General features: G+C 42.0%; 2 protein-coding genes across 3 annotated transcripts in view; both read left to right on the top strand.

The window, feature by feature from the left end:
• The first annotated feature begins 16,468 nt into the window (after positions 1-16,468).
• Positions 16,469-41,802, top strand: prkx (protein kinase X-linked). Its single transcript, XM_023427067.2, has 8 exons — positions 16,469-17,110; positions 23,176-23,344; positions 26,328-26,591; positions 29,964-30,083; positions 35,215-35,310; positions 38,285-38,342; positions 39,571-39,648; positions 40,771-41,802. Exons 1-8 carry the CDS (start codon positions 16,963-16,965, stop codon positions 40,894-40,896), a joined length of 1,059 nt encoding a protein of 352 aa, XP_023282835.1. The 5' UTR covers positions 16,469-16,962; the 3' UTR covers positions 40,897-41,802.
• Positions 41,803-60,511: 18,709 nt separating this feature from the next.
• The window catches only part of mxra5a (matrix-remodelling associated 5a), a 15,002-nt gene continuing 3,424 nt past the window's right edge, over positions 60,512-72,089 (top strand). The window contains exons 1-8 of one of the 2 annotated variants that reach the window (XM_087179506.1): positions 60,512-60,755; positions 60,989-61,203; positions 61,298-61,427; positions 62,452-62,842; positions 62,923-66,819; positions 67,604-68,522; positions 68,620-68,946; positions 70,843-70,951. In XM_087179506.1, the coding sequence (XP_087035632.1) occupies positions 61,013-61,203; positions 61,298-61,427; positions 62,452-62,842; positions 62,923-66,819; positions 67,604-68,522; positions 68,620-68,946; positions 70,843-70,951 (5,964 nt within the window). In that variant the 5' untranslated portion in view covers positions 60,512-60,755; positions 60,989-61,012. Of the gene's footprint in view, positions 60,756-60,988; positions 61,204-61,297; positions 61,428-62,451; positions 62,843-62,922; positions 66,820-67,603; positions 68,523-68,619; positions 68,947-70,842 lie in introns of both variants that reach the window. The other variant, XM_023427008.2, reaches the window with a different exon arrangement.

Here is a 72,089-nt window from a genome sequence, read left to right as displayed (position 1 = left end):
TTCTCATGTGTGATAGACAGCTGGCATGAATATGTGTAAAGGGGAGAGGGGAGGGGGGAGAGGTATGATTATAGACATCCCTACTGGGCAGACAGATACTGAGGCCTGTGTAGGCTGAGGCTGACAGGGACCCCACACCACCCACTGCAGCCGAGTCATGTTGGATATGAAGCTGCTTTCACCCTCTCCTCCTGACAACATCATTATTAGTGTTGTGTCAGTCTCTTTGCTGAAACCTTCGCTAATCAATATCTTCGTTTTAACAGTGAATCAAATGTGTATTATTAAAGAGAATTATCTGCAGTTAGTGTTTTTTAGTCTCTTTCAGCTCATATGTCGTATATTACACACAGAAATGTAATATGTCCTTATGTCAAGAGTGATATTGCCATATATGTTACTGTTAAGCGGATATATTATTATCACATACTTACATCTTCTTTATATAAGAAGTTTATAACTTATATGAAATACCCATAGTAAAAATTTGTGTACATACATATATTAAAAATATCTATATGATGAATTTCTACATTTAATAACATGTTGCAACCATATATGTTGTATAAGATATGTATTTCATTTATAGATGCAGGTTTATTTATTATTATAAAACCATTAATTTATTATCAATTTGAATGTGTAAACTTACCTGTCCTGTATAATATCAACACATTAGACAGATTTTGGGATTTATATATGTCTATGCAACATAGGTCTACAATATAAGCATAAATACATATTTGTATGGGCTAGACATACAGTTTATGTTAATACATGTTATTTCAATTTCTAATAGGTTTCATATATATTTCGACATATATGTTTTTAGTTTAGATTTCCATATATTTCATAGGTTGGGAACTGATCTAGTGAAATATTCACATCGAATCATTTCATATCAGTTCCTTATTCCAGTAACTATGATTCAATCACAATAATAATTATTGCATTATTTCATTTCTGTCATTTGTAAGAGATTTGTAAATAAAAGGAAATGTTTGTTTTCAGCATTGACTGCTCAAAGGGGAGAAATGTAATCAACATTTCCTTTTTTTGCTTATGTAGTCTCCATAATCTATGTAATCTTTCAAGACTCTACAACCTGGTATTGTGTTTGATTAGTCATGGACTTTGTCACTGCATGGTTATATGCAGTAAATGTGAAGAAAACACATTTACTTTCTTTTTCTCTTCTCTTTCTGTTCTCTTTCTTCTGTTCTCTTCACTACTTGTGAAACCTTTAATCAATGTTCCAAAGAATGTTCAAAGGCAAGATGAACTCTATTATCCTCTGTAATGTTGTGTACGAAAGACATGACGACGTAGAACTTGCTGTTCTGATAAAGGGACTCACAAACTGGTGTAAAAGATTCACTCGCGCATTTCATATGCTTTGACTGTGCTGTGAGTCCGTCTGCAGATACCGAATTGAACTTACAGAAAGACAAGAGTTAACTTTGCGCACGCCTTTAAATCTGCTGGACTTGATGTTAGACTGGTCATTGTTATCTCTCTACAGTAGTGCTAGCAAATATGTTTTTTAGGAGACATAATGCTTTCTAGAGTTATGTTTTAATCAATACAAAAGATACATTTTAATACTGATGATATCTATTACTGACAGTACAGTGCCAAGTCTTCACATCTGCAAACATCCAGTGTTTCTCAACAACACCCACTGGCGACTGAAGAATGATTCATGTCTTTATAGTTCAGCTTAGACAGCTCTGGGAATCTGGTGAAGGTTTTGCATGTTTTGGATGTACTTTTCCTGCAGTTCCTGGCCTCCATTTGTTTTTCATTTGCTGTGCTAAAAGACTCAAGAATCAAGTCTACATTAGTTTTTGCTGAAGTTGTTGCATTACTGTTATGAGATAATACTGTTCTGACGTTTCAAACCAACCCGAAAAAAAGAAAACTGCAACATGGACCATAATAACCCATGGATTACACATAAGTGACTTTAACCGCCATCTTTCCCTAACTTTAACTAGATTAAACATAAAAAAAAGGCAGCAGGATGTGAACCCATCTGCACAGTACAAACATGACTGATAAGCATGATCCAAGCAACAATTACTAAATTATTAGCTATAAATATGTTTAGTAGGAGATAGGACTAGTTATCCTTTTTTTATGTACCTTTCGTCAGACCTTCACAGGTAAAAGAAATTCTTGTTGTAAGTTGGTAGTAACCCCAAAATTACTCCAGATGTGGACTCAGGCACAATGGTGTGTTTTCGAAAAAGAAGTTTATTTAGTTTTGGTTCTTCAGTGCGTAAGCTGCTGCAAGTTGCCATGTTCATTTCACACCAATACACCATGATTATACTAGTGGGTGCTTCTCTTTTGCTTTATGTTTCAGTAACCTGCAGGTGATCTCCTGAACTCACTCAACTGGCAGGAACATTCAACAAATAGAAGTGAGAATATTGGGTGTTTTTGGCGCCATAAACGACCACAGCCTACAGGTACTTGGAGGCTTCGCTATAAACACATTGATGACCCAGGTCCGAGAATGGTTGTTCAAAACATGTAAGCTAGGTAAATCCAAAGCAACTGATCTAGGAAGTTCAAGGAGTTTCACTTTTAACCACAATGATAAATAAACCATGGGACTTTTGGAATGACAGTCAGTGTTCTTAATTTGAAAAATGCAGCCACTGAGCAAAACGTGCTTCCTAAGCAGCTGTACATTTATCACGTTGTTACTGTGTGGATGCAACAGAAAAGTGGATAAAAACACATCCGCGCAACCAAGCTCCCAGTTTTAATCATCTGCGGTGGACTCTGACAGCTTCCTGTATCGAGCCTCGCTGCAGTGGATTAACTCGTTTTCTCAAAGAACACTCGGATGTCTTTATCTCCCCGCTCTCTCAACGGGGAAGTCCAGGCTCATACTCCTCTAGTGACTCCTTTTCTTCGAGACATTTTGTACCAAATCAGGAAGAAAACAAGCGGGAACAAAATATTTGCATCATCAGCAGGACTTGTCCGCAGGTGGTTGAGATTCTGGGCCATCAAATAGCCTAACAGCCCAAAGCAGAAATCTGCTGGAGGGGGGTTTTCATCTGTGCTATGTTCTTTGAGAGACTGAAATAGATACAGGGCAAGTTGTGGGGGCAGTTTTATTCTGTAATGGCTCTGCTATTAAAGTCAGAGCTCTCACTTCAGTCCTTTTTGACGACAGCAACCCAGGAGCCTTTTGAAGGACTCAGGTACTCTAGCTGCATTTCAATCGCACGAACCTGAGTCCAATTTTAGATCCTGGGCTGTAGCTCCTGCCCTGCAAACATCTTTGCCCTCGAGGTGGTTCCTGTTGGCCAGCACAATCACAATCGAAGTGGTGTTTGCAAAAATGAATATCACACTGACAAGCCAAAGTCAGAACCGCAACAACATTGTGTACAGCATTCATTCAGAAACAAGCAGTAGCTGTCAGTAGAACCAATTTCAGGGGGGAAAGAAAGCACTCAGCAGTGGGAATGATAGTGGCCCCGTGTTTTCAGAAGGACTGTGATCACTATATCCCTGCTGTCGTTCCTGCCAGGCACATCTTTCTCCTGTCATTTCCTGTCACCTCTGCTGTCCACCTTTTGAATAAAGCCACGAATGCCCCAAACCCCAAACACCACACAGCTTCACAGCAATCACTCTCTGTCATTGTGTTATGTAGAATAAATACATCCAAAATCATGCAGTCTTATTCATCTGTTTTAGTATCTAATAGAATGTGAATTATACAATGAAAACTGGGGACAAAGGGAAACCCAATACAGTGCAGGCGTGTGCTTCAGTGAACTGAAGTGTTGCAGTCCTTACAGTATCTTGTATAACTAAAGCAGTCAAATAAATGTAGTGGAGTAGAACGTTCAATATTCCCCTCTGAAATGAAGTGGAAGTATAAAGTAGCATAAAATATAGTACTCAGGTCAAGCAAAAGTATCTCAAAACTGTATTTAGAGTAAATGTACTTAATTACCTTCCACCACAATTACCTCGCCTTCAACACACATGGATTTTAATATTGTTCAATGACCCAACAGGTAAAACCCCTGAATTCCTCAGTGAAAACAAAGGGGGTGTCTATTATAAAAGCTATTATCAAAAAGGTAAAAGACTAACTAAACCACCATAGACACACAAGAGACTATTAACATGAAATGATACACTCTATATTGATGTCAAAATGTATCTCTACAACAACTTATCCTCCATTGTTTCACTGCTCATAACTGAACAACAATGTTTGCTAACATTAGGTCATAGGTCAAGTAAAACAAATTAGCTAACATTGGTTAGCTAAACTGTAACTTAAGGCAAAAGTTTGAAACTAGCTAATATTGGTTAACTAATCTTCTAAACTTAAGGCTAAAGTTAGAAACTAGCTAACATTAGTTAGCTGAAATGTAACTAAAGGCTAAAGTAGTTAACATTAGCATTCATCTGCAGATACTTGAAACAATCCAATTCCCGAAACTCTGAAGGTAAGAAAGCAAAGAGAGATGTTCAGCTTACGTCAAGGTTAAGAAATGGTAAGGGGATTCTGAAATCATGTTACAAGATTTGTCCAGGCATGATTATTGGAAATATATTGTAATAATTACAGTTAAGAAGAATATAGAAATGTTTAAGCATACATTTTTCAAATAACATGCAATCAGTCATGTCCATCACTTCAGGGGTGATGACCCCAAGTGAAGAAGATTGAGTCTGACAGAGTTCTGACCGGAGAACCGGTTCCTCTTTCCCCTTGTCAGACAACAGCAGCAGAGAACTGATTTTAAAACAGCTCTTTAAAGTAAAAACTGAGGAACATTTCTGACATTTTGAGCTTCTCCCCCCACAGTGCAGCTTGGGGCATCACACGGCAAGATCCAGGTCAGGCAGCCAGGCTGCTCTCCTGGGTAGAGACTGGTGTGACCGCTAAACAAGCTTTACTCATTTACAATCACTGTGCTGCTGCTGTGCCTCATGTCAACATCCACATCAGTCAGAGCCTCACACCCTGAAAGCAGCTGATGCTACTGTAGCTACACTGCAATTTTCCAGGTGACTGAACACATATTCACAGTGATCCACTGCTAACTTGGCTTAAAGGTTTACTCAGTTGCTTGCTCTCTGCCTCAAACGCCCAATCCCCTTTCTTGTCGGGAGTTATTACATAGTTGGTGCCCTATGTTGTTTTTCTTTTTCAGGCTGAGTCATGTGATGGCCTAAACAGTAGATCCAGACTAGGCTACCAGATGCTCACCACCATGATGTAGCTAGGGGAAGGACATGTGGGACACCAGTAGTGGACAGCCTGTTGGGAGTAGCGGGACATTTCCCTTTTGCCTGAGGGTCATTTTGGCCTAAACAGTGAACAGTCAACTTAACCAGCAATAATAATGAGTTGACAGATCTCTTCCATCACCTCACCTGTGTATGACTTATTGACATAATATAAAAAATATACTGTATATACTTAAATATTTCTGCTATGACTATATCGCACACATGTAGCCTCCACTTTCTCCTGTAATAATTGCAAAAAAATGAAGAAATAAAAAAATATATAATATAATTTTGAAAAATGAATAATAATTAGAATTTTTTTCACATTTATTGGTTAGCCACAAATTTTTGTATTTCATAATCTGGATAATTTTCCTCCCAGATGAGGCCAAATTTACTAGTCCTGTACCTGTTAGGTCAACAAACAAGGTTAGCAGCCATGCCCACAATTATGCAAAACTTTAGGCTTAATACAACATTGCTGTAATGTGTTATTCAGGACCGTGTTCCCACAGAACGTAGAGTTAAACATTGAGCAGCCCGAACAGAAGCCAGAGTCATTCAGTTTGTTCTCGGATGCCTTTGACCTTTGTGGTTCACTCTCATTTTATCTTGGCAAACTGCAGGCCTGCACAATATGTCTTTCACACCACTCTGGGCTCTCCACACCTTATCAGTTAGAGCACAGAATAATGGTGCAAAAAAAGCTCTCTGTTTGAGATTGATAAAGGAAGGGTGACAGTTTTTCCCATCAAACACTCGGAGCTTATCTGAAACGCTCGTCTCGAGAGGTGGTGGGATAACGGGTACGCTCTGGAGAGCACGCCTCGCCCTGGAGCCATCCTGGCTGTTCAGGAGGGATTGGATGCATTCAGCATGGCTTAGCCCCAGCTAGAGAACCAGTTTATTCATTAAACATCACGGGTGCTACCTTAGATTTCTGGCCCTGTAGTGGCGACAGATGGCCAGACGATCAGTGTGTATCCGAAACAATGGCCACTTTGCGACTCCGCAACCAAGCGGTGCTTGTCAGAAATAGGCCAACTCAAATTGCCCTTAAAATGACATAGACGGCTCTTATTGGGTGAAGCCAGAGTAGTGTGGATGAAATGCAGCAGTGTTCATAGCTTTGAAACAAAAATAGCTGCAATGCTGAACACAGGTAACTGTAGACTGAGTGCAGGTATTAGCTGTGTATTAGAGTTAGAGTGTTTTTTTCTGCCATGTTCCTAATCCAATGCCAAAGTTTTTAAAACATCACATTACCTGGTCAGAGGGTGTGGCTATACACAAATGTAATATATGTATATACATTGAATTTCTATATATGACATATATGTCCATATAAAATAAAAGCACATGTAAAAAATTATATATGGAACCATATAGAATATATATACTGTTGCTCATGAAGTTGGAATACAATATTTTTTACCTCTTTCCATGAAAGGATTGTGACAATGTGATCTATTTCATTTCACCTTGGTACATAATGTAATCATTGCACCTGGTTTAAAGTGATTACTGATGCATTTATGTAGGAATAAACAGAGGATTGTGTCTGAAAAGAAAATTATTCCAACTTTATGGGCAACAGTTTATATATATGTGTGTGTTTGTGTTTAGATCATACAAATATGTATGTTTATACATGAATGCCCATATTGTAGACATGGATTGGAAGAAATTAATAAGTAAAACATGTATAAGCAGATACTATTTTCATATGTATGTTGTTTTAATAAATAAATATATAAATAAAGAATATTAATTTAATATATTGTTGACACATATGGTCGCAGTTAAGGTCACAGTGCTAACCAGTTAGCCCCAGCCCGTCTCATCACTTTCCAATACGGAGTCACTGCAGCCTCTAATCTGCCCTCAAGACGTAGCGCCGCGTTCAGCGACTGAGAGAACTTTACAGCCTGTATTTGGATTTCAGTATTTTACTTTTTACTTTTTGCAATGCAGCTACGTGTCTCATTGTTCAGCACTGCTCTCCTCGGAGACCAATTGTACTCTGGATGAATCAGCTTCACCTGCTTTTCTTTATTTACATCTCCTCCATTTTATGTTTGTATTTGATAAGAGAGTAAGGATTTTTATCTGCGTTCACCTTATCGCTGTTGTTATATTTGTATATTTTGTACATTCAGGCAACTATATGGATAAAAAAGTTCACTACCAGGAACTGGTGCTGCTATTGCTCTTCCAGTTTGTTGTTTGTAACAGCGTTGAAACAGCTTAGTGAAGCAGTTTGGGGCCAAATTGTTTTCTGAGTGCAGAAAACTCTCCCAGTGCCAAATTGCAGGAAAATTGAAAATTTCCAATTGGGTCGCACAAAACGAGCTGGGTAGTCTTTGAAAGCCAAGCCATTTTCATCCAGAATGAGAGCAGGGAGACTTAAAATGACCCAACCATCTAAAATAAGTATGTAAGGATTTGCAATCTGCACTTATAGTTAACATTCACTGTTCAAGATTCAAAGCAAATCTCTTTTTTTTTTTTTACAGATGAATCAAGTATGAACAGTTATTCATACAATGACACATAAGTCCTCCAGTAAAACGTGTGGGAGGAAACATTCCCAATACCACCTGCACAGAGCTACAGTGTATGTTGGTACATACCTTGAATACCATGAATCCTTGACTGTTCACATGACTCAGTAGGTAAATACAGTCACATGGCACCACTGTGCACAGAGGGTTGAATAACTCGGTTACTGTTATGAAAACACTATATGCAGGGAATTATAAGCTAAAATGCTGCTGTTCGTTTGAAATCTGAATCATTTTCATTCCTTTTTCTTCATGATGCAAAGTTATCTTCATGATTATTCTCATTTTATTTAATTCAGTTCGATTTAATTCCATCACATGCTAATCATGGCATAATAGCAAGGCTATACTTATAGGCACAGCGGTGCTTTTCAGCTAAATGCTAACATGTTGATGTTTAGCAGGTATGGTGTTTACCATGTTCACCATCTTAGTTTAGCCTCTTAGCATGCTAGCATTTGCTAATTAGCAGTGCCGGGCAACCTATTTGAAATGTGTAATCAACTACACATTATTCACTGAAAAAGTGTTTACATTACTAATTACTAAGCAACAGAAGTAATGCATTAAACTACTTATAGGCTAACTTTACTTTGGTTACTCAGCTGACAGCTCTGTCACAGGAGCTTTTCAATAACTCCACACCCTCCACACATAAACATCACATCTTTTGTATTTAAAGGAGCCATTTTTAAATTGTGCTATTGCTACATAGCTAACATTAGTATCAACAGCTGTTTACTTAGCCGTCTAGAAGAAAACGTTGTGAGTTCAACATCAAATTTCATTCCTTTACTCGTAAGAGCCGTCTCCAGGTGGAAAGAATCCTTCTTGTTATGCTTCTATTTCAATCACTTATTTTCTTGTATGGTCACTTTCCGATACCGAGTCACTGTATTGTCTTGTCGTACACGAAGCTACTGAAGACATAGCGCTGCTCAGAGGGCGAATTCTAACCTTTAACCCTAAACCTAATGATGATTGAAGCTTTCGGCAAGACTGGTAAGTAAGCTGCTAATGCAAACGCTGGCTACATAGCAACATAGTAAAACACTGAGCTTCTGATTGGCTGACTGTTTTCTGAGTGATCAAAAAAATATAGCAGATTTCAGGTAAACACTGGAGGGTGGTTCCAGGTGGGCCGGGCTTGGGGAATGGCGGAGGGCCATGACTGCTTCGTTGTGACGTCACAAAGTCCTGACAGCTCGTTTAAGGCTCAGTTTCTGAATACAGGCTTTGATACTTTAACATTATTAATATAGACCTTAGACCTGATTTATTATGAAAAAAGACATGGAAATCTAGCTTTATACTATATGGGACCTTTAATATAGGAAGTTTCTGTAATATGGCCTTTGGAGCTGTGACCTTTAGATCATTGCCTGGTACATTAGGAGGCACCGTAACCTTGGTTATATCTCTCCTTTGACTAGTGTTAGATTATAAGAGGTCGTAAACTGGGTTTTACATGAGCATGAAATTTATTTACATGAAAAATCAAAACACTGATTCAAAATAATTGTTGTTGTCTATGTATGTTACTTCCATACATTTATGGGTAGCCAAAACCTGTCCTGTCCGGTCATGTCCATGTCAAATAGGATATAATCACAAATATCCCAGTGCCACAGAAAATGTATTTTGGCATCACCACGCCGTCACAGCCAGACTGACGGAAATGTCATCAAATGTCAAAATGTTGCTTATGATTCTTGAATTCTGAGAGATGGCAAACGTGGCAATTAGCCTCAATTAGATGACATACTCTTATGTCTCCTCTTCTTGTAAAACAGGGTGAAAAGTGTTACAGAAATGTTGTGTTTTTCTCCAAATTGAGGCAGATGGATAATGAGAATGGCTGGCTGGCCGCGGGCTGTGTCAGTCTGGATCCCTCAGTTGTCAGGGCTGCTCTATTTTTCCGCAGCCCTGACAATTCTGTCCTGCTGCGTTCGCCGGTGGAGATGCGAGAGTGGGAAAACATCAAATCAGTTTGTTGCAAGATCAAGAGCAGTCTGTCCAATTCAAGTCAATGTGTGCTTTTGAAAACACTGGAGTCTTGCTCTGTCTCATTTGCAGTAAGAATACTCTTGATGTTAAGTTATTAGCGATGCTGCCCTCACAAATCTACATTTTGTCGATGTAAATGACATTAATTCTGTATCAAAATTGGCACAGAGCAGTTTGATGCCCAGACTAAGGTATTCATCAAAGCATTTTATTTTCTCCTACAGTGGACAAGTGGACGCCAGCCAAAGTTTCACCCTTTAATACTGGAGTGTAACCCAAGGCCTTGTTTCTTGACATTTTATCGGAGGCTATAAAGTCAATATCTGGATCTCATGCAAACATGAAGTCCATCCTGGTTTAATTAACCTCACTCAAAGACTTAATGTGAATATTTGCTTTCCTGCTTTACCTCCATGTTAAGCTATTACCGTGGGTGTTTTCTCAAGCATTGGCAGATGAATGGGAGCTCAAAGGTTTTACAGACGTGTTTTCATTCTGTTTTTGAAGTTAAAGACATTTTCATTTCAACTTTTCAAGCAGACATTGAACCTTTGAAGTTAAATAAGTATTTCAGAGCCCTTTTACCTGCAGGAACGTAAAAGTGCTATTAAGGTTTTGGCGGTGATTGTTGCTTGACAAGTGCTTTGGCCATCGTTTCGATTACAAGAAAAGAGGTTATAATTTGTCCTCCGAGCGGCGATATGTCTTCAGGGGAGATCAGGGGCCATTCGCTATCGGAAAGTGACGAGACGGTTGAGGGTTATCGTGCTAACTTCAATCAAAGGAAAGACATGATAGAGAGAAGAGTTAACATTGGCATGGCCTTCCACCTCTAGAGACTAAGGAAACCAATTTCCACCAGTAAAAGAAAAAGAAAGTGAAGGAAAAACTTCATGTTAAGCCATAATTATAGTTAAAAAGTCATAATTATGACATTTAATATGATAATTATGATTTATCACATAAAATTGACCTTTTAATCTCATCATTTCAACTTTTCATCTCATGATCATTTTCTTTTACTGGTGGGAATGGGCTTCCATAGAAGAAAGATCTTGGTGAGTAAAGGAATGAAGTCTGATGTTGAACTCAAAATGTTTCTTTACACGGGTAAGTAAACAGCTACTAATACTATGCTATAGCAAAACCTACAAATAGCCCCTATAAAGGTAGCCTTTGGAGTGTTCGACCACTACCAGTGCTATGGAGCAATGATTCCCAGCAGTGGCTTATGCAACCGAGCAAATCAAGATGGACAAGCCAACCCTCCGAAACATTTTCTATACAACCTATAGGCAAAAGCTCAGGCCATGTATGTGTGAAATGAATAAGCATATTCTTATTTTTCAATGTATTTTAACAACTTTATCTCTCCAGCAACCCAACTAGTGCTTGAATTGGGGCAGTACTCCAGGGTGCGCAGCATCATTATGTTAGATAACATCACTTTGTAATAAATGTAGTCATTGTGATGGGAACAATAAGCACATTTCCCCAAATAAGCTGAAGAGAGAAAAAGAGAAAAAGGCGAATTTTATCTACTGCTCTGCTGAGGTATAATATGTGTTGTACTTCAGCAATTCTTCGTCCATAAATGTTCTTTACAGAACCCAGCAGAGCCCAGAGGTAAATATTTGTTCTTTTGAATTACCAATTAAAACCTCAATTTAATCATTCTTGTGCATGATGTGTGCCCCCACAGGCTGCATGTGCAAGCTGGTACCAGCAACTTTTTATTCAAGGTCAAAAAAAGCTGCAACCCCCGAAAACTGAACGCTGAAGTAACTGGGAGCTAATCTCCAATGGTTTAACCCCAGAACGCTCCAGTTAATGAAACAGATGGTGTTGAGCAGTGGTTTAGTGTGATTAACTTGATTCAATAAGACTTTATTTTATAGAAATCCATGTTATGAATGGAATTATTGATGATTTAATGGACTATTCTAATGTACAAGTACAAAAAATGAAGGGAACTCATTTATTGCCATGGGTGCTCACAGGTTCATGAAATGCTTTATAACTAAGTACATGGTGACCAGTGCATTCACTTATGTAATTAGTGATAAATCATTTCCACTTTTTTATTTTTGTAATACTTCAGAGAAACATGGAACTGTATGTTTTTTAAAGATGCTATGTGTGCATTTTCTTGCTTTATTGCCAGGAGCAGGTGGTGGTGATTGTCGCTTGACAAGGGCTTCCGCCATCTTTGCGTTTACAAGAAAAGAGGTTATAATACTCCCTCTGAGCAGCTCCATTTCTTCAGGGCAGCCTGGAGGCTACAATGACTCAGTATCGGGAAGTGACGACACTGTCCCGCCGGACTGGGGCTAGCTGGTAAGCATGCCAACTTCCACTGCTGGGCACAACTCTTGGCATGTTTGGAATACAATCTAATGCTGAACTCGCAACATTTCTTGCAGACTGGTAAGTAAGCAACTGTTAATGCTAACTAACCTTTAAAATCTGCTCCCGTTAGCATAGAAAACATTAGCTATGACAGAAGCTAGAGTGGTCAACTGCTGGCCAGACTGCTGTGAAACTTGGTATGATATTCATGGTCACCAGAGGATGATTTATGATGTGATCAAATGACCTTTTCTCCAGAGCTACCATCAGATCCAAATGCCCTCTTGATGAGGTATCTGAAAAAGCAGTAGCTAGTTTCACTGAATATTCATTTAACTAAATGTATCTTCAAAATTCACCACAAATTCATTTCTTTCTTTTGTTTCTGGCAACTAAAACATGATTAATGTTTGTATAGCTCTGTGTCAGCAGTTCTGTGGACTTGGTAAAGCTCAGGGAAAGATTGTGGTCTTGTTTTAAAGAGGCTTTGGCAAAAGTTCAGTAAGGACGATTCTCTTTCTCTCATATTTTGCTTGTACCATGAGTGAATTTATGATTTTTCTCCCATTCCAGCCTTCTCCATCACTTCCATTTTCCAGGAAGCCAGGAAGCCAGGAAGCCAGGACAGCGTGACCCTGAAAGTGAAGCAGCTAAACCATCATTCATTCGATTATTTATACCTTTCGTGCTGTCGCATTCAAAACTGGCTGCTGTAAAGAAAGCCTCTACTCTAACAACATTCCTTGAATCAATTCTGCATTTTATCCCTGTAAATAGTGAGGCTCTAAATTATAATATGACCCGTAGTAGTGCTGCAGTGGCAGACAATATGCCACCGATAAACAGTAAAAAAATATCACTTTTGAAGAAGAAATAACCAACCCTTTTATTATGTGGTGATGCAATGGTAAAGGTTTGGTTAGGACTTGATGACATTCAAGGAAAGAAGTACTTTGTTAAGTTTAGAGGATCGTTGTCACGTTACACTGTTATGATTAGGCTATAGAACAATCATGGAGGTCATTTTGGCACCTTAAATGTCCAATATTTTACACTTTTCCTTTAAAGTTTTGATCCATACGAAGATATTGGTGGTTTTAAGAACCAAAAATCATCTCAGTATAGTTTTACATCTCCTCTCTCAGGCTTCTCCTGGAGCTCTAGTTACAACAGGTCGGTGAGCCAATCAGGAGAGAGGCTCTGAGTCTCCTTTCCGATTGGCTGACTGTTTTTTGAGTAATGTAATTAAAATATAACAGATTTCAGGTAAACAGTCGGAGAAACCAAATCCTGCAAGGTTGGATGTTGGGTCCAGGCGGGCCAGGGCTTGGGGGGTGATTGACCAGATCAGTCAGAAACACTAGGTAAAACAATCTCGACATACCCAGCTTAGGTTCAGTTTCGGCAAATGTGTGCATGTTTTTTGATACTTTTGATGTTTGAAGATAAAGCTACTCATTTGAACATTTATGCTAACTCTGTATCTCATGCTCTTTTTAAAATGTGTAGGCTAATTGTTTTGTGTGTTTAGCCCATATGGGTCAGACTCAGGCTAAGTTGGGCCAGAAGTTTCATTTTGATAGTCAAAATTTTTGTTCAGCCCCAGATGTTTGTGTTCTGTAATTTGGATAACTTTCCTCCCAGAATGTATTGCTAGTCTCGTACCTGTTACATCAACAAATAAGGTTAGCCTAAAAAACTAGCTGGTGGTTTGTATAAACAGGGTGATCTGGGATGTTGTCAAATTCCAGGCCAGAATTATTGTTTCAGTCCACCCCTGGTGTTCTCCTTTTGCCTCGATAACAAAGATAAGAATCAAACAGAAAACACTTTAGTTAAGGGCCGGTCATTTACCCTTTCATTTCTAGTGTATTTAATATTTCAAAAACTTCAAAATGTGAAAAGGCTTTTCTTGTGAATTAAGTATCATATCTGAAATTCCTTCACTTTTCCTGATCGCTGAAGTCATTTTAATGAACTCTATGATAGCAGATCATTAGCTGATATCTCTGAACACAGTCTTTGTTAATATAATTACTTAAAGTCTCATTAAAACAACTCATTCAGTCACATGAGGTGAGGTAGAGGCTCTTATCTTTCAGAGTGAAATCCTCCTTTTCTCTGTTTGACAGGCAGGTTCAGAGGAGCTCCGGCGGTATCATAGTGGAGTTCCAAATAGTTTCACAGCTTGAGGACACAAGTGCAAATGTTAGGCCACCTCTGTCTAAATCAAACGCATCTTTATTCCGTTCACACTGCAGACAGTCTGAAAAAAAAAAAAAAAGAAGAAGAAAGAAACAGGCTGCAGCATGAATACTAACAGCAGCCCATCTGCTTTGCATTGCTAATGTGGTCAAAACTTGTCAGAAAAGCTGTGAAATAACTCAATGTGCAAATCAGGAAATCTGAATTATGATTTATGAAATTAATGTCCTTGTGTTACACATTGTGTACTCTTTAAATAGCTGTGATATGGAGAATTACCCTTATTTATTTAGTCCACAGAAGGCTAATACCACACCGAAGGGGAGTTATGTCAGTGTAAAATACACATTTGTAGTTCATACAGGACTTCAAAGGAAGCAGAGCTGCTGCACCTCAAGCCATATTTAAATTAATAACTCTCAAGTAGTGACAGCATCCAGCCAGGAACTCGGTTCTCTTCTCAGTCTGACTATAGGGAGTGAACCGAGCACTGAGGGTGTCAAGACTGCTCCCATTTTCCCATCAGCCACCACATGTTCCCACTCATCTAACTGCCCTGCCCATCCACACGTCTCCAGTCACCTGAGTTCTCCTAGATATTGAGTTTAAAAATATCATTACATATTTTGAACATTATAAATGTGACATTGAATTCATTGTAAATCTGTTGTTCCTAAATGTTGAATATCACAATTATCCCAAATGCTGATTTTTAGTTGAATTCAGAGAGTAAATTAGAACTCTTGATCTTATGAATACTAAAAAAAAAGTAATAAAACTATCAAAGTGTACGTTGAACTCTTTAAAGAGGAATAATCTAATTTATGATATGGTTTTCTCATAATTTTACTGTACTGTAGTTGATTAGATCAAGACCTTCTTTTCTTCTGAGAGTTCCACAGTCGCTTTATTAAATGGAGCTAAAAGATGGAGGCAACCTTTAATAACTGTGAAAGGAAAACAATTAATTTATCAGCTTTTTCTGCTTTTAAAATATCCCACCAGCTTCCTGACTTTGGCTGGAATATCAGAGAGGACCACTGTCTTGTCTGCTTTCTGCACCTGGGCTTTGGTCTTTTCCGGAGATGTTTTATACCTCATTTCTACCATGGCCTTCACATATTGAGAAATAAACATTGCTTTATTCTAAATTCTTCATTGCTCATGCACACATTGTGTAGGATACACACCTGTCTTGTGGAGCGAATATTAGTGGGATATAATATATGCACAAAATGCTAAATCCCTTATCCTCAACCACAGAGAATGGCTGACTGTCCATCACAATGGGGGAATGAATATTTAAGTTATTTATGATACTAATATCTAACACCATATTTCCCCAAATTAAGCTAATTTTGTCTACATAGGTTTTTTTTTTCATGCCACTTTAAAACTTTTTCTACTCTGAGTACTTTTACTTTCCATAGCTTGAGTCCATTTTTGTGATTATACTTACATACTTTACTTTTACTTTTACTTTTAATAGAGTAGTTTTACACTGTGGTATTAACAAAGATAAGTAACACAGTAAATTACCTGAACAGAAGTTCTTCCACCATTCCCAGTTTACATTTCAGATTTATAAGAAAATGTGTATATCACATTGTTTCACTCATCTTCTCTAACATGTTTTAACTTGTTTTTGTTTATTTATTTATTTATTTTCCAACCCTGGGTGACTGAGTTCATCATACCTGTTTTTCTTACCACGCCCTTCCTCACATATTATTGGTTAATGTCCCAGGACAACACGGCTTTCATTGGCCAGGTTTTGTCAACATACAGCCCATATCTGCCAGATTTGTCAAGGTACCTACAGTCAGGTGGGCAATACAGGAAGTTGATCAGGTTTTCATAAACTGTATTTATATTTTTACTTTAAAGTGTAAGTAAAGTCACTTTTTTATGAAAACAATAATAATTTACTTTCCTGCAGAACACGTTAATCCTGAAAGGAAACAATGATACTCTCTTGGGGACTTAGTTTCTCTCAGTCACGCTGATTTTATTTTGAAATTTTGTCGGACACTGACGCCGTATCGCTTCCTGGTTGATGTGGACAGGAGGAAGAGCCGCTGGGTGAGGTCTGTTGTTGTTACTGAGGAAATAATGGAGAAAGTCTGTAAAGTTGAGAACGTAAAACCGCTGGATTTATGGAGTTATTGAGGTTTTAAAACTCTCATTTATTCTGGACTAACGGAGTTTTATTGTGGAGCTTCCTTACGTACCTCCATGCTCCGGTACTCTCCCCATTGGCTGCCTATGGATTGCTAGCTGCTAACGCTATATGCCAGAGCACCTGTCTCCAGCCTCTTTGTCTCACTCACTCACGTCGGTGGCTTCAGGTCCTTTAGTCTGTCACTCCTCTGAACTTGGTACGGTAATTAGTCTTTCTCCTCACTAGGTTTCTGTCACTGTTAACCAACCCACGCTAACAAGAGCAGGACAAAGAAAGATGGACTGAAACTGTCTCGGGTTAGAAATGTTCGATACGAACAGTGTCTGCGACTCGCTGGATATTTATAAACCCAGATATTCTAGACAGTAAAAAGACATGGCGTCCTCCAAAGCAAAGGTCGGAGTCAACAGTGAGACCAACTCCCTGAAAGAAAGTAAAAGCAGCGGGAGCGGTCCGGCTGGAGAAGCGGCTCCAAACCACCGGATATACTGCCTGGATGACCTGGAGACCGTTGCCACAGTGGGTGAGTTGTCACACATCTGCAAATGAAAGTGTTTACATTCATAAATACAACAGTGCTGGGTACTTTCAGGTCCTGAAAATGCATAAGATGTATTGATTTTTAGTCCTTTAAATCCTTTAAATCTACGTTAATACTGTGAAAGTGTCAAAGTGCTCGGTCAACAGAGAAATGCGAACAGTCCATATTCAGAAACTGAGCCTTAAAACAGGACTTCCTGAACTTTGTGATGTCACAACGAAGCCGTCACAGCTCTCAGCCATGACCAAGACCCCACATGATCAGAGTAAGGCCAACTGCCATAATTTCCGTCAATTAATTATTGCTTGTCGATCAAATATATTTATTTCACAGTAGAACAGAATCATATTGATTAAACATTATCAATTTATTTATTTTAAAGGAATAAAAATGAATTGTGTTGCACATATTAAGTTTATTTTTGACGTGCTACTGCTAATTTTCTCAGTGTATTTTGGCGGGTATTAAATTGCATTTGTCTATATAAAAATGTTTATAGAAGTCTTAAATTGAACTTTGTGAACCTGTAGAAACACAGCTGAAGTAATAAAAAATAATAAACTGAAGCACAGATTCACATAGCCCAAGCTGACAATGTCCTAAAGTCCAAGGTGATATCGCAGTGTTTCCTTTAGGACCCCCACATCCCACAGGCGAAGTCCGCTGACTCCGCAATAGCGAACCACCAGCGGCGCTTGTCATTTTAACAGCTGAAAGTGACACTAAGTAGAGAAGCTGCAGCTGATGTTTTCACGATGCTAATGCTAATTACCATCGGAGCTCAGTGAATCTGTATCTTTCTTAACTGAGTCAGTCACCGCTGCACCCAATGGGTGTTTCACTGTCACCTGCCAATGGGTGCATCCTGTATCCTTAGTTTCAAACTGATAGTACCCTCTGCAAAGTCATGTAATTGTAACTTCATGACATTTCATCAGATTCCGAAGCAGTGGTTGTTTTTGTTCGACTATCAGTCTTAAGCCCAGAGAAACTAAATGTCCATCATGTAAGACAAAGGAAAAATTCCTGAGGAAGTTGGCATTTTTTCATGAGAAATGCCTAACAATAATTTATTAAATTGATTAACTGTTGCAACTCTCTCCCAAGTTTCCGCACAGCCGCTTATTTTGCTCTGAGAACCGAAACACTTCATTACTGCTACTGCTACCGCTGCATTACTACTGAAATTAGCATGCTAACTAGCTAGCCCTGGCCATCCCGTCTGGCAATACTACTGTTCGATATTGAGGCACTGTAGCGTGACCATCCTCTTACATAAACTTACATATAGCACCTTAAAAATGCATCATGCTATAATGAATTCAGACTTATTCAAAATATTTTTACAGTTAGTGTTGTTGATATAAATATGATATGGATTTTACATATCATTTTGCTCCACTGAAATAAAAAAAAGAAACAATTATCTATCAGGATATCAGTGCTTAATCAGTTACACCTGACCTACTTTATCCTTTATCTTTTTTTTTCCCTTTGACTTCACATTGTTTGTTTAAATGTTGCTGCTGGCTGAGGTTGTTCCACAAGAATCTGCACATTTGTTGTTATCTGAAAAACTGCACGTCCTGTGCCATGATCCAAACACTGTCAGGCAAGACGGCAGACGTCCTCAGCTCAAGCATACAAAGTGCCCCAGGGTACTTATTGTCTGTTCCAGGCGGTGATTTTAGATCACATTGTACATATTTCAACTCGACGAGGAAGCATTGTCTCAGAGTCATGATATTGTAGTTATTTTTAGCCATTTAAAATCACTACACATAACATTATGGTGGTGTACTGATCATTTTGATTGTATATGGTGAGGTTGTTTAGCTGAGAGTGAATGAGAAGACATAGTATTTTGTTTTTGAAGGGATTCTTTATGCTGTGACAGCGGCGCACAGAGTTCAAACCTTAAAATGAAACATTTGGCAAATCCAAACCACATAATAACCCATCAAGCACAGTTTGTATACGTACAATTTTTTGCTGTGCTCGTCATAATGAGTGTGCAGTTCTTAAATCAGCAAATCACTGAGATCTGGCTAGAGCCAGCAGCACTGAACCACTTCATATTTTTTGAAACTCAGGGCTTGATGGATCAGTTATTAGCGAGTTTCACTGAAAGACAATGACTCTTCAGAAATAGCCTTAAGTCATGTTCCGTAAATCAGAGGTGTGGAAACCGGCCAGTCAGTGAGGCAGGGTTCAGAGGACTTCACATGCCAAGGTTTGTCCCCGTTCAGGCACCGACCTGCCTTTCAGGGAGAGTTAGTCATCCCTGTTTGACTTGATAAAAGTTTGAGTCACGCCTACATCATGGGATTACACAAGACCTTTCTCAGGAAGCACTTTTTATGACTCCTTTAGACAAATAAGAATCATCTGTCCAAAGGAAAAGCCTCGACTGCAGCTCTTCCTGTGGTAAGGACTAGGCTTGGGCCGATAACGAATATCACAATATGTCCTGCCATATGCGATTTTTCATAATATTGCACATTTTTTTTGCAGTTTTGCACAGGCTGTCCTGCTTCCAAGGAACTTCCAACAAATACAGCTCAATTCATGAAAATCTACCAAAGAGCTACCTAAGGACCGCTCTATCCAGTCTTCAGTCTTGACAGTGCAACAGCGGTGCAGACTAATCAAAAGGCCAGATGGTGATGGGAATGGTAGTAAGCGCCAGAGTGATGACACTGCATCCCTCAAACCTTTTTCATTAATTGTAATAGTTGCATTTAACATGCATTCTGATTTATCATCTCATGCTGCGTACTTTATGGAGGATATCTAGCTCAATAGTGTGCATTAAGCTACATGCAGGCAACAAAAGCTTGAGCTTAATGTCTGTCAGGGAGGTGTGCAGCAGGGAATGGCATTCATCCTGTGCTGCGGAAAGCTCGGAGCTTATGAGCCCCGCATAAAAATCCAATTTGCCAAGCCATTTTGTCTGATGAGAGGGATTTGCTGCCTAAAACAAATCAGCTAAAGCTCTTTATCTGCCCGCTGTTGTTTAATTGTCATTGAAATCATGAGGCAACTCTTTTGCGCCATTAGATTTATTTGCTGCTGTCACCTGCGCTGGTAGCCTATATGACCTGGAGAGTATCACTCGAAGGCAACGCCAACTGCAGTCCTGTCAGAGCAAATGAATTCTGCAGCCACATTACTGTCCCAAACCTGGGATTTAGGGATTTGTTGGTGTGGCTTGTGTGAATCTGTTACTCATAAGTCCTGCCAGTACAGCAAGAATTTAAAGAGTTGCATGCAGTGCGGTTGTTTTTCCTAAAGCCTTTAGAAAGGGGCAGGTGGAAGAGGAGACCGGGATGACCCAGTTTCCAGAGGGGTACATATCAGTTACAATACATTACTCTCTGACGTCAACCCGGCCTTTTCGTGGCTCAGTTTCACTGTCAGTTCCTTCTTGGTTTTTGATAACGACCATAGCTCAGGAAATGGCAAAGGAGCAGCCCTGTGATTTAACACATATAACATGAAGAGAATAGCTTGTTTTTCTCCCCCCCTTCATGTACGTTTCCAAATCAGGATTACGCAATGTCCAAAATTTCATATCTCTATATAATCCAGCCCCAATATTGTGATGTATGATATTAGATTTATTTGTCATATGCCAAGGTATAATATACGGTAAGCAAATCAGTAAAACTATGGTTGGACTCAGCAGCAGGGCAGACGAAATAAGTAAAATTAAATAAAAAATAAATAAATAAAAGAAAATAAGTTGATATTATGAAAAATATCACATTTGGCAGGAAATATCACCATATTATCTGCCCAAGCCTAGCTCAAATAATAATACAATGCAGGTCTGTAGCCCACTTCTCATGTCTGCTCCAGGTTCCATTAGCTGCTACTAGAATAGCGCGTCTCATTGTGACATCACGAAGTTCAGGATGTCCTGACGGCTGACTTTAAGGCTCGGTTTCTGAATACAGGCCGTGCATTTCTTTGTGGACTGAGCGCTTTGATACTTTCACAGTATTAATGTAGAACCTGCTTTATAATCAAACAACACATGGACATCTACCTTTATTCTATATCGGACCTTTAATATCCAGATTTTATTTATATTACAAAACAGTATCAGCTGATATTATTCTCTTTTGGGTTTTTTTGTCATCATCTCTGGACATAATGAAGATTTCAGTTGCTGTACCATTTATTGCTCTTATGAAATGGGCTCACTTAAGTCTATAAGCTGCGAAAATCGCTGAAATATAATAACGAATCAGAATCAGACCCTGGAAACATTTCAAAAGCAATGCGATGATCCCAGAGATGCATTACGCTTAAAAGAGGCTGTCTGTGTGACATTGTGGAGATATGAGGTGTTCATCTGACAGAAACAGTGTACTGCTGTTTCAGCGTTGCCATGGAAACACCCACCGGCCCGAGACAAAGGTTCATTGTAGGTAAAAGCAGAGGAACGAGACAGCCGGCATTTCATTAGGAAGTTGCAGCAGCTTCGGCGTCTGACTCAGAGTGGCTGTTATATCGCACGTTGTCATCAGCCATTTATCGTCTCCCTCACTGCTCATCAGCTTTGCAGGAATGAAATGCCAAACGCTTCTCCTCGTCTTCAGGAAGACAACAACAACATGCAGCTCAGGGGATGTGAGGCCACAGAAAGTGTCCTCAGTCTGGTCCTGCATGATTTCCAACCTTCGTCTTGTCCTCCTATACCACAGGGACATGGAATATTAGTTTTTATTTAAAGAAGTGCCTGCTGTAGTAGTAGTATTTACTTGCAGTAGTACATTTTCTCAACCATTGAACTACTGTATTCATAAGCACAAGCGCTCCGGGTTGTCCTCATTTACCGCCCCCCCCCCCCTAAAGCTTCCACTACCTTCATGTCCGAGCTGTCTGAGCTCCTCACCTCTGTCTGCTCCGTGTCTCCATCTGCATTCCTGCTCGGTGACTTCAACATCCATGTAGACTCTACTGGTTGCTCTATCTGGAGGTGCTGGACCTAGCTGTATCTGACCACCATGCTGTCCTCTTCACCGTTCCTGTCCCCCTGCCCAGGCCTGTTAGCCAATCATTTGGCCTCAGATCCCCCCAACACCTTGGTAGATGGGATAGTTGCCCACTATGACACCGGGACTGTCTCCTATACTCGCCCTGCCCCCTGGTTCACCATAACCTGAAGACCACCGGCCGCCAACTAGAGAGGCTCTATAAGAGAGCTGACCTCACGGTCCGCCTTCAGGCGGATAAAGAACACGTGAGGTCCTATAAAGCAGCTCTCTCCCAGGCCAAAACAGGCTACTAAACCACCCCAGATTGCTGTTCTCCACCATGAACCGACTAGTCCGCCCCCTTGACCAGGTCGCCATGTTGGTATCCAAGGCCAAAACCTCCACATGTTCTCTGGACCCCATGCCCACAGCTATGGTCAAGGCATTTCTACCTGCTCTGTGCCCCCTCATGGACATCATCAACTTACCTTAGGCTGGTAAATTATATTACATAGAAATGGATAGATTTACACCCATCAGCCAGGTAGAAATCCAGGCCTTCACATATGAGCATTTTCTGTTTCTACTGTTGGGTAAAAAAAATTCCTCTGTTCCTCTGCAGATGAAGTATCATCAGGTGTAATCATTGATTCATCAGCTGGCTATTTTTGGATTAATTAATTGTTTGCACAGTGGCAAAATACCAACGAGAGAATATCATCTTAAACTGAATATCTCTGATTTTTTTTTTGACATTTCTAGATAAAATAATCAATAGATGATTGAAAATCTAATCCACAGATAATGAAAGTAATGCATATTTATGTTTTTTTTTATGCATCACTTGTTTTTCTGATGAATGAATTGATGAAGTCATTTGCATTTAATATTGGCCGAGCCTGATAAATCTAAGTATGTTTACTTTCAGCATCAATACAAGCAGAATGTCAGAGAAGCGCTTATTTGTTATGGTCTGGTCACTCCATGTGCTGTGGATTCCTGTCACGGTGGTTAACCCTCCCTCCCGCCCCCCGCCTTCTTCTCCCTCCTCCCCTTCCTCAGGCACGGGGACCTTCGGCCGAGTCTTCCTGGTCAAGGACAAGAAGAGCCGAGCCTTCTACGCCCTGAAGCAGATGAAGATCCCCGACGTGATCCGACTGAAGCAGGAGCAGCACGTCCACAACGAGAAGGAGGTGCTGACAGAGGTCAACCACCCCTTCCTCATCCGCCTGTGAGTCTACTCGCCAGTCTCGCCCTCAATCACACCGGGGGGGGGGGGCACGGTACACCGGGTGAACATTTCTAATGAGGAAGGTCAAAGTTCTGCATCTGCACTGAATTCGGATACATTGATTTAAGTAATAAACATAGATCTATACTAATGAGAAATTCAAATATATGAATCAAATCAGAGTTCAGAATAAATGGTGGCATCACAGTGACTTTATTTTCATCCCATACAAGAAGCTGATTTATTGTTTTTACTATTGAGGGGCAAAAAATATATGCATAAAAAGATACTGTGTGTGTACGCGCGTGTGTGTTGATGCATAAGATGATATTTGTGGTTTTAAGAACCAAAAACCATCTCCATGTAGTTTTATATCTCTTCTCTCAGGCTTGTCTCTGGAGCTCTGGCTCACCATCCTGTATTTACTAATGAGAAGAGAGGAGGCTCTGAGCCTCTCCTCCGATGGGCTGACTCTTTTCTGAGTGATCCGATAAAAATATCAGATTTCAGGATAACACTCAGAGAAACCAAACCGTGCAAGGATGGACTGTGTGTCCAGGTAGGCCGGGCCTGGGGCATAGCTGAGGGCAGTGACTGTACAGTTGTGACATCACAAAGTTCAGGAAGTCCTGACAGTTAGTTTTAAGGCTGATTTTCTGAATACAGGATGTGCGCATTTCTCTGTGGACCGAGCGCTTTTATACTTTCACAGTATTAATGAAGAACCTACACCTGCTATAATCAGACTTTATGTCTATATGTCCGTTGTTTCTACATAATAAAATTAATTCCAGACCTATTCTGATGCCATAATACATTATATTTGCCTGCTGACTCAAGTCTAATATAAAGAAGACTTAAGGAGCAGAATATAAGAGCGAGATCAATGTTTCTCTAACGGCAGGATGAAACAGAAGAGTCTCACTGAGCTTTGTTTTGGTCTAATAAAATACTGCATCTGTGCCTCGAAAGCGTATTTACAAAAGCCCCTCCAGTTTATGCTTTGCTATAAATTCACTGCCCAAATTGATATTTTCAATAAAGCATATGTAAGTGTGAGAATATAGCTCACATTTCGAAACAGTAGTTTTAAAATGAATAGTCTTGTGCAGCCTGACCACATTACAGTGGTTTGGTTTCCAAAAATGAAAAAAACGGAGTGTGTAGCGAGCTGTTCACTTCACCTCAGCCTCGTATTAAACAGAACAGTATAATATGATTGTAGGTTACACACTCAGTCATTAGGTGAGGCCTCCTGCACATGTGAGGCCTCATTGCTGTGAGAAAGTCTCATGGTGTAATGAGAGGCTCCACTGGAGTCAGAGATATTACATCAAATTAAACAATTAGATTAAATATAGCAAAGACAAAGACTGTTGTGTTGCAATTTGGAATTCAGTTTCACTCTTGTTGCTGGTGGCCTAGTCATCTTTTTTTTTCTCTTGCTGAAATTTTATCCGCTTCACATTTTCCCTGCGGACTTCAGCCTCCAAATCTGGAAACCTTCCACACCTGGAGGCGTCGCCGATGATGTGTGATTGATTGATAGCTCATTAATCAGCTCGTTAGAGTCGAGAGAGCGGTGACTTGCAGTTTCTGGCAGTGAAATGACAGTGAGAGCAGAAACATTACAAGAGTCTCACAACAATGTGAAACAAGCTCGTTGGCTTTGTGAAAATAAAACTGAATCTGTGTGTTTTCGAAGCCTGTCGAGATGTATCTCTGAGACCGGTTCCTTAAACCATCTGGAGAAACAGATGGCTATCGCACCAAACAAAGAGTGCTGTTCAGTATGTTTCAGTGCAAGAGAAGCTTTAGAACAACCACTCTTTCACTTTACATTAACAACAGTTAATGATGTGAACATGTTCATGTCCTGAAATGGTTGTTATTGTTTTGGAACTGTGACAGCTCCACACACAACGCTCACAAAGGCTAACGCTAGCTTGTTTAGACTAACGTTGGTTTGTTTAGGTGAACATTGGCTTTTTTAGACTAATGTTAGCTTGTTTAGTCCAATTCTAGCTTGCTTAGGCTAACTTGTCTCGCTTAAACCAATGTTAACTTGTTTTGACTAACACTCGCTTGTTTAGACTAACCCTAGCTTGTGTAGGCTAATATCGGCTTACTTGGTAATTCTTCTTTGCTTAGGCTAACATTAGCTTGTTTAGGCTAACGATAGCTTGTTGTGCTAATGCTACCTTGCTTAGACTAAAGTTAGCTTGTTTAGGCCAACACTAGCTCGTTTAAGCCATTACTAGCTTGTTTAGGCTAACGATAGCATGTTTAGGCTAACATAGCACTGACACATCACAGTTCAGCCTGTCAGAATATAACACTGACTTTTAAATGAATAGTTTTGATTGATTTTTTGATTTTCAGTACATTTGTAAAAAAATTTTAAAACATGTCACTTTGTCATTGTGGATTATTGAATTTAATTAATGGGCAAAAATGGCAATTTTATAATGAAATCTACAACACAAAGGGAAGCTGTCTGAACACTGAAGTCATTGTATTTATCAGTTTGTAATGTGTTTTGAGTTAAAGTGAAACTGGTTTTGAACAGTTATCAGTTCATACTGTTCTGTATATGTATGTGCTGTATATTAGGAAATATAACTGCAGATTGAGGTGACAGTCGCTTAAGAAAAGAGAAAAAACAGGAAGTGTGGAGACAATAGCGGTGTAGGAGAGAGTGGCCAGCAGCCAGGACTCATGGAAAACACTGGTGCCTCCTCCATCTTCATCAGTGACAATGGCCTCTTGTTTTTATTCCTCTGAAGTGCCCCTCCAGCTGAAATAGTAGATACACACTGCTCCAAACCACACTGGGAGATAAAACAGTCTGAGACTGATACAGCATCTCATTTTATCTGATTTCCTCAACTCATCTCACAGTCCTTTTAAAACCTGTACCCTCCAGTGGACATGTAGGACAACTGTTCAACTCCACCTCTGTGTCCTGTGTGTCATCTCTCAGGTTCTGGACTCACCACGACGACCGTTTCCTCTACATGCTGATGGACTACGTGCCAGGTGGCGAGCTGTTCAGCTACCTGCGCAGCCGCGGGCGCTTCAGCAACGCCACGGGCCTCTTCTACACCTCGGAGATCGTGTGCGCCATTGAGTACCTCCACTCCAAAGAGATCGTCTACCGCGACCTGAAGCCTGAGAACATCCTGCTCGACAGTGAAGGACACATCCGCCTGACCGACTTCGGCTTCGCTAAGAAGCTCTCCGACAGGTGATAGAAACAATATCCATGACAACTAGAATTACAACGTAATTCATAAAGATGGTAAAATAACTTAAAACAGATCAAACTGACGGTGAATCGAGCATAAAAAAACATGGAGATATAAAAGTGGTATGGAAATCAGTAAATGGGTCATCTATAAGTGTTGAACTTAAAGGTCCCATAAGTTAAATTTAAAGGTGCCATATTTTGCACTTTTATATAAAACACTATCAATGTAGTTTTATATCTCCTCTCTCAGGCTTCTTTAAAGAAAATGAATTATGTCCACTCCTGCTTGAGCTTCTAACGTTGCTGGACAGTCTGTCTATTAAAGGCTCTTTGTCATTCACACACTCAAACGTGTATATTCTATTTAAACATAACAGGAAGTCAGTCATTAGATAGATTCTTTCTAACTTCTGACAGCGAACAAATGTAAAAAGATATGAAGCTGAGGATCTTTAAGTTGCTTTACATACTTTTTTTTTCTCTTTTACTTCTCATCCTGCACTGAGAGGAAAATCATTTCATGGGCCGAGCAATTCATTGACAGCTCAGTTATTTAATTCTTTCTTTGTGTGTGTAGTATCCTGCTGTACATCCTTCCAGCTGTGTGTGTGTATGTGTGTGCATGCATGCATGCATGTGTTTGAATGCTCTCACCTTGCTGTGTTTGATGTGTGATTGATTGTCAGTAGAAAGTGAATGAGTAAGCACCTGTCACTGCACACTGTACTTCTGATATCCTACTGTACATCCCCTCACAGAGGTGGCTCGGCTTAGCAAGCTTCCATCAGTTAAGAAACACATCTGAGGGGTGGAGGTCATTGTGGCCACGGCTACACTTTGTATTGGTTTGCTGGTGTTAGTTTAACTTTTTTTAGTCCAGTTCACCCTGAAGTTCTTTTCACCTGCAAGAAATGAGTGGTTGAATTTAAAACCATGGAATACACTTCTATTTAACATATGAAGATAGAGGGGGGCACATGAGGCTTAGGTAAGTCGCTTCACACCTGGAGGTCAGGGGGGTCGTGTCATTTGTCTGACTTTTCTCTAATCTCTTAAAGGTCCCATATTTTATTCCTCTCCTGTGTTTTATTTTGAAGTTTTGATCCATAAAAGGATATATTTGTTGTTTAAGAATCAAAAACCATCTCAATGTCCAGGTGGGCGTGGCTGAGGGTGGTGACTGCTTTGTTGTGACATCACAAAGTTCAAGTCCTAACTGCTGGTTTTAAGGCTCAGTTTCTTGAATACAGGCTGTGTGCATTTCTCTGTGGACTGAGCACTTTGATACTTTCACAGTATTAATATAGAAGCTAGACCTGCTTTATAATCAACAACACATGGACATCTACCTTTAGACTATATGGACCTTTAAAGAGTTGTTGGAGGCTGCGACCGCAGGCTTCTCACCCTGTATTTAAGCTTGACTGTTCAGAACAGGTAGAAACCAGACATTTGATTGCTGGATGGTGAAGCCACATTTTATTTCCACATAGTTTTTATTTACTTTGCTGTGTGTGCATGTTAAGTGTCATTGAAAAGCTCATATCATCCTCTGGGGAATTGGAGGGAATCCTTCCAACTCCAGCAGACCCGTGGCAGCGCCACTGAAGGACGAACTTCCCTCGACTGATGTCAGTTAGTATCAGAGATTCAGGCCTGTGGCCGCGGCAGAATTGAAAAGATGTACATTGTAGAGACTGCAGTGTTTCCGCATTGACCCCTGCTGACATGTAAACATAATGGAGTAAGATTACATTTTCCCCCGGACCGGGAGAGCAAAGCAGATGGGGGGTAGATACCTTTCTGATGTGCAAGTGACCCACTTATATAAATGGAGGGCAGCAGAATTGCCTGGTATGGCAAGACAACTGCCTCATCGCCACCAGCTCTCTCGTACTCTCCATGTTCAGGCCGTGATGGAGTGTCATCACAGCCCATGCTGCCACAGTGCCCCCTGCTGGCAGACATAGTTATTAACGCCTGTGAACGTGATGACACATGTGTCTTATTTCCCCTCTGTGGCCACGCCCCCACTTGTCCAGTACCAAGCCTTTATTCCCCTGACATCAGCAGGATCAACATCATTTTCATACAAATTACCATCCCCATGGCAACCAGCCTGAAAAGAGGTCATCACGCAGGTGATATCGGCCTGGCGTCAGGCCAAGTGCTCAGAATCATCAGAATACAAGTGGCTTTTAGAGGGAACGCTGAGTGTCGATCAGCTGCTCTGTTAAATGATCTGCTGCAGGTACTCCTCTCTTAGTATTCGCTCACCAGGCTTCCTTCAGTTATTGTCCAGCACTTCATCGCACTGTAACGCACTGCACAGCCGAGTCAGGTGACACAGGAAGGATCACTTCACCCACGGGTGTCGTCTTCCATTTGTGCAACAACCCATCTCTCTCCTTACACCACTGATCACTTATCACCTGTCGATGTGGAGGATGCTTATATTTTCACATAGGCAGGCGCCGAGATGTAAACATTATATATTAATGTGGACAGCCTACTGTTAACAATGGCGATCTTATGCAGTCATTTGAGACAGTAGCCAATGTTCTTGTGTTTCTCTGTGAAGAGAAGACACAAGCACTAGATTGTACACATTCCTATTTGAGCTGGAATTATTAGATACTTAATTAGCTGATAAGAAATGAATTACCCGCCTTTTGATTTGATCATTTTTCCATTCAGAAAAACCAAACATTTCATGGTTCCAGCTCGAACATCCAAAAGTGTTTTTTTTTGTTTGTTCTTGTTTTATTACTCCAGTTTGACGATTCTAAAGAAGAAGCAACTTCATACACCTGCTGTTTATGCACTGAAATAAGTAAAGTTATGGATATTATTTTTCAGTGCAAACTCGTTTTGTGGCCTGAACAATTACTACTTCGTAGAACTCCACAGCAACTCTCTCAACAAAGTGAAAAATATCTTTTTAGAAAGTGTCACTGTGTTTAAACAGATAATAAAAAATGGCTGAAAGCAGAGGCACCACAATTAAGCAAATGGAAGGACACAATTAATGAAACGTATAAAATGGAGATAATAGATCACAGGATTAAGAATCTAGCAAAACTATAATGAAAAAAAAACAAATAAAGGGAGAAGGAGAGAGCAAAGTGGGAGAAGATGGGAGGAAGAAATTATGATTTGTTATTTCCTTTTGTTTAGTTTTTTTTGAGAAATAGCTACTGTTAGAGAATGCAATTTAACAAATAAAAATTGTAACAAAAAATCAACTCATATCTGAAGCATAACTTTAAACATGTGGCTTCCAAAAGTCAGATGACACCCACTAAATAAATATGAATAATAAAGAAACGTATCTATATTTCAAAACCATGTTTCTGTCTGTCTGGTCAGGACCTGGACTCTGTGTGGCACTCCCGAGTACCTGGCCCCTGAAGTCATCCAAAGCAAAGGTCACGGCCGAGCGGTGGACTGGTGGGCCCTGGGCATCCTCATCTTTGAGATGCTGGCTGGGTAAGTGCTGCAGTGTAACACTGGGGGGCACTCTCCTCCACCGGAGCAGATGAGGTGTTAGTCCTATCTGGGAAATCACAGACATAAAAACACACACACACACACACAGGTGAAAAAACCCTCTTTGAAGCACAGACAATGAAGGCTTTGAGTACACGACTGGAATAAACTTGATAATCTCTCAAAACAATCAGCTACACACACACGCACACAGGGGGGTGGACACAATAACCTGAACATCTGTACTATAGTGATGCAATCCAAGATAACAACCTTGCAAGAGACGGTGTGTGAGAGAGCAAAGCATTAGAGGAGCCTGTGTACATGGAGCAGAGGAATTATTCTATTAATTGTGTTGCTGTTATTGTCTCAGTGTGGTAAATCTATTCATTGTGTGCTTATTGGATACTGCAGAGCTGCGACAAATTAATCTCTGAATAGGAATCATTGTTGCAGATGAAGAACAATGGCATTGATCCCCTTTAGAAAGCACTCGGGTTTATTCTAATGTTCTCCGTAATCCGCAGCGAATAAAATTAATGTCTGGTGTCTCATTGGCTGTTCTATGAGACTGGGTCTGAAGGTTGGGAATGACTTTAAGGTTGATTGAGATTCTATAATTCTGCTGTTAATTGAGCCAGTTCAATTATTCTTAAAGGTCTATATAGTATAAAAGTAGATGTCCATGTGTTGTTTGATTATAAAACAGGTTTAGGTTCTTTATTAATACTGTGGAAGTATCAAAGCGTTCAGTCCACAGAGAAATGCACACAGCCTGTATTATGAAACTGAGCCTTAAAACCAGCCGTCAGGACTTCCTGAACTTTGTGATATCACAACAAAGCCGTCACCGCCCTCAGCCATGCCCCAAGCCCTGGCCACCTGGCCTCACCATCCAACCTTGTAAGATTTGGTTTGTGTTTACCGGGATACTATACTATACTTTTATTGGATCATTCAGAAAACAGTCAGCCAATCAAAAGAGAGACTCAAGTGCCAGTTGCACAAAGACAATGTTATTTGTCATTACACCTGTGTCAGTGAAGTGCGCCCAGTCCTGGATTGCAATGCTGCATGCTCTGATGCACACTCCGACTGACAGGCACACAGAGAGGGGCAGTAAAAACTTTATGGGTGTTTTGACGGCCCACCAGGATTTGTCCCAGTGATCCTGATAGCCGGTCTGAATATGAAGCCTGTATTAAGCCTGTACCTTTCTCTGCTTAATCTGTCTTTTCAAATTAAAAGCCCTCCGCAGAGTCACGTAATTGTGACCTCATGACATTGCAGTGGTTGCAATAACTCTGAATACGGAGCAGTTTCCTTCACTCCCGCTGAAAGGTCACCTGTGTGTGGAGCCCAGTCTACCTTCACCCACACATCCATCTTCTTTATGCCCTGGTAGGAAAGCTATGTGGCTTTGAATTAGTGGCAGGAATGTGACCTTTTCCCAGAATTTTCATTACATCACCAGACGTGTCCAGGGAGGGGCACTACTGTAAGACCCCCGCAGACCAAGACCTTTCTTCCTCGTAATTTACTATTGCATGGCTATTCTTCGGAGGATGAAGCGGCTGCTGCTGAAAAGTTTGCAGTGGTAGATCGTCGCTCTCTGGGGTGAAGCACAAGTTGTGAAAACATTGAGTGAAGGGTCGTGGCCCCGAGGGAGGAAGAGAGAAAGAATGGCTCTTCTCTCTGTTATCCTGCCTCCAGGGCCAGATTTCTGCACTTAATGGAAACCAATCATCCCATGTGCACATGAAGCGTGACATCTCACACTGAAAACCTGCCTCCTGCCCCCCTCCCCCAAGACGAAGACCCGCTTCAGTTTGTAACGGCTCAGTCACTTTCTTGTTAATTGTTGCATCAAAAAGTATTTCAAATGAAAGATGGAACTTTAATCAAAGCATATCTATTCCCGGACTCAGCTTCGACTGACTGCATTAAAACGAAATTGACCCCCTCTCCTGTCTCCACATCTCCCCTGGCCCTCCGGCTGGTCCTCGTCCACCTCCTCAGTTCAGTGGAGCGTCAGGCCGGTGATTAGAGATGGAGATCCTGGAGGAGAAACACTTTGTCCTGTCACAGCAGCCTGTCACCCACAAAGTCAAAATGTCATGGAGCTTGAGTAGTTTTGACGGAGGGACACTGCAGCTCCTTCCCTGAGCATCTGTAGAGCCCTTAAACATAAATCACAGTGAAGTATACACCTTCTAGTGCCTCTTGGATTCTGCAGTGTTCATGATACAGTAGTTTTAATAGGATTAAACAATTCATTCATCATTTGTTATTCTTAGAGTTTCGACATTAAAGGTCTTATAGAGTATAAAGGCAGATGTCCATGTGGTTTGATTATAAAGCAGGTTTAGGTTCTTTATTAATACTGTGAAAGTATCAAAGCGCTCAGTCCACAGAGAAATGCACACAGCCTGTATTATGAAACTGAGCCTTAAAACCAGCCGTCAGGACTTCCTGAACTTTGTGATGTCACAACAAAGCAGACATGCCCTCATCACTGTTTTCAAAAGGAGTGTGCCTTAACATGGGAATTGTTTAAACTCGGATATAGTATTTACTATTACTAATCTAATATCATGCTGCCACTATAATATTATAATATATTCATGTTACACCTCGTATTTAGAAGATATTGATAATAATAATAACATGACATACTGCTGTACGATACTGTTATATGTACTTCCACTACTACTACTACTACTTCCTTGTCACTACTATAAAAATATAGAAAGCCGATTGACTGACATACTGTCTCACTATCTTACTTTATTTATTTTATTTCATTTATTTTACTCACTAGCTTTAACAATTCAGAAAAAATGGAGCTCCTCCATTTATTCCTATTTGTTTAAAGGACAGAATTGGCCGGCCCATGTATCTTCTTATGGATCAACACTTCAGAATACAACGCAGGAAAAGTGTAAAATACGGGACCTTTAAAACACTAACTCCGCTGTTGATCAGTCAGAAACACATGTTGTCTTGTTTTTGTGACATTACTTTATGTAAGTGAAGCACACCGGTGATATTTTTGTCATAAACAGTAAAGTCATTTGCTCTCCAGTGCTCTACACTGTACTGAAAAGAGTTGTTTTAAAACGTTATTCATTATGCTCGACACTTCACTGCCACTATCACCGGATCCACTCCCTACCTTTCACATAACACATCCAAAACCTGTCTCAGTTGATTCATTCAGACTGCGTCAAAGCGGTCAGACATCAACAACTCGTAAATGACGTCTCTGGCAAAAGACCGAACTCTTTATGCGTATGCGCCGGCGACTGTAGTGGCTGGAAGCTTCGAGTTTTTAGGCTCTGTCCATCCATCCCACCCATTCTTGTGAAGGCGATATATCAGTAGGAATTTGATTACATCTGGTCCACTTGGACTCAAGGATGAACTGATTAAATTTGGTGGTCAAAGGGCAATGTCACTGTGACCTCACAAAACACGTTTTTGGCCATAGTTTTGGTTTTCTGAAAAACTTGACGTTCATTTAAACCTTTATTACTCAGCCTGAAGCAGATAGAAACATGAAATTAAAAACCATTCGAGAGATTAAACCTTTTACTTTTATTCTAATTCATTGGGTTTGCCTCTGAAACTGGATATGGCTGGAAAAACAAGCGCATTTGTTTACGTTCTCAGTTCAGTTTTTTTCATGTCATGTCTCTATTTGCTTCAGAGGCTGATAAATAAAGGTTTTAGTGACAGCGTTGCATCAGATGAGTCTTTACCTCTAGCTAACTGATACTAGCTTACCGGTCCTCCTCCTCCTCGTCCAGCATGTCTCACCCTGAGCCTTTAGCTGGTTAGCAGCTTCGCAGGTTGAAATCAGTGTCTGAATCTCCTCGTTGTCTTTGCTCTTTTTCGTCCAGGTAACTGCTGTAATCTGCTTCAATATCAGGTCGTCGGCCACTGTCCGAACCACGACTTTAAAAACTTTTGTGCAGCTAAAACCGCCGAGAAACAAAATGAATACATTTCCCATAATTAATTTCAACCTCCCAGAGCAAATCACAATGCATTTTGTCGGTCACACGTCTTAAAAACACATAAACACATTGACATACCGTTGCTTAAAGGTCCTATATAGTATAAAGGTAGATGTCCATGTGTTGTTTGACTATAAAGCAGATGTAGGTCCTATATTAATACTGTGAAAGTATCGAAGCCTCAGTCCACAGAGAAATGCGCGCAGCCCGTGTTCAGAAACTGAGCCTTAAAACCAGCCGACGGGACTTCCTTATCTTTGTGATGTGATGAAAGAGAGCCTCCTTTCTTCTGGTTGGCTGACTGACCTGTTGTTGCTAGAGCCCTTACACTTAACACTTCAAAACACGGAAGAAGTGTAAAATATTGGACCTTTAAACACCTTTTCTATCCAGATGATAACAAATCCTGAGGAATATTACTTTATCAACTCTTTAACCATCAATTGATGTCAGAAAATTTGTCACCCTCCCCCCGTTTTGCTGACATGACCCAGATTCTCCAGCTATGACAGCATCAGTTTTGGTGAAAAAAAAACACACACACAGGATTGGAGTCTGCGGTGCACAGCCCCCGCTCCTAGACGCCACCCCCCTGCCCCCCCTCCCATCCCACCGTCTCCTGACTCTGGAGCTTTTCACTGGGAAGGCAAGCGGCGTGGCAAGCGACAAACCGGTGCGATTACGCGCCCGTCTGCTCCGTGCGTAATGCGTTTAGAGGCCCGGTCTCATTATGTAATTTGTGGGTAATGACTTGTCCAGGCCAGAGTAAAGGGAAGAACAGGAGAGCTGGGAAAGGATTCAATAGAGTGTAGCAGCAGAAGACCCATGGGTGGTAGAAACTCCCACACACACAATTGTCAAAGTAGCTGTCAACAAAGGCTGTTCTGTACATAGGAGAAAGTTTTCATAACCTCCTCTCTCTAAATGTTGACCTCACCACATGTTCGCTCGACACTTCAGCTGAGCGTGTCAGCTCTTACCTGCTTTAGCTGCTCCTTGCATCATGCCGGGTTTTTTTTTTTCTGCACAGCACAAATTGCGTTTGAACACTGACTGCGTGTGGGCAGCTTGTGCGCTGGAGTGCTGGAGATGACATTTACTCCTCTCCACAGATACCCGCCGTTCTTTGATGACAACCCCTTTGGAATCTACCAGAAGATCCTCGCCGGGAAACTGGAGTTCCCGCGCCATCTGGATTTCTATGTCAAGTAAGCTCCAGACACCAGGTCATGGTCAGATAACACAAGCCAAGAATCTGTGTGTGTGTGTATTTACTGTATGTTTTAATCATTTATGTCCAAGGGTACCTAACTTTAGACAAAGCGGTGTCCATTTAAAGGTATAATACGTAACTATTATCACTATACGGTAACTATATTTTATCTAGATGAAGAATCATCAGAAAAAACAAGTACAAACATTAGCAGCAACTCGGCTCTTAGCCCCTCCGTCCACCAAAGGGCATCAGAGAAACATGGGTTCTGGTTTTGTTTGAGAGGACACCTCTGCGTTTAATTCGGCTTCAGGTAAAAACCTCCTAAACATCTGGATCATTAATTATCAGAGAAACAACCCGAGCAAACCTTAGCTCCTCTGTCTGCCGAACAGCATCGGAGAAACTGACTTTTTTGGGGGTCAATCAATTACCCCGGAACTAAATTTAGACCCTGGTTCCTGGGGAAAGTTCCTGCGGTGGAAACACGGCTATACTTGCGACTTTTGTGGCAGCCGTATGGGCCTTGGATGTGGCCTCTTAAGTGCTGCAGTGTCCCTTTAACATGGGGTCAAGTAGCTTCAGGAGGACCTGCAGTCAGTAATCACACACCAGGCTGATTTGGACCGCTCACGCCGCCCATTAGACCAGCTGGAGTGCGCAGGAATGTGCAAGATTACAAGCTCAGTGCATTCAGTGTGTGTGTGTGTGTGTGTGTGTGTGTGTGTTTGTCATAGGCTACCTTTGGGGACAAATTTTAAACTAAAGACCAGTTAATAGGGGATGGCTTGTCCAAAGTGGGGACAAAAGCAGTGTGGTAGGCTTAGGGGCAGGTTTTGTTTTGAGTAAAGGTAAATGAATGCAAGACTAAGTGGTGTCCCCAAAACTGACCTATGACAACCTGGGTGTATGTGTATTCATATTCACTCACTCAGACCAGACACACACTGCCTCCCCTGATAACTCAGCAAACCCTCAGCCTCCCACTGTGAAGCCATCTATCTTGTGGCCACCAGACAGAAGGGCTTTTTAATATTTCCGCCACTTATATCACTCTTACACACTTCCATGTCACACGCTCCCATCCATCAGGAAGTGAAAGGCCTGGTGGAGGACTGCAGGCAGTGCCTCCGGCAGCTGCTACTGCTCAGCATAGGCAATCAGAAAGACTGAAGAGCTGTCCGCAGGTGACCTCAGCCATTAAAGGCTTGTAAGGCATCAGTCATAAAATTATATCCTAGTTAAGGAGTCGTTACTGACACTGTGATGACGTGACCTGAAGAACTCCGCACCACCCACGTCTTCCTCTGCTGTCCATATACGGACAGCACTGGGAAGGTTAGCAAAGATATAGCACCATGGACTAATCTGGATCAGCTGGTTGAATGTAATGGTGTTTTAGTGTTTGCCTGTTAAATATAGTTTAACATTGTGTTAAAATGACGGAGCTCACACAGATCAACAGGTCAATCACAATTGACAGTGTTGGTGATCCAGGTTGATGAAGGGAGTTTAACATTTCCCCTTCCCTCCCTCAACAGCAACTGTCAGTGATAAAAGGCATCACTCTGTAGCAGAGCTGCCAACAGTTACAGCTGCAGACAGGCAGTGAATATGTGTAAAAGAAAAAAAATAAACCCTTCAGGATGGTTGAGCTGAAGTTGTATAGAAGGTTTTGACACTTTAATAAAAAATTGTAACAAATGAATTAATTCTGTGGAAGTTAATTTCAGCCAAAGGGATATTTAAACAAAAAAAGATTATTTTTCACCATTACCAGGAATAATGAGTATGGGGGCATTTTATTAGTCATCTCGAACATGTACATTTGGAAAGTTTACTGGGTTGGAGCAGTGAAATTGAAGACGATTGATTGGCTCGTCTATTGGGAGTAGGACGCAGGCCTTGCGCACCTCGCTTAATGACTGTACGGAGGGATGGACTAGGACACTGGTTTCTCCTGAGCTTATCCATTGTCATACTTATGTATTGGTTGTTTGAAAAAGTAATAGTGTTAAAAAAAAAAATCTAATTTAATTTCATGAATAAAATAATACATATGACAGTGACATTAAAAAAAACCTGAAATGGAAAACTGATTGAAAGCTTAAGTGGAAAAGCTTCATTAGAAACATCGTTACAAAATCAGGATTTCAGCAGCAGCTTGGAAGTGACTGCTGGTTTCAGTCACTGTTTCAAACTTGTTCCGCTGTCGTGACAACAGAAAACAGAAAAACATGTCAATGAGAACAGTTTTATTGTGAATTCAGCTGTATTAAATTACTGTATATGTGAGTAGATAAAGAGCTGAAACCAGCTGACACTAGGCTGGACGATAATACGACGAGATGATGTTCCACAACAGTTTTAAGCTTCGCCTTCAACTGCACATTGAGCATAAACAGTCCAGCCATATTCTAGGTTTTAACCTCGTTTCCTGGATGAATTTTCCTCCATGAAAAGCCATAAACACAGATATTTCCCCCCTGGTGCTGATTAAAACATTTCTCTGTGACAAATCACTCCAAAGGCCTGTCTTTATGCCGAGGAAGGATTTAGACAAAAACACAGAAATAGCTGACTTGTCGCCGTCCAGCTGCCGTATTTATGAGCCTGTCAGCGGCTTGTAGGACGTGAGATACGGCGCCTTTATCGAAAGCTCCCTGCTCGTCGGCAGCTATCGCATTTCATCAGAAAGCCCGCACTCTGCCATTTTAAGACTCCCGTGAATCACGCGCATTCTCCAAACGGATATCTACTTTACTTCTAGTCTCAGAAAGTTGCAGTCTCTGCTCACTTTCTTCAATTAAGAGAATCGTCAAAGAGACACAACTCACCGGGCTGGTCCCCCTTTTACAGGCTGGCATGTTGGACCTCCTGATAGTTCCCCTTGTGAGGTAGGGAGAGAGAGCGCTTCAGAGACGTACCGCGCAACTGTTGATTCAATGACTGTTTCTTTTTCCCCCCAGAGACCTCATCAAGAAATTTCTGGTCATCGACCGAGCCAGACGGCTAGGCAACATGAAGGTGAGTTGGTTAGACTTCCTGTCTCTGTGAGCCACGTGGCAGCTTGCCATATTTCTTCCTTGACGTCAGCGGTCAGAGAGCAGGACAGAACAGGACAAGGTCCACAGTATGAATGAAGCTCCACATGTTTTCAGTTAAAGAGAAATTATATTGTCAGTCGGTGGACACTGTTATTTATAATATGTCTTGCAATCTAAATATTGTTATTCCCTAATGAAAGCAACATCCTTGGCTCATCTCACTCCTCTCAGTTATAGAAGTTAATTCATGACTCAAGAACAAATAAATTCCAGCTTTGAGCAATCTGCATGACAGAGTTTAAGAGCTCACAGTCGCTTCAAAATCTGTCCTCATAAGATTCCAACTGTATCTGACTCTTAGCCGGTCTCTTAGCCAGTCAGGTGCCAAATGCAGCTTTTCACTCCTTTACTTAAAGATGTGCAAACAGTTGCCAGTACTACTAACGTAGTCTAATACAGTAGTTTTTTTAATTTTAATTTATGAATGTATCATGTAGTGTAGTTTAATTAATACATTTATAATAGTTTTTTAAGATTAGAAAAGTCTGCATTTATTTCATTGGCACACTTTAGACTCCATATCTTTTTTATGTTTACTTTGTAATGAAGGAAACTGGTGGTTCACCACAGAAGGAAAGAAATGAATATTGTGTGTTTTTGTTACTGCCAGTGAATCTCTCCAAACCGGAAGTTCACCAAGTCCAGTTTTGTGTCACACACCAGTGATGACAGATAGATAGATAGATAGATAGATAGATAGATAGATAGATAGATAGATACTTTGTTGTCATTCAAGATAGCATGTATTAATTCAGAGTACTTGGCTGCAGTTCATGTCCTATTTCCCTCTCCCCTGCCTTTCCTGTCTGTCTCCACTGTCGCTGTAAAATACCAGAAAAATAACATTAAAAAAACAAAAAAAAAAAAACAGCTGTTTATTGTTATGGTGGGAGAAATGCTGAAACAGCATTTAAACTATGCAAGGATAGGATTGTTCCCCACTGAAGGGCAGACGGCTGACAGGCTTTTAGTTGCTCCTCCAGGCTTCGTTCACTGCAGCTTTTACAGCCTGTTGAACAGAGCAACAATAACAAGAATAAAATGGCTTTCTGCGGGTCGTCAGGACTGATCCTTACAGCCCTGACAGGCCCGTGTCAACCTGACACTGCGACCCCACAGTGACCCAGCAGCCATGTTTTGTGTTCCAGAACGGAGCAGATGACGTGAAGAAGCACCGCTGGTTCAAGACGATTGACTGGGAGGCGGTTCCTCTGAGGAAGCTGAAGGTGAGACATTTACATTTGTTCAAAAACGGAGTAAAAAATAACCATGTGTACTGCTCGAGCAACATTATACATCTGTCATTTAACACACAAAAAAGTTCTGACAACTAACAGGTGATTCTTTGTTTCTGTTTTTTATTTGAGTTGAGTAAATCATCATGTGGTTCATTAACTATTAGTGAAAATTCTCTATCTATTAATTCAACATGCGGCAATCAGATTAACACCTGTGTGTAACTGCGGGATTTATGACATCACAACTGGTCTGCAGCCAATTAGGGTCGAGTATAAACCAGTGAAGTACGAGGATGGCATTAGAAACATTTTCCATGAGGCAGAAATGGGGTTTTTAAGAATTTCGTAACTTAATTTATATACATAATAACTTTTTTTGGGGGGGGGGGGATGCATATTAGTAGCGCTAGGTATTATTCAAATGTCAGTACTGATGCAGATACCTTGACTTCAATAGTGATTATTAACGAAACCAGTTTTATCTAATATCACATCCATTTTAAAAAAAAAATACAACACAAATTATGATACAAATTTTAGTTCCTTTTTCATTTTGCCAATCAGCAGCATTAAATAAAGATGGGTACAGCCTCCGTGAAGTGACCCACAAGTTTCTGAAAAGTGAGCTGCTACACCGTAGTCATCTTGGCAGTGCCTGACTCCACCCCTAACTCCAAGCCTAATCCAAAAATTGGCAAAGAGGTGGAGCTGAGACTCACCCACCTGTCACTCAAAGAGGCCACGCCCTGAATTATGCAAGTACATTTAGTACTTTAGTACAACATGGAAGTCTATGAAGATGATTGACTCACTTTTAGAGCCAGACTCTAGTGGTCATTAGAGAAACTGCAGGTTTTAACACTGTTACACAGTTGGCCCGAGCACACTGCGTGCTGATTGGCTCACTGATGCTGATGAGATTTACTCCTTAGGTATCAAAATTTGGCATAGAATGGCGAGACATTTTTTCTTTGTATTCTGCATCAGCTGTGAACACTGAGTTTTGTCTTCTCACAGTTTGATTTTGAATTCACGCAGTGAACATTTACTGTGTATGAATACTCAACTGTATCGGCTTGGATTTAACTGTGTGTTCCACTGTCTCCGCAGCCTCCTATAGTCCCTAAAGTTTCCCACGAGGGCGACACGTCCAACTTTGACGTTTACCCCGAGGATGACTGGAAGAAAGACCCCCCTGTGCCTCAGAAGGACTTAGAGATCTTCAAGAACTTCTGATCAGACCGCCCCATTTATTTATTAATTAGAATATCCTGAGAATTGACCCAACTTGTTGTACATTTACTGTTACAGGTACTATCATGGAGAAAAGGCGTATTTATTAAAGGAGGGAGTCACATTATGTCTGTAATAATGGCTTCCCTCCAGACAAACTCCAGATGATCAATGCTGTGACATGTATCATACTGCAGAGATGATTTGCTTTTTTATGTTTATTTATCTGACAAAAGTTATTGTTTTTTTTGTTTTTTTTTTGTTGTTTATTTTAATCAGCTTTTGTTTCTCTGAGCCTCATATGCAAAAATGATGCGGTTCCTGTGAAACCCAAAGACTGTTACTTTCTAGGTTTAAAAAAAGAAAAAAAAAAAAGAGAATAATCAGGTCTTTTTTTATATCGTCATGTTTTATATTTTCTCTCTTTTTCAAATGTTCATGTTTAACGTGACTCCAGACTGGTGCTGTGACTGTCAGCTGGCCAGCGGTCACTAAAGTGCAGTTTTCGACTTACTGTATATTGTAAGTAGTCATGAGTCAGACAATTTATTTGAAAATGTGTGACCAGTAGCGCTTGTAAAAAGGTGCCTTACATCACTTTTTGATGGGCATGATGTCTTGCGATTCCATAAAGTTCACTTGAAACCGCCGGCGCTACAGGAAGCTCAATCATGGGACAGTCAGGACATGGAAGGTGTCTTCATTTCCTGGTGCGGCTTTATTCACAGCCAGGACTTTGTCATTACTGTTACAGACAGGCTTTCCCATCATCATCATCCCCATCGTTATCATTGTTGTCATGTAAGTTGCTGGGATGTGATATCAATATCGTATTCAGTACTCATGCGTTTAAGCTCATCATGTAGTCGACAATATTGGCCTTCAAAATAAACTTCATATTGATCTCTCGATTTTGTTCACTGCCCTTAAAATTGGTCATGGGTACAGGTGACACCTATACCCTCCTGCTGCCCACTTCTACTGAAAGTCAGTTGTAAAACCCTCCAGCAGTGAGTCTACATCAATGCCAGTGTTGTGTTGGCTTGTTATCCAACCCTTACAAACATAAACTGCTCAAACTAAGATAGACATGTTTTATTTTGAAGTTTTGATCCATAAGAAGATATATTTGTGGTTTCAAGAACCAAAAACCATCTCAGTGTAGTTTTACATCTCCTCTTTGGAGTTGTAGTAACACCAGCTCAGTGAGCCAATCAGAAGAGAGGAGGTTCTGAGCTTGTCTTCTGATTGCTTGACTGTTTTCTGAATGATCAAATCAAAACATAGCAGATTTTAGGTAAGCAAACTCAGAGAAACCACGTTCCCGCAAGGTTGGATTGTGGGTCCAGGTGGGCTGTAGTTGGGGCGTGGCTGAGAGCGGTGATTGCGTTATTGTGACATCACAAAATTCAGGAAGTGCTTACGGCTCGTTTTAAGGCAGTTTCTGAATGCAGGCTGGACTGAGCACTTTGTTACTTTCACAATGGAAATATAAAACCTAAACCTGCTTTATAATCAAAAACACATGGACATCTATCTACCTTTTTAATATATGGGACCTTCAATTTCATCGCACGGATGTTAACAACTCAACGGTTACGTTGTATTTAGGATCAAATGTTCCCATCTCTGGTTTAGAAGACTGTTGATATTTTCATTTGATCTTGAGGTGTTGAGGTGCTTATCCCAACACACAGTCAGTGTAGTTAAACACATTTAACTGAAGATAATACTTGAAGCAAAGCAACTACTTAAAGGTCATGATGAAGCATGTGTGTGTGACCTTTGTACACATGTTAGATGATGAAATCTAAGTCTAGAGTCAAATCCATGGCTTTTAAAGGAAAAGCTACTATTGATTAAAAAGATTTTACTTTGTAACATTCTACAAATGATTGTCGTTTGTTTTGATGAGTAAAAATACGATCAAATGAGCGAGATGGAGATGATCTTATGGTATTAACTGGAGTATTTTGATGGGAGCGGGTTTAGTAGGATTAATAAAAGGAAACAAATCGAAAAGCCAATCTTGGAAACTTTACAACTCCTTGGTAAAAGTTGCCCTCAGCAGCTATGTAAATATTTCTTTAAAGGTGCTATATGTTTTCTTGGTTGGTTTCTTGTCGAGAGCAGGTTGTGGTGGTTGTTGCCATTGTTGTGTTTACAAGACGAGGTTATACTACGTACTCTGAGCAGCGCTACATCTTCAGAGCAGACTGGAGGCTACATTGAGTTGGTATCGGAAAGTGGTGTGACAGGCTAGCTTGTTAGCACGCTAACTTCAGTAGAAGAAAAGACATGATAGAGACAAGAGTTAGCATTAGCGTCGCTTTCCACCTCTGGAGACAGCTCTTGATGCTGATCTCACAACATTTCTTCTAGACTGGTAAGTAAACAGCTGTTAATGCTAATGTTAGCTCAGTAGCAATAGCAAAACTTATATGTAGCTCCTTTAAAAGAGCGCTACTACAACACCATCAAACGCCTAATTGACAGTTGAAAACCAGTCGTAGATTACATTGCCCACGATGCAACTCGGCCAACAAGGTTTGGGTGAGAGGTCGGGGTGTAATATGCTAGACTAGTTGCTAATGTAGCCTGCAGCAGAGTTGGTTGCAGACGTCTGGTAAGCTAACTTCTTAGCTAACGACCACAAAACTACACACTGAGCAAATAATGCGCGTGTGGTGTTGGCTCACCTGAACCATAATGATTAAATGACCATGAACACATCTTCATATGTCACCTAACATTTCTGTTACACATATCAGCTGTTATATATTTGTGACTGGCTAATGCTAACCAATATTTATCAACCTGGCTGATGATGCTACTTGTGAAAAAATGGTCAAATTCTGGCAGCTCCAGTCCAAATAGTGAATCTGTTACCTTTCTGTTTTCAACAGCACATTATACTAAATGTGGGCATGCACAGGGCATCAGTATGTACTCCCATCATATTCAGCTCTGTCTCCTGTTTGTATGTAGCTTTTATAATGTAAAACAAAAAACTAATCATCACTCTTCACAATGCCTGTTATATCATACTCCACATTGTATTTAAAGCTTTTTCTGCTGAGTAGAGGAACCTGAACTGCTCTTGGGACAGTTAGAGCAGTTTTTGTACAATGCATGTGTCGTCTGTAACCTCCGACCCCCCAGCAATATGTTTTATAAGTGTCAGCCCTTGCCTTGGAAATGTTGGTTTTGTCGGTGCAATCATTCATTGTTTTCTACCCGTTACATAAAATTGCCTTTTGGTAACACCTTTTATTCCTTTAACTATGGAACTGTAAGCAATGGCACATGTTTGTATGAAGGTTAAAAGGTCTTTGAAAGTGTTTCAGAAACTTGAAATGACAAAAAAAAAAAAGAAACATGTTCTCTTTCTGCCGGTGTCCTGCCTGGTCCTTTCCCATCCTCCAATCACCAAGCAGCTGCTTGAAGGTCAGCTGCCGGCCTGCGTGGTCAAGCAAAGCTTTTATATTTACAAAATGGAAATCTGACATTTGGGGAATGAACTCCTTTATGTGTGATGTTTAATGCTTCTCTGGTACTGCTTTTCAGGACAGTGGCTAGACGCTACAACATCATACAGTCATGAAAAGTAAGTTTTCTCTTTTATTTCCATTGATACCAATCTGACTGGTCTGAAAAACTAAACATAACATTACAAAAAAATGTTACAAACTCTTCAGTCTAAGTGCTTATTTACTTACTCATCTTCTCCAACCTGTTAAAGGGCCTGAGCACAAGAATGCTGGGCGGCGGCCCATAACAATTTTGCAAATGATTAAAGGTCCCATATTTCAATTTTTTGCCGGTTTATTTGAAGTGTTGACCATAAGAAGATTTGTTGTTTTAAGAACCAAAAACCATCTTAATGTAGTTTTACATCTCAGGTTTACAACGGTTGGTGAGCCAATCAGAAGAGAGGCTCACAGCCTTTGTATATAATACATGATTATTTAAAAATATTGATTAGTGTGTCTTTTTTTTTTTCAGTATGTTAACAGTTTTACATTCTCTAAAACAACTATATATATATATATATAAAAAAAAATATCGATTAGTGCAGCTTTGATTATTTTTTTTATGTTTTTAACAGTGTAACATCTAAAACCATTACGTATACAATAGTTATGTGATTACAGAATTTAAAAATATTCTGATGGCATGGATGGACAAAAGTTGCTGATGTGCATTTCTGCAATTCGGGGGTTTTTGGGAAGGGGTCGTGACTAAGGTTTGCGGTGTCTACACTCCAGGTGGTCACTGTTTATCTTCTCTGGTGTGACTAAGAAGACGCTTCATTACTGAATAAGTTCCACGTGAATGGTTTTGACCACTGTTAATCAGCATGTGGGGGAGGGAGGGGCGGGTGGGTTAGGGTTCATGAGTAACAAGGAACTTTCATATCTGATTCCCCAGAGATTGAATATCTGAGCAGTGGAGACATTACAGCCGCGTGGGCCTGCTTTGCTTTTTCAGAAGGTTGACATTAAGAAAGTTTGGCTTTTTGACAGAGGTAAGGTGTTGGTTGTTTTTCTTTGGGACAACTGCCTCATGAGGAACATATGTAAATGACGTGGCATTTCCCAGTCTTTACCATATGTTTTCCAATAAAAGTGTAACTGTTTCCCAGTAGCTGTAGCCCTTTAAATGTAATCAGTTTAATTCTTTTTTACTGTGGATTATGTTTAAGTGCTATAAGCTTTCATTTCCTTCCCTCTATCTCTGATTCCAAAGGAAGGCCTGGTGTCAATGTGCTGAACTCAGTGTTTCATGGAGGGTTATTATGTTTACAGTGGAAAAATGAGTCATGTTTTGTCTGGAGTTCCCTGGCAGTCTGGCTCTTAGTGATGACAGTCGGGACTGTAAAGCTGCACGGCTCTAATAGTCAGCTAATGAATGCCTTATGAAGTGCTTTCAAGGTGAATTTGGTGGATTGAGGGCAGAAGGCTGTGGGAGTGCACAGAAGGTCGTAGTGACAGGAAATGCTCAGAATCAGGAGGTGATAAAAAGTCATACTGTCTAGTGTCAGTTATTAAATCTGCAGCGTTTACACCAATTTGCCGGCACATAGCACACTTTGGTTTTTTCTGTCCAAATTCAACTCATCTGGTAAATATGATAAGTTAATAATATGAGAAGTTTCAAGTTTCTCAGGCAGAGTCAGCCCTTTTGTAATAGACTCTTTATTTCATTACTATCATGCATTTCAACCTTGAAGCCAGTAGAGATGATTTCCTCTGTATGGACACAGAAGAAGAAGAAGAACACGTATTGACGTTTAAAGCTATATATACACATTAGCTGAGCGAAGCCGCACCTGTCAAACCACAGGGTGTGCTGTGTCACAAGCCCTGTGATGTCGCCCTAATAACAAGTCGGCGCTCGGCTCATGTCGGCAGCGCTCACCTGGGATTCCTGTCATCAGTGCAGGGTGTGAATGCACCACACCCCCAGCTGGGAAAGAGATGACACCCCATCCCCCAACCAAGGTGCCAACCACCCACCTGGACTCATGCTCAGCTGTGGCCGCGGTGTATTGTGGGGCATCTTGATGGATGTACCTTAATCTGCGTTAATTAGAGGGGAGTAGCTGTTGCAACAAAGTGTGGTTCACTTTAATTAGAGAGGCAGCTAATTGTAGAACCTGGTCCTGGTCATTTGATGGCCTGACGTCATCACAGGTTAAACCCCACCCTGCAGGGGGACCAGGACCTGCTCGGACCCTGCTCATGTCATCGTAGGCGGAGAGGCCACACGGTCTCCACCCTATGTTATCTTTCAGATCTAAGACCAAAGGCGGTGCTCCCCCTCATGTGCCCCAGATTCCCTAATTACCTTTGAATGCCTCTTAGTCCGACCCTTTGCCATTCGGTGACCCTACCAGGTGACACAAGTAAAAGCTTCCATTTTACATGTAAAGTTGCTTAAAGCGACATAAACAAAGACTGGTTGCTGTGAGTGAGCAGAAGTCACTTCAAAGTGATACTTCTGAAATGATGTTTTCACTGTGGAAAAAACGCACAAATATTTCCCCCAAAATTTCCCACCACAGTGCAAAAGATATTTCTTTTTATTTGGGAAAAACCAATAATGACAAAAAAATACTGCTGTAAATAAAACGTCATAGAAACCATAAGTCTTTCAAATCCTCGTTAGCGTGACTCAATGTCACTTCATTTGCCAAAAAACATGTCAAGTGACAGGATTTTTCTTTTTTCTTTCTGAAAGGTTTTTCCACTCCTCATGTGACAGGTCGGAACTGGAGCTTTGTGTTTATGTCCTAAACGGACACACATGCCTGACGCTTCCTACCCGTCGACATGAAGCTGAGCAGCTGGATGTGATTGCGGTATATGAAGCGTACGTTTAAACTGATAGTGGATCGTTTCGGATCATCTTTTAAAAGTCTCTAAAACAGGTTTTTTTCATGGTGGCCCCGCCCACAGCAACACATAGCTCTGCCAATCTATCCACTGTGCATGAGTACTTCACACAACCCCACATCAAATATCCTGAAATATCGCTTTAAGAAAACACATGCAAATCAACAAATGCACCGAAAATTCAGATTGTGTTGTCAAATCGATGAAGATGTTTTCTGAATCTGCAGCGCGTTTGATTTCTTGAGTTGCAATGCGGCCACCGTACCTACTCTGCAGACTCAGCTTCACACACAGTCTAGCCTTGCGGTCTCTCACACATCAGACAAACCTCCGGTGGAGGCCTGTTTCCAAGGAAGCAGCAGGAGCTCAATCACTCACTAACCTCCCATGTGTTTTGACATTTTTTCCGGAGCTCTGTTGTCCCTGGAAACCTTTCATTTCGCTGATGGATTTTCAGATTAGCTTATTTCTATAGCGCCGAGGCAATTTAAAGTGCTTTACATAAAAATAGGAAACACTATTAGCTTTCCCCTTCCTCACCCCGGACACTACTTAGCTGTTCGACCATTACTTGTTTGCACATTAAGCCCACTTAGCCTCGTGACCCCCCCCCCCCGACACACAGTGAGTGTTTTGCTGGTGCCCTGGTGCTCGGCGGACGCTCCGTTGTCAAGCACGATGTGGGATTCGGTGCTATTGAAAACATCTTCTTGGCACGGCGGGACGGAAACATTAAACACAAAGCTGATGGCTGTGAGACAACAGAGAGGGGGAGAGATTCAGAGATTCATCATCCTGCTGGCCAGGAACACATCCAGACACCGCTGCCTGCCTCGCTCGCTCGCTCGCTCGGCCCGCCGCGAGTCAATGAATCATCCTAATTCCTGACAGTTAATGTGTCTTCTTTAGAAAACTGCAAATCTGGGGCCGTGTTGGAGCATGTGCAGAGCATCAGTTGCCCTAATTCAGTTAGAGCGTCACAAAGACGAGCAGCCGCTCTGCCAAGGGAGTGTGTGGTGATTCTACTGTGGTGAAAGGGTCAGGAAAGAGACTTATGCCTCTGCCATCCCCCGGTTATCCCCTTATGAATCACGAGTAAGTCATTCAAAGTGTCCAGACTTACACAAACGACCCACAGTGAACATGGAGTCAGTGAGTCCATTGTTATCTGTGGATATAACTGTTGATGCTGAATGATTCTTCAGCTTGTGTTTACTAATCAATGTGTTACTCATGGCAACCAGTGTTGTAACACTTGAGTCTGACTCAAGCCTTGATTTTCAGGACTCATGACTTGGAATCGGACGCTAATAATTTGGATTTGGACTCGAGACTCAACTCGGACTTGAGGTTTAGTGACACGACTACAACGCTGATTGCAACTAAAGGAATTTAAGGGTATATGCTTATTCACTTTCTGGCAACAACTTAGATGAGAGACTCTCATGTCCCTTAAATAGGAAGCTACAGCAAGCAGCTGGTTAGTATAACTTAGCATAATGGATAAGCTATCCCAGCACTCTCCACGATAACAAAATATGCCTACGTCTCTAAAGCTCAGGGATTAGCATGTTGTATCTTGTTGTTAAAACGACGATTTGCCATTTTACAGTGGTTTATGTGCTGGACTATGTCTTGGTCAGGCAAAGGATCTTGTTGGAGCCTTGGTAACTGCTCAGAGCCAAGAAATAGTTGGCCACGCGAGCCGACCGTTTGGCAACTATCGCTTCTCTGTTGCTGTTCATGTTCATGAACTGTCAAAAGAAAGTGCATATTCGATTGGTAGTCCATCGCCAAACAATGCAGGTGTTTGGACCGACACACAGGAACAGCTCATGAATTAAATGCTGATCATTTAAATGTATCAAGACTGGGACACTGAGGCACATGTCGCTGAGCTGTGTCTCCTCGTTCTGTCTCCATGTGTCTGTCTGGCATCAGTCCCTGTGATTCCTCCATATGCTCATCCATTGCTCACAATACACTCATGTGTTTCTGTTTCAAAGATGCATTCGCTTAACTCCCCATCTGCTTCCTCACAAGCATCGCATATTCTTTTGTGGTGCATCTGTTTGAGTTTTTCTTTGCAGGTATGTAAGTGTAATCTTTTATGTTTCACCTGGGGGAGGAGGAGAGCTTTTGTGTCTTGTATTTTACCTTGTTTTAATAATGGACTTGCTGTGCGTCGGCAGTAGGAACTTAACCTCAACCCAAGGTAGGATTACTATTGCCCAGGGGCCCCAGACCCTCGAGAGCCCCAAAAGCCCACATAAAAATCTCAAAAATGTTGGCGGCCTACATCTGCATCTGTAACAATGCAGAGCCAAATAATGCCTTCTGTGTTTTTAAAGATTCTTTCATTTTATTTTTTACAAAACTTGCAATACCTTCATAGGGCCCAACAAGGGGCCGCCACCCACAGGTTTGGAACCACTGCAATTTATGATTTCATTCAACACAATCTGAATATTCGCTACAGAAGTAGAATATCAACTGTAATCTCTCACTGTTAACTCAAAGGAGAAGCAGAGGCCTCCATCTTTTGCTAATGAGGTCCTGCTGCTCATGGCCTTGTTAAATAGGTAACCTGGGAATGAGAGTCATGCTTTAAAATGTGTATTGGCAGTTCAGTCAATCAGTTGGTAGTTGTTCTGCTTAGGTGTGACTCCCTCGCCTCAGCCCTGTTGATCCATTAGCAAAGAGAGGCGAGTGGGGAGCAGGGATGGAGGATGAGGGGCTACTCTTAAGTGTTGCACACACATATCACATATGGAAGCATTAAATGGGCCTTAAGCAGTCTGTGACTTTAATCGACCTCTGTTAGCAACCAGGAGATTTTGTTCCAACACAATAACACAATACCATCTTCTGCACATTTCCTTCTCGAGCTGTGTAAGCAGTGACCTAGACCAAGATATTTAACATTTGTGATGATCAGTTTTTAACTGAAAAACAAATATCTCCAAATTTGGTCATTTCGAATCAAAAAAAAGGGGCTCTATCAGCTTTACGGCTTGGACCCCAAAACAATAGGGCTCCACTAGCTTAACTGCTTTGCCCCATAAAAACGATAGTGCTCCATCAGCCATACTGTGTGGACCCCTAAAAACAATAGGGCTCCATCAGCTTTACTGCTTGGACCCCTAAAAACAACAGGGCTCCATTAGCTTTAATGCTTGGACCCCTAAAAACAACAGGGCTCCATCAGCTTTACTGCTTGGACCCCTAAAAACAATAGGGCTCCATCAGCTTTACTGCTTGGACCCCTAAAATTCTGAGCAATTACAATAGGGTTATCAGTGCCAGCAGGGTCCCAGCCCCCCATCCTCCTTGCACTTGGACCCCTAATGATAAGTAAGCCTGCATTTAGAGAGCAAAGTGTTCTATTGGGATAATAGGGAGTTATGAGGTCTTTAAGATACAATGGAGCTTAGATATTAAGGGTTTCTTTACGTAAGGAGAAGGATTTTACAGGGAGCCAATGCAGAGAAGCTAATATACGTTGGTTCTATCTTTTATATATTTATACAATTTCGTGTAAATTGCCCCCAAAATCATAAAATTCAGTGCATCCTCCAGGATCTTTTCTTACCATAGTAGGAAGCAATTTGTTTCGATGTTGCAGGTGAGTCAATGGTTCTTTGTCCAAGAGTAAAAACCTCCTCCACATTCCCGACCTGGAATTTGATCTTTTCTTTATAGATTTGGTGTAAAACAACAGTTCAGGCATTAGAACTGACTGAATCTCAGTCCTTAACCTCACACTGGATCAATTGTTACACTTTATTAGCTGTTACAATGGGTTTATTCACTAAAATCGACAGCAGGAGAAAGTCAGTGTTTGCTCTGCATCCTGAAACTTCCCATCATCACTTCCAGTATAACAATTTACTGGCTGATGTCCAATTTTTATTGAAAAGCCAATATTGGCCAACTGACGCATCACTTTGACGACGCTGCGTTCTGCCCACAACAAGTGCTGCCTTTCAACAAACCCTCAGTCCAACACTCCAGCTACTGTATAATTGAACTAAACGCCGGCTTTCAGTGTGAGCAGCTTTAAAACAGCAAGTAGCTCTGCAACGTGTGTTGTTTTGCAAACTCTGAGCTGTATGAGCCGTTCTGGATAGCTGAGCATTATTCTCTGGAGACAGATCGCTCTGCTGATGGAGACAAATGGGCCTGGCTGAATTCCCCATCCCCAGCTGAGGAAACAGAGTGGCTGGCTCATGCCCAGGAGAGCAGACGCTGCCGAGAGGGAGGCGCTCCAGGGAGAGGCGATTTGCCGTATGAGCGGACGTGCCTTAGATTTGAAATGATGTTGCCTGTATTGATAGCTCCACAGGGACCATCAGGAGCAAGGATATCATTATAGTGTCTGGCTTATCTCTGCGATGTGGCTTTACGTGACTGATGCATTTAGGTCACAAGGACAGCTTCTCTGTGTCATGAAGAGAAAATCCCCCCCCGGTGAACCATTGTTGCCAAGTCATCAAGAGCCACTGGGATGAATCTCTCAGCAATGAGACATCCAAACATCACAGAAACCATACAGCGTCCTGTTAAAAAACAGGTGGCCACTAGAAAGCCCCGCTCTCTCATGAAACTCTAGCTTACACTTCATTTTTCCCATGCATAGCTTTCTCGTGATCTAGCCGCCTTACTCATCTTTGTGTACTAAAGGAGTCAATTACAGTCGATCTGTTGCTCCTCTGAGTTTGGAAAGACCTCCCCCCCATGGAACCACCCACAGTACATGTTAGACCGCAACTGACACCAATGTATTTGGATAGAAGCAGTCGATGCTAGTAGCTAAAGTAGCTAAGTTAGCAAGTTTTGTTGCTAAAACTGGAAGGTAGCGCAGCAGATTACTAAACTTCTACAAATCCCTGGGTATTTCTCTTTTGATAAAACACGTTAGCCGCTCGAAAAATCAAGATGGCTGACATTGCCGCCAAGTTTTTTTTAAATAAGCTCACCCACAATTTTCCCGTATGAATAATTTAGGTGTCAAAACATACATTTTAACATCACAAAAAAGTTTCAGAATAAAATCCTTACTTATTACTGATTTTTGCATTTAAAATTAAAGAGATAGAAATAGCACAAATAAAGCTATGGAGAAATTTAAGAATTCTGAATTTGACGTCCTCATATTCTAAAACATAGGAATGAATTGCAGAATCATTTAAATCTGTCCCATGGCTAAAATTCTGTGGTAAAATATATGTTTCTTATGCTGAAAATGGCAGCCATTTTTGAAATTTCATGTGGTTAATGGGATTTTTCAGAGGGTCTTCAGCCTTACTAGCACTCGTATGGTCAGCACCGCTAAAGAAGTGTTAGCCACTTGAAAATCCAACATGGCCACCATTTCCAAGATGGCTGATATTTCTGGCAAGTTTTTTTAAATAAGTTCACCCAAAAATGTAGTACACGAAAAACTGAAACCTGCAATATCATATGATTTTTGCATGTTAAATGAAAGATATATTAAGATATTAATATGTTTCTCTTTTGGCAGTGATGTTTAAGAGTTGTAAATTTGACATCCTCATAGTATTAAACATAGAAATCAATTGCAAAATCATTCAAATCTGTCGGTGGTAAAATATGTGTTTCTTATGCCGGAAATGGCGGCCATTGTGAAATCTCAAGTGGCTAAGGGGGGATTTTTCAGCGGGATAATGCCACATGCCAAGAGTTTTCAGCCGTAGTAGCAATCGTATGGTCAGCACTGCTAAAGAGGTGGAACAATCAGGTGTCTGAAAATGTAATGGCACCCTAAATGTTTTGTCTAAGAGTGTGTGTGTGTTCATGTATGCGTTAGAATCCTCGCACATGCCTGTTGACATATGCATGTGGGTTTTTTTTATGTGTATTTCACATTTCCTGTAATTAGTGTGTATGCTTAACGACAGCCGGGCTCCCCGACACCTGGCAACCAGTTGTACCCCCCCCACCCCGCTACAGTCTCAGTCTGACCTGCTTGATCCTCCGTCTCAGGTGGGTCTGAGTGTTGCACAGCCGTTCAGTCAGTGGACGTGAGGCGTGTGTGGGGTGTGAGCACAGCTGTGACACAGTAGGCAGGGAGTGGGAGTGGAGGTTTGTGCTCTGAAGTGAGGCTGCAGGCCAGCAGAATACAAAACAGTGAAAAAGCCTTGAATTGAGGGACCTGCCTAAAAAACCTGTGTGGATACATGCGACGGGGGGGAATAGCCGCCAGCAGCTTTCCCCTGGCTACTGAGCGATTCACTGACTTATGTGGCTGCATTAAAGGACCGTTCCGCTTCATCACAGAACAGATACTTCAAAAAAAAAAGTATGCTTATGACAGATTAATGCAGTGGGTTTTTAATTACATTGTGTTTGTGTTTGGTCTAGTGTGATTATGAGGAGTGTGCTGTTTGTTTTTGCTGCAGCTCTGAGCCGGCTAGGTGCATCTGAAGAACAGAAGAACAGATGTTGTTTCTGGTCCTGGTCCCTTGGTGTGCGTGTGTGTGTGTGTGTGTGTGTGTGTGTGTGTGTGTGCGTGTGTGTGTGTGTGTGTGTAGAGAGGGTCTGGCCAGCTACATCACAGAGCATGGAAACTTCAGTGCTGGGGCCAGATCAAGAGCAGTACAAGAGCGAAATAGGCAAGTTCAGGAAATGAAGGTACAGCTGGACGATACCTTCAGACGGGTCTTTAGCGAAAGGTCGGCGTCTCCGTGTGTGAGGTACATTTCATCTACACGACCTATGATTGGTCTGGCTGCGCCTCACTTAGAAAATCAGACAAGCCAATCAGGAGAGAGGATCAGAGGCCTCTTCCTGCTAGAGCTCGACAGAGAAGTGCGATGCTGCTTAGAACCACAAATACTTCTTCTTATGGAGATCAACACTTCAAACACAACACAACAAAATACTGTATAGTCAGTATAGTACAGTACAGTACAGTTTTATATAGTACAGTACATATACTATACAATACTGTACTATAGTATGTTATACTGCAATATACTATACTATACTGTATAGTCGTTATAGTAGAGCATAGTATTGTATAGTACAGTACATATACTATACTATACTGTACTATGGTTTACTATACTACACCATATTGTGTCTATACCATATTATGTATAGGGTACTATACTATATACTAGTATATTATACTGTACTATAGACTACTAAACTATACTGTACTATACTATAGCGGGTAGTGGACAGTGGCTTTTACTGCTGCTTCTCTGTAAACAGCTAAAAACGGCACCGTAAGAGCAGTGAGAGTGAACCGGAACCGGAAAGTTGTGTCTGGACGGATGAACAATGAACTGAAACCGCTGACATCTGCTCGTGGGTCAGAGTCATACATGAGGTCACGTTGTCCCAGAGCGGAGGACACGAGGGTCACGCTGTACATGTTGACGTTTCCTTCTCCTCGGACTGTAAAGCTGCATTCGCCCAACAGTACAACTTCCCACTTTCTGCCTTGGCTGTCGGAGGCTGAAGTCGTGTGCGATTAAATCTGGAGGGATCCTGCTTCACCTCGCGCTGCCTCTCTCGCTGAAAACAGTCTGGAATGAAGAAGGATGAAGTGCTAATCCTTTTACCTTCTGCTGCCTCGTCACCCTTGAACCCAGCAGCCCGGGATGCATCTACAGATGTTGAGGATTTCGTCTTGGAACTTTCCAGGCATTAGGCTTCCCTTGGCATTTACATAATGTCAGAGCTGTATCCCGGTGTTTTCTGGCCTGAGCTCTCTGGGCTTTTTTTTTTTTTTTTTTTCCCGAGCACATCATCATTAGATCGCAGAGAGCCACAATGCGCACATACGAAAGCCATATGTCTGACTGAGAGAGATTTAGTGTAAAAGCAGGAATACTACTTTTTTTTCACCTCTTTTTATTGCCTTTTGCGCTCGGTCTGTCTCAGACTTTAAACTCAGTTTATTTTCAGGTATGTCACGGTAGCTGGCTGGATACAGAGGGTCTTCTCATCCACAGCCCATCTCCTCATCTGACGGAGACAACACAGGACTGGTGGAGGCTTGTGACAGAACTATATCATCTTTAAAACCTCATTTCCAACACATATGTTCATTTGCAACTGCAAAACACCATCTTAATTGCAAGCGGATCCTAAATGTTTGGTTGATGTGATTATTTAAATTTCTTTTCCAGCCATGTTTAAAACTCTGCAATGATTAATATTTTGTTTAATGCGGTTTTCACACACATTAAACGAAACAAAAAACTGGGTATGGAGCTCATCTACTCTTACTTCCTGGTTGAGTGGATCAGGCCTTATGCCCCACCCACCACCTCCAGGTTCACAGGTGAAGAGCGGAGAGGATCAAGATAGTTAATCTTGAAATAAGAGACTAGCATACATACAGTATCGCGACGGTTAGCATAGTTAGTATCTTCTATTTGTTTATGTTGTTTGTTAGTTTGTAACTGGCAGTGACTGACAGAGTGTTAGCAGTGGTGCTGATGCTAACTCCAGCTCTCTGTACTGACGAGGTTTCAGGTTTATTTAGCCCCGCCCCCCCCGTCCCCACAAGTTGACAGGATTGATTCCTTAGGTTTGTGACTATGAAACCCTGGCTGTCTGAATCTGGTTTTTATGAGAAAAATGCATATAGCGGGAATTATCGCGATATCTGAAATGATCAAATTATCAGATATCATTATTTTTATTTTTATTCAATTCAATTCAAAGGAGCTTTATTGGCATGACAGTTTGAGAAAAAAATATTTTGCCAAAGCATTAAAATACAATTTCCCAAAAACAAATACAAAATGCACATCACAAAAAAACGCAGAAATTGATTTTTTTGAAGTGCCCAACACAAATTCCAAAATTTTACAGTTCACAGTTAGAACAAAACTTGGAGGACATATTGGAATTTAGGCCCCAACAGGGGGCTATAACAGAATCAGGAAATGTTATTTTTAAAGTGTGCTTATCCTAATGTGAGAATAATGGGATTATGTATTCGGAACCATTCTTAAAAGGACACAAGCAACTCATTCTGGTTAATTTTCTTCCATTAAAGTGACCACTCTTCCTCCCCAGAAACAAATTCACCGCTGACAGAATTTTCCAGCTCCAGTGTTGCTCTCTGGGTTTTTATAGATTGGGTCTCAGGCTGTAAGCACTTTTTAGCAATTGAAGCAGATGCCTGTGGTTCATGTCCCTCTCGTTACAGACCAAGCCTCACGGAAGGAATCCCTCACTGTATAAACGATGAAACACAGAGAACTCGGCAAAACTAATAGCGTTATGATTAAAAGGCTCTAATCAAATCGAGCACTGACTCTCAAACAAATGTTGTTAAATTTAACCAAGCAGTGTTAGGGACTGTTATTCACTACGATGAGGAAATGAAAGGCCACATTTAGTTTTTCTTCACTGACTCATTGTCATCGTCATTATCGCTTAGTTTCTTGTCATTTTGAAGCAGAAAGTAATTTTTTTTGCTATTGTAATTGTGACTGATATGTGACTGTTAAAAGTCTGTGTCTTCTTTGATTATAAAGTACGTCTAGGTTCCATATTAATACTGTGAAAGTATCAAAGCGCTCAGTCCACAGAGAAACTGAACCACAAATATATCTTCTTATGGATCAACACTTCAAATAAAACACAGAAAAAGTAAAAAAAAAAAAAAAATGGGACCTTTAAAGAAAAGAGCACCACCTAAAGAAACTCAGACCGTAAACACCAGAGTTACAAAAACCATTAAATCTGTGATGCCACTCCATCACTGCAACAGGTTTGGCATGTCGGACTTGCTCGTTGGAAGCCACTCATGTTGAAAGTCAATGAAATATCCTGAAACCAGACGCCCTCATCAATCCTTAAAGTAATCCATCAAATGTCTTGGTTAGCATTCGTTTGCTGATTAACAGCCTCCTTCATCTTTTCAGGCAATAACTGGGAAGAGTGGATGAGGAGCTCCATGGTAATATTGCCTGTATTTGAACTGATGGCTTTAAATTGTTTCACTCTTATTTTATCGGATCCTAAGTTGGAAATTGGCCAGTTTTATATTGACCCGTATAGTTATGCTAGGAATCCATTAAGGATGTCACACCTTCTATAATGTGCTTTGACACCTCTTTGTTTCCTTTCTCACTACTTAGCAGGAGATGAGGATCGATCCACTCAGACCGAACCAATCAACTGACCGTACATTCATGATCTACCTCAGGTGGCTGGAAATAGGACTCGGCTTTCACCAAATTGATGTAATAACCTTTTCTCCGTACTACCCTTAAAACTTGAGTTTTATCTTTGTGCCTCTGGCTGTTAGTTTTATGACTTGTGATTGTACTCATCGATGTTTAAACTGAGACCTCTGAGCTATCAAATAATCAGACGAATTCATGATAACATTCGATAGCTTTTTCCACTCTCGGGGGACCGCAAACGAGGACAGTCTGGACTGCAGTTGCCTTGTTTGCAGGGATGGCGATGCCAGCCGACAATCCTTGGAGGAAGGTATTCTGGACCGTCTGCCAGAGGTGCGTTGCAGTAGTCAAGGCAAGAGATAACCATGGCCTGGGCCAAGAACTTGGTGGCATACTGAGTCAGGTATGGTCTGATTTTTCTGATGTATACAGCAAAGCAGCTCGACCCGGAGACAAAAGCAACATGGCCAGAGAAGGATAATTGGTCATTGAACAAACCGGGAAACCAGGTTTCTCGTGACCTTGGTCGGGGTAAGAGATGGAGAGGCGATTTTAGATATTGATATCGTGATTGAGAGACTGATTGGCCGGGATGACCAGGAGTTCAGAGGTTAAGTGGAAGGTGGCGTTCCTTCATCCATGCGGATATGTCAGAGATCCATCATGGTTTACAGTACTCACCACAGTTTGGTGGTTTGTGGTTTTGGTTTGGAATGGATTATTATGACCTCCTTATAAAGTAGTTTAAATTATCCGGATAAACAACTGACTGAGGGACCCCATTCACATCTGGTCCTACCCATGTGATTAGAAAAAAAAAAGTGTGTTAATCTACAGTAGGTGTAAATACAAACAGAATGCAGTCAGATCTGCCAGACCACATCTGGACATGGTCAGACCACATCTGGAGGTGGTCTGGCTTACACTGTGATCTGATCTCAGGTGTGAATGACATCCATCCAGTGTGACCACACTCTTAAAATCTGACCCACTACACACATTCTTTCTCCCCCCCCCCTTTCTCCCTTTCCCTCTCTTTTTTCCCTCACCCAACCAGTCTGAACCAAAATAGTAAATCTATGAGCTGTAAAACCAAAACAATGAACGCCCACCTAATTTGCATATTTAGATCCATTCACAATAAAGTTAGATTGAGATGATGACAATACCTATCAATACCAAGCAGAAGCACAGGAGAGCAGAAGTCAGGAGAGGTGAAACAGGCAAATGTTTGGGGCTCCCAAGGGGAAAAGGGGCCCCTGATGGCCCCTCTTATTAGCACATTTTGCAATGGCAATTATTAACTATAGAGTGGGGCCCCTGATGATGTGTGCTGTAGCTAGCATGTACCCATTCCCTGCATGTGAGGCATTCAGGGCACATCTGTAAATTTTAGGGGTCTACCAATGTCTGCATGTGAGGCGTTTGGGGCATATCTGTAAATTTTAGTGTCTGCCAATAGTCTTTTTCACTCTTATGGATATAGGGCTTTTTGTATTCTCTTGTTGCAGGGCTGGATTACAAACCAAATACCTGACCTCATGATAATGTGGAACAGAAGTACATCCAAGAAGAACCTGTGTATTGGATTAACTGTAAGCCTAACATGTACAGTATGTGTGGATTGTTTCAGCAGCTGTATGGAAATATTCGTTCTTCACATTCAGTGATTCATGCTGCTCTGACAATGCACAGAGGCTCTCCTCAGAGCCAGCCACAGGCCACATAGCTGCACCGACCTTTCTTTCATGTGGTTTTGGTGCTACAGGCCCCGCAGTGACACAGTGACGGATGGAGGCTCTCGGTCCAGCAGCGGGAATGGGAGGCCCCTCCGCTCACCGTGCCTCCGTCGCCTCTGATCCCAGCTTCGCTCCAACTTAAACACTGTCACAAAGGTGGGACTCGGTGGCCGCCAGCCTCCGGACTGCAGCACGTGGGTGATGAAGGAGGAGGGACGCTCAGGAGCCAAAGCTAACACCACGGGTCATGTTTCGAGAACTGCGGTAAGGAGAAGTTCAACATCAACATGAATGAGCACAAATTTCCAACAAATGATATCATGGCAGGATGTGAAGTCTGAAATAAATTCACTCTGGAGTCAATTTTGAGCTGATATCAGATATCAACTTTCCCTCAGGTTGCCATAGCAACTTCTATTTTTCATTGCGTGGCATGTTCCTGTGTCAGCACATGCTTTTTTTCTCCAATGGGTGTGTGTCTAGACTGCATGCAGTGCAGGTTTCAGTCAGTTAATGAAGTTTAACTTTAGCACCCAGCTGGTCTCTGTTTACAGTCCGAGAGGGAGAGAATGGGAAACCCTGTAGTTTAACACGTGACTGTCACCATGTTTGTTAAAGGTCCCATGTAGTATAAAGGTAGATGTCCGTGTGTTGTGTTATTATAAAGCAGGTCTAGGTTCTATATTAATACTGTGAAAGTATCAAAGCGCTCAGCCATTAGAGGGCGCTGTCACTTACATGGCCCGAATCTGGCCTGTATACCACTTCATTGTCAGATCACAGCTGCCAGACAGTTTAACAGCTGGAATTTGCCCAGATGTAGAAGTGCCGTATATGGCTTATATACAGCTTCCTGCTGTCAGCCAATATTGGAGGATAACAGCCAGAATCCGCCCAAATGTGGAAGTATAAATGACAAAAATTAATTATATATGTCATATAAAGCCTTTATAAGGGGAGTCTTATTGTGGAGTGGTGGATGAAATAAAAAAATTACATTTAAGGCAACCCTCACTCATCACTGTCTTGGTGCCGAAATTCCTCGTTTACTTAGCTTCAGATTACCTGCTGTCCCTTCTCCCATCCAGCTGGTCCTCAAACTGTCAGCTATTGAGGTTAATCTAATTTCTGGTGGTTTCAGCGTGACTCACCGAATATATCATCAACATACACTTTTGCAGCATGAGAGTGTGTTTGGCTGCGGTTCAATATCGTATTCTGAGTTGAAGGGGGGGGAAAAAAACTCCCACTGAAACTCTCTTCAACCTCCTGTGTCCTCGTGGCTCCTCCTGTTGCGTCTCAACAGAGCGCGCTGCAGAGTCCCTCTCAGTCCTTAGCGGAGATCCACAGCGCGCACTGACACTCGGGAGTATTTTACATTAACTTTCTGCTCATTTACTCTTCCTTTCTTTTCTTTTCTTTCATTTTCGCAACATCTCGTCTTTGAAGTTTCACTTTTTTTCCTCCAGCTGTGCGGTTTCCTGATTGAATCCATGTTGAAACGGAATATGAGGAGTTCCCTGGAGGAAGGCTATCAAGGGTTTGAGGTAAGAGCATCTATATTTCATCACAGTGAAATAAGATGGAGTTAGAATGAAATATTTAGGAAGCACTTTCCACTGCGCGTATTTACAGGTCATGGAGGCATAGAGTCCCCCCAGAAACTGCAGCCATGCTCGGGTCACCTCTCACGGATTGGCGCCGTCCACTGATAGTTTTTAATGCAGATTCCAATTATTATTATTTTCCCAATAATAGTATATAATTTCCCAACGTTCAGCTGCAGTGAGTGCTCCTCCCGCGGATGAAGATGGACCCTCCCGCCGTGCGCGTCCTCCACACCCTGCTGGTGCTGGCGATCTTACCCCCCGTTGCCTCTGTCTCCTGCCCCCGGCCTTGTTCCTGCCCCCAGCCCACAGAGCTCCACTGCACCTTCCGCTCCCTCCTCACCATCCCAGCTGCTGTGTCTAGACACGTGGAACGCATGAACCTGGGGTCTGTAAAACAAAAAAAGAAAGAAAGAAAAAAAAAAAGACTAATCCAGGCTCATGTATTGTTTCTCATGTGTATTCTGGTTTTGCTGTTTCAGGTTCAACAGTATCAACAAGATCACAGACAAATCTCTGGCTGGTCTGGGGAAGCTGGAGCTGCTGATGGTTCATGGAAATGACATCCACGCTGTACCTGATGGAGCGTTCAATGACCTTGTGTCACTGCAGGTACACTGGCACAACGTAACCTGGTACTGAATGATAGAATGAATGAATGGATGAATTTTGCCTATAGTTCAGGTTTAAGTATCTCTGAGCAAGATGTGCATGTTTTCAGATTGTGACATTTTATAGCCCATAATATCAAACCTAAGTGCCCCTAAAGTTCACTTAGACATACACAACACTGAATGTTAAACTTTGGTGATGGAATCCCCATATTTGAAACAGGAAGTGTTACCTTTTAAGAATCGTGAATGTATTGAAAGTCATATGTTTTACACTTTTCCAGAGTTTATTTTGAAGCTGATCCATAAGAAGATATATTTTTGGTTTTAAGAACCAAAAACCATCTCAATGTAGTTTTACATCTCCTCCATGGAGCTCTGGTGAGCCAATCAGAAGAGAGGAGGCTCTGAGCTTCTCTTCTGATTGGCAGACTGTGATGGAATAAAAAATAAAGCAGATTTCAGGTAAACACTCAGAGAAACCAAATCCTGCAAGGTTGGCTGGTGGATCCAGGTGGGCTGGGCTTGAGAGTGGCGACTGCTTTGTTGTGACATCACAAAGTTCAGGAAGCCCACACAGCTGGTTTTCTGAATACAGGCTGTGTGCATTTCTCTGTGGACTGAGCAGTTTGATTCTTCCTCAGCATTAATCTAACCTAACCTAACCTGCTTTATAATCACACAACACATGGACTTCTACCTTTATACTATATGGGACCTATAAAAAGTGTTTCTCTTTATACTACCTTACCTTGCCTTTTTTTTTTCTTTTACTTTGAAAAGATGAACCTGAAATCCTGGTTTTACTCAACCCAACTGCTTACTCAACTTTAAACAAAATATTCTTTAGTTGGAATATGGATCAAAATGTGAATCTCAAGGAGTGTTCTAAAAGGTCCTTGGTATAATATAAACTTCGATAACACTCTTGTCTACACAATAACTCATCGGACATGTCAGGGTTAAAGAGATTTGATTTGATCACTAATGGTGACTTCTCTTGTCATTGCTGCTCATTGGTTTAGATGTTGAAGATGAGCTACAACAAGCTGAAGGAGATCAACAGACACACCCTCCAGGGTCTGTGGTCTTTAGCCAGGTTACACTTGGACCACAACCGCCTGGAGTTCATCCACCCAGATGCCTTCCAGGGCCTCACCTCTCTGCGACTACTGCAGCTGGAAGGCAACCAGCTTCAGCAGCTGCACCCGGCGACGTTTGCCACCTTCACACTGATGAGCCACTTCCACGTCTCCACTCTGAGGCACCTCTACCTGTCAGACAATGGACTGACGTCACTGCCCTCCGGGCTGGTGGCAACCATGCCTCACCTGGAGAACCTGTACCTCCATGGCAACCCATGGACCTGTGACTGCAGCATGAGGTGGCTGCTTGACTGGGATAAGACCTCACCAGGTGAGACCTTAAATTTCCGCACTTTATTCTTTTGGAAAAAGATGAGTGAACTCAGACTTTCTTTTTTATCTTATTTTCAGGTGTCTTGAAATGTAAAAAGGACAGGGCCCTTCCTGGTGGCCAGCTGTGTCCCATGTGCTCCTCCCCCAGGCACCTCCAGAAGAAAGAGCTCCGGGCCTTGGAGAACCTGGTCTGCAGCAGTCCCGTCATCAGCTCTCCTCGCCGGACTTCCCCACCTGAGGACAATGAAAGTGAGGTCATGACCGCGGACGACTTCAGGGAACCGTTAGGAAACGTCTCCCTGGGCCTGTCTGATGAACATGGGAATGAGGTGGATCTGGATTGTAGTATCAGCGAGCCAAAGGAGATTACCAAGATCAGCTGGGAGCAGGTCGACCAGCTCCGACTGGCCTCCAACATCACTCTGTCAGTGGATCTTGAATGCCCTGTTGATAGAGAAAAGTATGAGCAACTGTGGAGGCTGGTCGCTTACTACAGCAATGTGCCAGCCCACTTACAAAGGGGGATCATGCTCAGCAAAGACCCTCATCCAACCTATGTGTATAGACAGGACTCTGAGAAGGACGCACTCTACTACACAGGTGTTAAAGCTAACATCATGGCCCAGCCAGCATGGCTGATGCAGACGTCTGCAGACCTTCAGCTGAACAGACTTCAGTCATCAGCCAAGGTGGTGAAATTGATCCTGAGTACAGACTTCTCGGAGACAGTGGAAGCTGAGCTGGTGCGAAGACAAAGAAGGACGTGGGTCTTGATCGAGTCAACAAACAAGACTCAAAAGGTGTTGAGCGCCGTCCTGGGAAGCCGAAGTCAAATAGACTGTAACGTGCACAGTTCTGGCCGAGCAGCAATTCACTGGATGCTGCCAGACGACTCCAAGTTGGAAGCACCATACAACAGTCCAGACAGCAGGGTGTCTGTGTCCAGTGATGGACAGCTGGTCATTAAATCTGTCAGCCACACAGACGCAGGAATTTACCACTGCATTGCCAAGGTTCATGGAGACCTGGATGTCCTGCCATTCCGTCTGACAGTGCAGGAATCTTCCAGCCCTCTCCCAGGAGAGGATGCCTCAATTACACCCATTGAGGGGTTTGTTGGGAACCCCATCTCCCTATCCTGCATGGCATCTGGCTCCCCTGATGCTGAGATTAACTGGATTCTACCAAGCAACAACATAGTTAGTCTCCACGCCAAATCCCCGAGAGCTTTGGTTTATTCCAATGGCACTCTACATATCCCACACACTCAGTTATTAGACAGCGGTTATTATAAATGCATTGCCATGAATCAACATGGTGTGGATACACTGGCAGCAAAAGTTACTGTCATCCGGCGCAAAGGGCTGGTAAGGCCTTTGAGGAAGGTTTTAGCAAGACCTCAGTCAGCCTCAGGAGTCAACACTCAGATTAAAGTCCCTACAGAGGAAACGGAGGAGGCATCAGGGGACACGGAAGTAACTCAGGTAGCATCTCCAACGAATCCTTTGAGAAGAAGACTCCCAGAAGGTGTGGCTCCAGGAAGAAGGGGCATCCATCCATCAAGGAATATGTGGCGGAGGCCGCCGGTGCTTCGAAAACCTACAGGATCACGTGTTGAAGACAGGAAAAATATAGTGGAGAACAGGAGGAGGATTAATGTGACAAAGAGTAAAATAGACCCAGAGAAATGGGCAGACATTTTGGCGAAGATCAGGGATAGAAACACTCAGAATACCGTGACCCCACCCCTAGGTCAACACACAACAGAGAGGGGACTGACAGAGCAGACAACGCTGTCACAAGAAACCATCGAAGGATCATCAGATGGCGTGACTGCGCTGGAGAGAGAGGGCCAGGATTACGTCACAACACCACACACTCCAGTACAACACACACAAATGAAGACTAGTGATCAAAGCACACAAGGCCAGGGAAGCCATGTGACATCTGATCGCATCCACACCACAGATAATACCTCAAATAGTCAACACACACACACGATACATGCTACAACAGAGCCACACACAATGCAGACTACATACAATCTGCAGCACACAACCGGTGATGCAAACTTGGATCTATACACAACTTCAAGCAGTGTATTTTTCCTCCCACAGACCACATCTGTTCCCCTCCATGCTGTCACTTTCTGGCAGGCGAACACAAACAGCGCGAGCAGCAGCAGCAGTACATTTTCTCTACAAGAGAACCACAGCACAAACACAGATGTTGATGGAGTCAAAACAGCTGATTGGTCCAAGGCGTTGGAGAGGAGTGAGAATACTGCTAGACCTAACGTTGTTGCCATCTCTAATAATGACAGAGAGGTTTCTTCAAGTGGAAGTCAAATGATCCCTTCGGTCGAGTCAAATGAATCAGAGACAGGCCAAGAAGAAAATGGAAAATATCTTGGTGAGACTGCAACAACACCACAGCTGCACACTCGGCCAAAGGATGCAGCACCGGATTATTTGGAGTCTCAAGCAATGCTCACCACAGCATCTCCAACAACTACACTTGTGCCCACCACTACGAGGACGGGACCTAAAGCACGCGCCCGGCCTAACTCCCGGAGAAAGAATGGGGATCGGAGGAAAAGACCAAACAGAAGGAAACAAAAGCTGAATGAACCCACCCAGATTAATACCACCACACCTGCAAATGCTCCCCTAGCAACAGTAAGGACCACCGCCCCCGCACAGCTAAAAATAGAACCAGTTACAACAGCCAAATTCAATACCACTGTTCCATTTACTGGGAGCCAAGCAGCGTCATCAGGCAGACTGAGTCATACAGAGAGCACAGTCTCCAGGCCCGACGACGAGGCGGCCACCAAACCCTCTTCACTACCAGCCAAAACTAAGGACAGCCGCCTAGCTTCGGCCAAACCTCTATTCAGAAGCACATCAGCGGCACCATCATTTCCAACAACCTCTCCAGGAGTGGGTCACGGAAAGACAAGTTCTAGAACAACCTTAGGAATGGCGGAGAATTCGTCTCCTCCAGAGATCTTGGATATGCTCCCTTCAACCACTCAGCCAAGGTTTACAGAGAGCTCCCTTCCACCCGTCAGACCTTCAGAGACACAAAGGTCAAGCGTTACTGCAACAATGCAAACATATGTCGAGGATAATCAATCAGACTATCAAGATTCACTCACCAAAAACAGTGGAGAGATGCCTTCCCCATCTGCTGCTTCACCTGTCGAGCATGAAATCAAAACGACTTCTGGATACGTTTCAAGTGGCTTAATTACAGCACCAGTTTCTGAGGGTGATTTGGAGACAGAACAGGTTACCACAAACACGCCTACTCAACCTGAAAGATATCATCATAATTCTAGTCAAAATAACACCTCAAGCAGAGAGTCACAGGTAGATTGGCATCTTGACGAAACTGCAAACAAAGGAGTTATCGTTGATGCTCCTATCACGAGTACGATCATAACAACACCTCCCCCCGCTATATCGTCATGGCCCGATCCTGTGATGTCATCCAGAGAGGTGTCACACGTTGCACTCCCCATAACATCTTCGACGGGAAATAAAACGGGACCTTCACTGAAGGCCACTACCCAGGGGGTTCCCAGGATCACAATAAATCACAGTCAAAACCAACAAATTGAACCTATCATCACTACATCTGAGTCTAGGAGAGTATCAGACTACCATCCTACAACCCAGTCACCTCACCACACACCGACCAGCATGCTGACGACCAAGCAGACAGCCACCCCTGCCCCAACAATTTCTTCAATCCAGACTAATCCGTTCAGAGGGAGACCGCTAACAAGCACTCAGGAAGCCTCCAGAATGCTCCAGCTACCTGGACGAGGGTCTCTTCCAAGAGGGGAGCCAAGCATAACTAAGAGCAATTTCCAGACTTTCACTGTGAAAGCTGAAACAGATGCTCAGCTTCCCTGTGAGGCTAAAGGCGAGCCAAAGCCCTTCCTGTCATGGACTAAAGTTGCTAGCGGTACGTATGACTCAAACTCACAATTAAGCTTCATGTACATTTACGTTTAGTTCTCCGTTTAGTTACGGAGAATATAAAATTGTTTAATAATATTATTATTTAAATAATAATACAATTTTTAAAAAAAACCAAAATATTGTGACAGAACATAATTCTGGACTGCATGTAAAGTGGGATGCCCTACATATCCGTCCACAAAAAAAGACACACTCCTTACTGTATTGTCACTAAACGGTGACCAGTGGATAAACTGGCTTAACAAAATACATGTATTATAAACTTTAATACAAGAATACCTTTAATGGAAATAATGAATTAGATATATGTATGGAAGCTTCGAGAGACAAGTGATTTTTTTTTTTTTACCAGGATCATTTTTCCAAATAAAACTCATGACACTAACACATAATTATGATTTTTTTTTTACACCCTGTAAATACTACACTCATTTCATCTACAGCAGTGGTTTCCAACCTTTTCCAACTCATGGCCCACTTGAAAATCTCAAAAATGTTGGAGGCCCACATCCGACCACATTACAATATGGAGGTCAAACAATGCCCTCTCAGAGCACTTTTTTTTTCTTTTTTTTAATTACAACTTTTCACCAGAATTGTACTGTTTTGCAAATGATTTGTTGGCCCACATGGAATACTTCCCACTAGAGGGCCCCATCCCGTAGGTTGGGGACCGCTGATCCACAGTGTATTGTTTTTTTTCTTTTCTAATTTCAATAATTCACTCAAAACACTGTTTTATCCGAAATCTCTTTCCATTCACGCAGGGGCAAGTATTGCTCAGAACACCAGGGTCCAGAGGTTTGAGGTCCATCCCAATGGTACATTAATCATCAGGAACACACGGCACATGGATGGGGGCCAGTACTTGTGCATGGTCCAGAACCAGTATGGTACGGACAAAATGGTGGTCAAGCTCGTGGTCCTGTCTCAGCATCCGCGGGTGCTCCAGCCTCGGAACAGAGACATCGCAGTGCCTCTGGGTGGCAAAGTGGACTTGGAATGTAAAGTGGAGGGGTATCCTATGCCTACAGTCACATGGGCGCTCCCTAACCATGTCCATATTGCTGCTGCCCCACTTGGCGTGTCACTTCGGCAGCGTGTGGCGGTCATGAGTAGCGGAACTCTACGGATCAGCCAGGCCACTTACACTGACAGAGGGATTTATAAATGCACTGGCAGCAGCGCAGCTGGAGCCGACACGGTCTCAGTCCACCTCTCTGTCTCGGCATCGCCACCTGTGATTCAACAGGCACAGTATGAAAACACCACCCTCCTTGAGGGTAGCACCGCCTACATCCACTGCACTGCCACGGGCGCCCCTCCACCTGTCATCCACTGGATTACACCTGATGGCGTACAGCTCACCGCTTCCCAGGTTTTTGCTCAACGCAACCTTGTTGTCTTCCCCAATGGGACCCTCTACATACGAGGTGTCAGCCCGGGGAACGCTGGGAGATACGAGTGCTCAGCCAGTAACGCAGCGGCATCCAGTAGGAGAATCGTGTTCTTGACCACAAAGAGGAAGCCGTTGTCGTCCAAGGCCAGTATCACATCATCGTCCCCCCAGAGAACAGATGTGATCTATGGGAGTAAACTGCTGCTCAATTGTGTGGCAACAGGAGAGCCAAGTCCCTGGATCATCTGGAGGACACCCTCTAAGAAGCTGGTCGATGCTCAGTATAGGTAAAACAATGCTCAAGCTAATTAATGCTTTTTTAATTAAAAGTTTAAATACATGCTTATGTTTAATGTCCTCTGCGTGTTTCTATTATTTTTGTAGTTTTGACCACAGGATCAAGGTCTTCCTCAACGGCACCATAACCATTCATTCTGTGACAGTGGAGGACAGCGGCGATTACATGTGTGTGGCGCGTAACAAAATGGGCGATGACTACGTTCTGCGGCGGGTCAATGTGCTGACCAGGCCGGCCAAAATTGACCAGAAGCAGCAGCGATCCAGTCAGGAGGTGGTGTACGGTGGAGACCTGAAGGTGGACTGCGTGGCCTCCGGGCTCCCCAACCCTGAGATCAGCTGGGCACTGCCGGATGGTACCATGGTCAACCCGGTCAAACACAGAGATCGTGTCAGTGGAGGACGCAGTCGCAGGTAGCCTTTGGCTGATATTAAATAATATCGAATACTGCGACATTTCCCAACCTTTTTCATAATGTTAAAATATTAAAGGTCCATATAGTATAAAGGTAGATATACACGTATTATTTGATTATAAAGCAGGTCTACGTTCTATATTAATACTGTGTGTGAAAGAGTCAAAGCTCTCAGTCCACAGAAAAATGCACACAGCCCGTATTCAGAAACTAAGCCTTAAAAAGAGCCATCAGTACCTCCTGAACTTTGTGATGTCACAACAAAGCAGTCACCACTCGCAGCCATGCCAGAAAGAAACCAGGCTCTGAGCCTCTCAGGGCCTCTTTTCTGACTGGCTTAAAACCACAAAGATTGGAAGTGCGTTTCTCTGTGGACTGAGCACTTTGATACTTTCACAGTATTAATATACAACCTAGACCTGCTTTATAATTAAAGAACACACGGACATCTGCCTTTATACTATGTGGGATTTATTTAATTTATTTAAAGATTCATGAGAAATGTCCATATGCCATTACTTCATCAAATTAAAACTGGGCTGATTATTATTACTGGAAAGTACTCCCTAACTCTGTGCTAGGATGGCAGCACACCACCCTAAGATTAATGATTCTCAACTTCCGCAGAAAATTACTTCATGAACAAATTCTGGCATGTGCTACTACAATACAAAAACTCCTTTGTATTTCAGCCGTATTTATTGTTTCCTGCCACGACATGTGGAACAAACTGTAAATATGACTTGTCAGTTTATTAAGGTCGGGCAAGCAAACGTGAGAGAGAGGGAGAGAGAGAGAGAGAGCGAGAGGTGGAAAGGGGAGGGGGGGTGACTCTGTTGTATATTGTCCATTTTAAATGAACCAAAGTCAGTCCTCCTAAAGTGGACCGATTTAGGCTAACATAGTCATCATAACACAACCAGGTTTCGGAAGGACAGAATAAATCAATATAACGATCTAAAATGAAACGATGAGAGCGAGGTCACATTTAATTCTCACATCGTTTGTACTTTTACAATGGTGGTGTTCATTAGGTTTTTTGGTCGGGGGGCAGACACAATCTCTATGGGGTTTTAGGTGGATGATTGTTCTAATGGAGGTGAAGAGAGTGTAGGACTGCAACTCTGCCTCCTGGTCTCAACTCTGGGTCATGGTTTTGGTGTACTAATAAACTTGGTCAGATTTCCATATATGAGAGCTGCTCCGTCCAACATGGGTTAGACCAGGTTTTACCCAGAAAGTATACCAGTCATTGACAAAGCCCATGTGATTTGCTGAACACCGCCCTACTCAGGGGCCAGGGAGTAATACAGTCCGACACTGTCAGTCTAATCAGGTGAGCACGGTCGGTTTGCACCGGGGGGGACGTGAAAGGGGGGGCTATAGAGGCTAACGTCTTCTTCCAGTTCTCCAAGCCACACCTCAATCACGGCAAATAAACTAAAGGAGACATAAGATACACCCAGCAAGAGAGAGCAGGAGAGTAACAAGGAGAGAGAGAGAAAAGCCATTGCTAACTGCTAAGCTAAAGGAACTAGCAGATCCTGATAGCTATAGGTGCTTGATCACAACTAAGTTCACTAAGTACAGAATAGCTAAATTAAATGGGTAGAAGCAGAGCAGCAAATCATACTACCAGAAACGCGGAAACACCAACAACCGGAAATGAGGCGATGCACTTACAGTAGCACATCAAAGAATACCATGTAAAGAAAGCTTTATTGGCCATAATGTGTGATGTTTAAATGTGTGATGTCTAAAAAAATGTTTGTCATAATGGGTTTGATTTCATTCTGTTAATGCACATCGCTCTTAACTGAAAGAACCAGTCATCAAATTCTAACAATCTATATCCCTCTTCTCCTCTTCCCTTCCTGAACTGTGTGTACTGTAGGTACCTTGTGTTTGACAACGGGACACTGATTTTTAACGATGTTGGCATGCCAGAAGAAGGTGACTACACCTGCTATGCTGAGAACCAACTCGGCAAAGATGAGATGAAGGTCAGTGTCAAGGTTAAGGTTGCAACTTCCCCGCCACAAATCCAGGATAAAGATCAAAAGATTGTCAGGGTTTTCTACGGTGAGACTGTTACACTGATATGTAACGCCAAAGGGGAACCAATGCCGGTCAAAACATGGATATCCCCTACAAATAGAGTGATATCCCCTGAATTAGACAAACACCAGGTCCTGGATGATGGGACACTGGTGGTTCAGAAGGTCCAACGTTTCGATGGAGGTAACTACACTTGCATTGCCAGGAACAGTGCAGGACAAGACCATAAAGTCGTCAAGCTGGAGGTCCTGGTAACACCTCCGATGATCAATGGCTTAAGAGAAACTGCCAGTGCTGTCGAGGTAACCGCTGTCCAAGATCAGCGGAAGCTGGTGGACTGTGTGGCAAAGGGAACCCCTACCCCTCGCATCATGTGGGTCCTGCCAGGAAATGTGATCCTCCCCGCACCGTACTACAGCAACAGAATGACTGTTCACCTGAATGGTACCTTGGAAATCCGGTCACCCAAGAGGACAGACTCGGGGCAGCTGGCTTGCATCGCTCGTAATGAAGGAGGGGAGGTCAGGCTGGTGGTTCATTTGGATGTGAAGGAGGTTGTCGAGAGGCCACAAACTGGGGTCCCAAAAACAGACAGTCTGTCACTGACTGTGGGGAACGCTATGGCTTTGAATTGCTCCTTTGAGGGCTTAACACTACCTCACATCACTTGGATCCTCCCTAACGGCACACCTTTGCGTACCGGTGCTCGATCCTCTAAGTTTTTCCATCAGCCTGACGGCTCTTTGATCATCGGTAACCCGTCTGTCGGTGACGCTGGTACGTACCGCTGTCTGGGGCGTAATTCTGTCGGGCTTGTGGAAAGTATAATCACATTGTCACCGGGGAGAAGGCCTGAAATCAACAACAAATACAACTCTCCTATTAGCATCATGAGCGGGGGAAACCTTTCGCTCCATTGCCTGACCAACGGCGAACCCCTCAGACTAACGTGGACGCTACCCAGTGGAGTTGTCCTCAACATGCCGCAGAGAGCTGGACGGTATTCTGTACTGCCCAATGGGACGCTGGCAATACAGCAAGTGACAGTCTACGATCGGGGGTCCTACGTATGCCGAGCGGCAA

Source organism: Seriola lalandi, unplaced genomic scaffold (genome assembly GCF_002814215.2).
Source record: "Seriola lalandi dorsalis isolate HSWRI2012SDOR001 ecotype SW California unplaced genomic scaffold, Sedor1 jcf7180002054850, whole genome shotgun sequence".
Classification (NCBI taxonomy): Eukaryota; Metazoa; Chordata; class Actinopteri; order Carangiformes; family Carangidae; genus Seriola; species Seriola lalandi.
This window is presented reverse-complemented; position numbering and strand designations above follow the sequence as displayed.

Bases quoted from the DNA above. Each gene is read 5' to 3' on its own strand.
- prkx (XM_023427067.2), top strand. From the start codon at position 16,963: ATGGCGTCCTCCAAAGCAAAGGTCGGAGTCAACAGTGAGACCAACTCC. The intron at 26,592-29,963 runs GTGATAGAAACA...CTGTCTGGTCAG, and splicing joins GCTAAGAAGCTCTCCGACAG to GACCTGGACTCTGTGTGGCA. The intron at 38,343-39,570 runs GTGAGTTGGTTA...TTTGTGTTCCAG, and splicing joins GACGGCTAGGCAACATGAAG to AACGGAGCAGATGACGTGAA.